General features: G+C 47.4%; 1 protein-coding gene and 1 pseudogene across 1 annotated transcript; one reads left to right on the forward strand and one right to left on the reverse strand.

The window, feature by feature from the left end:
- Nucleotides 1-11,717: 11,717 nt before the first annotated feature.
- LOC100356571 (elongation factor 1-alpha 1-like) lies at nucleotides 11,718-49,727 on the reverse strand (annotated as a pseudogene).
- Nucleotides 49,728-53,039: 3,312 nt separating this feature from the next.
- LOC100356309 (protein tyrosine phosphatase type IVA 1-like) lies at nucleotides 53,040-53,561 on the forward strand. Its single transcript, XM_089331392.1, has 2 exons — nucleotides 53,040-53,138; nucleotides 53,229-53,561. Exons 1-2 carry the CDS (start codon nucleotides 53,040-53,042, stop codon nucleotides 53,559-53,561), a joined length of 432 nt encoding a protein of 143 aa, XP_089187518.1.
- The last annotated feature ends 4,607 nt before the right edge of the window (nucleotides 53,562-58,168 follow it).

Raw genomic sequence — 58,168 nt, forward strand, 5'->3', positions numbered from 1 at the left:
TGGTAGCCTCCCAGCTGTGTCAGGGGACACGGGTGTATGCAGATGCTTCTCGGCTCCTTGGAGGCTGCCTATGGAGAAGGTCACCCACGCAAGGAGCTCCTGCTCTTTAGCAACAGAGGGCACTGCCTGGCGTCGGGCGTGTCTCGGGAGCTGCTGTTCCCTGCAGCCTCCCAGCACGGCAAGAGCGGATTGGATCACACATCACTGGCTCGGGAAGTCTAACTTGGAAATGCAAAGTGCAGTTTCTACTGAGTGCGTGTGACTTTTGCACCATCACCCAATGGAACCACTGTGAGTCAGGACCGTCTGTTTTTGCTTTAGCTCTGACTCAAGTCGTGGACTATGTCAGCCGACATCATGTTTTACTTGCACCTCCTCTCCTCACTCTGGGGGAAGTTCCAGGCTTTCTGGTGGTCTCCGCCAGTGCATGTCCCCCCAGCTCTGGATGCCTGCATCTTCAGCACCCCCCAGCTTATCTCATCCACATTGCATGCCGATTCTTTTCCCTCTTCTCCCACCAGCCCAGCTACAGGCCTTTCTTGATGTCTCCTATCATGACTCAACACAAAATGCTTACTTGAGAAGCAAACTTTGTAGAAAAGGTTGGCTGTTTTCACATCCCACCAGGGGCTAGGCCAGGCTGAAGCCAGAACCAGGGTTTTCCTCATGGGTGCAGGGGCTCGAGTACTTGGGCCATCTGCTGCTGTTTTCTCAGGCCACGAGCAAGGTAGGATCAGAAGTGGAGCAGCCGTGGGATGCTCGCATTGCAGGTGGTGTCTTTACCTGCTGCGCCATGGTGCTGGCCCCTACCTGTCCCATTTTGTGCAACTGAAGCCCTCAGCCGGTGGACAGTGCTCACCTCGGCTGGGGAGGCCGTCTGCTCTGCTCGGGCCCCCGATTCAACTGTGACTCTCCTCCTCAGGCACACTCACAGGCACACCAGAAGCAACCTTCATCTAGTTATCTGGGCACCCTGTGGCCCAGTCAAGTTGACACGTAAGGTAAACCAAGTCCATCCCTTGTGCAGTTGCATCCGTATGCATCTCTTAAACTACATTAATCTTCAAATAAAGACAACAGGTCATCATTCCAACTAACACAGCACAACTATTCCACATACAGCTGAAAACACGGCAACCCCTTCCAAAAAAGAGCAAGTCAAGTCTTTGAGTGATGTTTACTCTTCTTTTTTAAAAAATAAAATAGAACGTACTCGAAAGGCAGAGAGTTAGAGAGAGAGGGAGGGAGGGAGAGATCTTCCATCTACTGATTCCCTCTGTAACTGTCTGAAAGAGCTGGGCTGAGCCAGGACCAGAGCCAGGAGCTTGGAACTCCATCCGGGTCTCCCACATGCATGGCAGAGACCCAATTACTTGAGCTACCACTTGCTGCCTCCGAGAGTGGGCATTAGCACTAAGCTGGGAGCAGAAGCAGAGCTGGGACTTGACCCATGCACCCTGATACAGAATGTGTCACCCCAAGCGGCATCTTAATTGCTGTCCCAAATGCCCATCCCTACCACTGCTAGTTATTCTGTAACCCAGAAACCAAGGTATAAAATGAGAAATCATTGAATAGTGTGAAACAGCGAGTATCTCCTGCTGCACGATAGGGAATAAGAGAGGAAAGAAGAGCATCTGTGCTTATGAATATAATGCACACCGGGGCAGGTGTCTGGCGTCTTCAAAGGGTTCTGGGAGTTGATTTAGGGGCTGTAACTAATTTTTTTGACTTTACCTTGAAATTTTCTACTTATACAGATCAAGTAATTTAATAGGCCTCTTATTTATTTTCTTTTTGTCTATTTGAAAGTGGGAGAAGGTCTTCCATTCTCTGGTTTACTCCCCAAATTCCTCCAGCAGCTGGGACTGGGGCTGAAACCTGGAGTCAGGAACTTGGTCCAAGTCTCCCAGATGGATGGCAGGGACCCAGGCAGCAGAGCCAGGATTTGAACCCAGGTACCCTGACATAGGATGTGGGTGTCCTATGTGGTGCCTTAACTGTGGCACCAAATGCCCACCCCAGGCTTCCTATGTCACTTCTACAAACACTGTCATGGTTTGGATAACAGTTTGCCTGTTCCCCAAAGGCCCATATGCTAATGACTCAGTCCCTATACTCTTATGTTAACTGATTAAGGATAGAAATTAATCCAATTAAAGTGTATGAAGTTGGGGCCTTGGGAAGTGATTAGATTGGATTCAGCTGTCAAGGTGGAGCCCCTGTGAGCCAATCAAGGCTTTATACAGACAGGTGCATCAGTGTAGGCCAAGGGTGCTCCCTTAGATGGAGGTGGAAAGGGGGCATCTCCTGGCAAAGAAGAATCATCAAACCTCAGAGGCTCAAGGTTCATAGCTTCATCAGGGTCTTCCCATACACCCCCCATCCCAGCTTAAAGGATCCCATTCTTTCCCAATCACTCCGTGAGGCTAATAAGCAAGAAGCAATTCTGTGTTTAATTTTCAGCAATCTCAATCCTGCAACTGCAGGAGATAAAGGGCTCCTTCAAGGATGTATAGAAGATTCTAGGTCATTTATGCAGTGCCTAAGTTGGGAATTCGAATCTCCACGGTTGTTTGTTTCTTTTACCACTTTACCCAGAGGCATGAGGAGCAGCCTGCTAATCTCACTGTATTTGCTAGTTTCCCAGAAATGTTCAAAAGTGTCATCCACGTCATTGCCCAATTCCTAGCTCTTCCTAAGTGGTTGATTAAAAGTATTCAGTGGAGGTCTTTTGTGTATTTCCATTGTCAGCTTATGCCCGGGACTACTAAACAGAGTTATTAGTGTCTTTAAATCTAATCAGACTAGAGAACCAACCCAAGAAACCCCCAAACCAATTCAGAAAACATCCTTAGAATTCTATTCCTCTAGAACTCTTCTTGGTATCAAAATCCGTGTTAGTCAAGTGTTCTCTGCAGTAACAGGACCGATAGGAGACAAATTATGTATGAAGGAGCTTTACAAAGCTCAAAGGAAGATACATTTATTTTGGTGCAAAAAAAAAAAAAACCTTAAAAATTTGTTCATTTTTTTTTTTTTTACAAAATACATCTCAATGACCTTTTTGTTCCCCCAGCCCCATAGATGTCTACATAGGCTGAGCAGCGTCATGGTTCTCCGTCTGGGAGCTGCAGAGGAGTGCAAAGGCAGAGAGCAGGAGAACCAATGGCCCAGCTCTGAAGGCCCGAGTACAGGGGCGCTGACCGTGTGAGGTCTGGTCTAAGGGCATGAGAAAGCCAGCGCCCCAGCTCAAACAGGCAGGCTGACAACAAATTCAGATCCCTAGGGGCGTAGAGGAGGCCCATGTACTCTGGGGAGGGCCGACTGCTTCCTGTCGCCCCCTAATGCACCTGCTGGTCTCATCCCCAAGGCTGTCTCAGACACCCCAGAAACATGGGCGCCCCATGACTCATTCACATCGCCACACAGAATTAACCATGGCAATGACAGCTCATCAGCATGCTAAGTGGATCCTTCTGGGGGAGAGATGGCTCTAACCCAGTCAGAAGCTGTGTTTTACTTTGCAAAGAGAGGAACTTTCACAATATGTTGTTGGGTTCATAGTGTACACTCAATTTTTTTTATCCTTTTCCTTCCTGAACTCACTTAATGTATTCTCACAACTCATGACCTAATCAAATATAGTTTTCATTGAAATTACAAATGAATTTTCATTAAAATTGCAAAGCATGTAACTTTCTGCTCGAAATATAAAACCCTGTCATCATGAGCAAGACTGCAGGGAACATAAACACCCAGGTCACCCGAGGACCTTTCCTGCTGTCCTCAATTACAGCTTAATTGTTCGTGGTTTGCATCAAACTCGAGTTAATATAGCGATCTCACCCTTTCCATCTGACAATGGAAATGCTCAAAGCCTTTCTGAGCCCTTAATTAGCTTTGTTAACACACATATGTTGCTGCAATTCTAATCATCCTAGAAAAAGCAATGCAAATATTAACAGCATTTACTCTGTGCCAAGGCACTATTCTTTTTTTTTTTTTTCCAAAATTTTTTTTTGACAGGCAGAGTGGACAGTGAGAGAGAGAGAAAGGTCTTCCTTTTTCCATTGGTTCACCCCCCAGTGGCCCTCTGCAGCCGGTACACTGCGGCCGGCGCACGCGCTGATCCGATGGCAGGAGCCAGGTGCTTCTCCTGGTCTCCCTTGTGGGTGCAGGGCCCAAGCACTTGGGCCAACCTCCACTGCACTCCCGGGCACAGCAGAGAGCTGGCCTGGAAGAGGGGCAACCGGGACAGAATCCGGCGCCCTGATTTTTTTTTTTTAAGATTGATTTATTTATTTGAAAGAGTTACACAGAGAGAGAAGGAGAAGCAGAGAGAGAGAGAGAGAGAGAGAGAGAGAGAGAGGTCTTCATCCACTGGTTCACTCCCTAAATGGCCTCAACGGCTGGAGCTGCACCGATCCAAAGCCAGGAGCCAGGAGCTTCTTCCAGGTCTCCCATGCGAGTGCAGGGGCCCAAGGACTTGGGCCATTTTCTACTGCTTTCCCAGGCCATAGCTGGATTGGAAGTGGAGCAGCCGGGTCTCGAACAAGTGCCCATATGGGATGCCGGCACTGTAGCGACAGCTTAACCCGCTATGCCACAGCGCCAGTCCCCAAGGCACTATTCTAATGTCTTCTGTGTACTTGTGTATTAACTGATTGAATTCTTTGCAACAATCCATTCGATCCCTGTTTCATGGATGAAGAAGGGAAGCACAGGGCAGGAACCGACTGAGGTCACGGGTTTGCGGGGCCCTCACCTGGGCACATCTCTGCTAACACCAGGGCGAGTCTCCTGCGCCTGTTACCTGTGAGTTTCTGCACCTTTCCTCGGCTGCAAGGAGAACGTGGACACAAATTGGCTCCGTGAGCCGCGTCTGAGCCACTGTCTTCCCTGCCAACTTGTCCTTCCGGGAAGTTCCTGGAGCTGTTTTAGAAGCGACCTTGTGTGATGCCTCCCACCTGGTGTCCTCTGGTGCTGGACCAACCTGGGGGCCTGGCTCACCCCCAGGAGTTGAGAACCAAATCTTGATGGGCTTCCTGGGGGTGACACCCAGGTACATCCTTTGCTTCTCTTGCCCTGGCAGCAGGCGCAGTGCAGCTTGGGCAGGTCTGTGGGAAGGCAGCTGGGAGAGCTTCAGGAGGTCTGTATGGAAGGGGCGTGGCTTGCCTGTGTGCTCAGCGAGTGGCTGCTCTGGGTAACAGCGAGAGGGGGAACAGGCGGGGTCGAGCCCACCAGGGGAAATTACCCTCTTGGCTCCTGCTGTACCTCACAGGAGCAGCTGGTTTGGTCTCTGTGTAGATACAATTATGAGGTCTCTCGTGCGGCTGCGTGTTTTCATGCGGGCAGCAGAGGCAGGGGTTCCTCTGTGCTGAGACGCCAGGACCTGGTGCAGAGGGTCCTCCGGTAGCAGCCCCTCCCCCGGCCTCTTGTTCATCACAAGGCTGTGGCTCTGCTTTCTTGCTGCTTCCCTGTATGCTCTCTCTCCTCGTTCTGAGCAAGGCCTGCAGGGAAGAGACCCCGCATTCGGGTTCTTGACATCTAATGAAGAAGATCTACAAGTCTGTAAGTGCCCTGCAAGACAGACAGGAAGTGACACGGACCACAGGAGAGGCAGAGATGAAGGAGAGAGAGATACCCAGGCTGGGGGAGTCAGGGCCGACCTTGGAGAGGAGGTGGCCTTTAAACCGGGCTCTGACGCTCTGGGCCTTGCAGGTGGAAGGCCTGGGGCTGTAAACCGCACGAGGGGAATGTGGTTCAGTGGGGCTGCAGGAAGAACAGTGAGTGGGAGAGGCAAGACATGCAGCCTGGGGAGGGCCTTAACCACCGCACTGCCCATCCCCACAAGGTCAAGGCCCCACAGCCCAGGGCTGAGGATGGCCCGGCAGGGACGGTGGGGTGTAAGCGCTTCCAGTGTCTCCGGAGCCTGCTTCTGAGTCCTCCCCTGGGTTGTGCCCCAGATGGATGGGAGCTGAGGGGTGTCTAATGGAGGAAGGGCCTGGCGTGGCGGGGTGGGATGGGAATCACGGCCCAAGGGGAAGAGGAGACGCATGGCTCAGAACATGTGAGCCAGGCTCTTTGGGAACATCAGATAAGACACTGAAGCCAGAAGCAGGGCGGATCTGGGGCTCTGCCTTCCTTCCCCCTCACTGTCAGTGGGGCACTGGGTCCAGCCAGCTCTGCCCCCTGCAGGGCTGTCCAGCCTCCTCTTCATCTGGCCAGCCTGCCCCGCTCCTCTGCAGGACCGCGGCAGCACCCCGACCCTCCCCCACCTCGCCATCTCCTGCTCCTTCTTTCCCATGCCGCTGCCAGAGAGGTCTTGTGGCCATCGCCATCCGATTGGGTGGCACCCCAGCGACCGTTCTTCAGGAGCTTGTGCGGGCTGCAGGCTGGAGTCCCAACTTCTGTAGCCAAGCAGACAAGGTCCTGCGTGACCTGTTCGCTTTCATCGCTCACACCCCTGCTGCCCGCTCCCTGTCAACAGTTATGTTTCAACTCCACTGGATTCTTTGGAAAATCAGCCGCAGCATCTGCAGGTTCTGCATCCATGAACTGGACCAGCCATAGACTTAAAATAATTTTAAAAAATTGTGTTGGGAGCTGGCAATGAGCCTTGCAGTTAGCACACCTGTGTCTCATATCAGGTTGCCTGGGTTCCAGTCCCAGCTCTGGCTCCTGACTGCAGCTTCCTACTAAAGCTGACCACGTGAGGCAGCAGTGATGGCTCAGTAATTGGTCCCTGCTACCTGTATGGGAGACCTGGATGGCCATCCCAGCTCTTGGCTTCATCCCTGGCCCAGCCGTGGCTATTGTGAGCATTTGGGGAGTGAGCTAGGTTGCCCTTGTTCTGATGGCATATGGACTTCTCTCTCTCTCTCTCTCGTCATCATTCCCTAAGCATTGTGGTACAAGAAGGACTAACACAGCATTCACATCCCATCAAACATTATAAGTAATCTGGCATTGAGGTAGTCTGTAGGAGGATTGTGCAGGTTTACATGCATTTTACATAAGGCACTTGAGCATCCAAAGATTCTGGAATCTGTAGGGGATTCTGGATCCGATCCTCCATGGACATCCAAGGATGACTGTATTTTTCTAGAACTTTCCTATGTTTTTCATTGCCTTGGTCTTTGAACATTTTCCTGCAAATCCCCTCTCTCTCTCTCTCTCTTCCTTTCTCTCTCTCTCTTCCTTTCTCTCTCTCTCTTTCTTTCTTTCTTTCTCTCTTTCTCTCTCTCTCTCTCTCTCTCTCTCTTTCTCTCTTTCTTTTTTAAGATTTATTAGACAGAATGGCTGCACTTCAAAGATATCGAATGGCCACCTGAAAGAATCCTGGGATGGAGACCTTGGGCTGGGTACCCCGATGATTCTGAAGCTCTGCTCTTCTCTGGCCCTCATGGCCTAGGTTCACCCCCTATGTGGGAAGATGACCAGTGGGCTTGCCCCACAAGGCTCCCTCAGGGGCTCCCCCCACCACCTTCCCCACCTGCCAGACTTCCCAGTGGGGTCAAGTCACCGCATCTTCAGGCTGGGGACGCGCTGACTTGACAGAGGGGGAAAGGAACCATCCGAAGTCCTATGTCCTCCCTTCTCTGCAGGGGACACATCCCAGCACCCCAATGTGGGCCTGAAACTGCAAATGGTACTGAGCCATACAGAGACCATGTTTTCTCCTAGACATAGATAGCTATCATGAAGTTCAGTTTGTGTGTTAGGCATCACAGAGATGAACTACAATGAAGAATAATAGGATAAAAAATTATGACAATGTACTGGAATAAAAGCTATTTAAAATGTACGGCCTGCTTATTTACGCAATGTTCCACTTTTTTTGGATTGTGATTGACCTTGGGTAACTGAAATCTTAGAAAGGGAAACTTTGGGTCGGGAAGCCACTGTTCCCAAAAGGAGCTGTATGAGTCAGTCCACACATGCCAGCGGGGGCTGGGAGAGTTCACGGCCTTGCAAGGGGAACACAGTCACAAGACTGGAGAGCTGGGATGGCATGGGGGCTCCACTCTGGCAGCGGCCCACTGAGGAGCCTGGGAGAAGCAATGGTTCACACTGGGTGAGGCTGAGAAGCCTGAATTTCCAGAGCAGATGGCAGAGAGGGGCTTAAAAGGCGTGGGGAAAGGTGGGCACTCTGGAAGGGACATAGGAACAGTCTTCCACGGCGAGGCTGGGGAATGCGCCTCCCACCACGGCCATTCCTCAGCTGCTCACCGGTACAGTCCAGGACGGCTGCTGTGAGAAGCGAGCGCAGGACTTGATTCGCTGACAGTGATGGAGGTGACAGGCCTGGGCGATAGAGGCCAGGCGGCAGCCCTGGACGGTCAGAAGGCAGGAGGTACGATGACTGTGGCAGCGAGCGAGGTTAGGGTGACAGTCATGAAGGATGCACCTCTGCAGAGTTTTAGAGATGGTGGACGGAACACAGCATCCTTAGTGGAAAAACAGACGGCCACAGAATACGTGCATATTCAAGAGAGACCAAAAGTGACTGGGCAGGAGGCGGAGAGTGGTCACCCCTATAAAAAGTCATGATCTCTTGTCGGTTTCTGGATCTGAGCCGATTTCAGACCCAGAGCCTGTTGACTGAGAAGAAGGGATCCCAGGAGAAGGACCCCACGGTCCCCTGGCCAGCGCCCACCTTATTGAGCCCCTCGTCTTTCCCCAAAGGGACCTTCCTCGACAGCAGTTACATTCTGGGGAGAGGAGATGGCTCAGACATTCCAGAGACGGCTGGACGTGGCACCTGGGTGGATGCTGATGTCCAGAGCATTAGCATGGTGCCCGGGTTGCAACAGGGGCATGGGGCGTCCTGCCCTAAGACCTGGGCTACCGTGGGTTTAGGGTGTGATTGAGACTGATCTACTTGTTAGTTGGAGAAACCCCCATGGCGGAATGTTGGCCAGAGCTATCCGAGTGCAGAAAGTCAAATGCAGGCCTCTAAAATGCTCACTCACCTCCAGCCAGAATGGAAACCACTCTGTTCCATCCTAAGGGGAGAGATGGGAACCGGTACCATGCTCTGACAGTGGCAAGCTGGTGCTCATCCATCACATCTCTGCTTACACCAACCGTGCGGCCCCGCAGAAGCTGGGTGGGTCCCGGAGAAAGCACACAGCCTCCGGCACACCCAGGCGAGACGTATGGCCCAAGCTCGGCTTTGCTGTCAGATGTGCTGTATTTGCTGGAGCCGATTCAGAGCATCGTGAGGACAATGTGTGCTGCCTACAGTCTGGCAGATCGGTTCTTCGCTATGTCGGTCAGAAAGATCAGTGACGGTTTGCATTCCCGCAGAACGAACAATAATATTCAGCTATGGTTTTGTCCCAAGCCTGTTGGTTCATTCAACCTTTGTTGTAATAGTGTCTGCAGAGGTCTGGTCATCTGGACATTTGGAACATCACATTGACCTGCGGGATTGATGACACTGTGCTGTTGGCCAAGCCAGATGAGCAGGAGGTGGCTGCGGAGATACATGCACTCCCCTGGGTGGCAGAAGGAATGCTGGGGGGATTTAGGGTCCAGCCACCTCTCTCGGCCACATGGATAAAACTCTCAGGGACCCCGGAGTCGAGTGTGTCATGATAGTCCCTCCAGGGAACAAAACAGATGTTCCCGGCCTGCGCTGCGGCTCACTAGGCTAATCCTCCGCTTTGCGGCGCCGGCACACCAGGTTCTAGTCCCGGTTGGGGCGCCAGATTCTGTCCCGGTTGCCCCTCTTTCAGGCCAGCTCTCTGCTATGGCCCGGGAGTGCAGTGGAGGATGGCCCAAGTCCTTGTGCCCTTCACCCGCATGGGAGACTAGGAGAAGCACCTGGCTCCTGGCTTCGGATCAGCGCGGTGCACCGGCCGTAGCACGGTGGCCACTGGAGGGTGAACCAATGGCAAAAAGGAAGACCTTTCTCTCTGTCTCTGTCTCTCTCACTGTCCACTCTGACTGTCAAAACAAAACAAAACAAAACAAAACAACAAAAAAAAAAAACCCAGATGTTCCCATCTTGCACTCATGCTACACAGAAAGTAGCACAGTGCCTAGTGGGATACTGTGGGTTCTGGAGGTGACGCACTCAACACCCAGGAGCTGTTTTCTGGCCCATAAGCCAGCTTTGGATGGGACTCAGATCAGGGAGTAGCTCGGCGGCAGGTGCAGGCTGCAGTGCAAGTGAGCCCCGTCATGCAGCCTGCACAGCCTGCCAGACCCTCGGGTTTTGGAGGTATTGGTGGTGGGAAGAGATCCCATAGGAAGTTTTTGCAAACCACAGAGGATAATGATGCAGGGACCTGGGGTTAAGGAACAATGCCATGCCACCTGGCATGGAAAACAGCTCTTGGGGCACAACTGAGCCCCTGTCAAAGGGAAACCTTGACCATGACACGCCAATCAACCACAGGTACTGAGCTGACTAATGCCCCACCCCAAATTCACGCCCATTCACAGTCTATGGGTGTGACCTTATTTGCAAATAAGGTCTTTGCAGATAATATCTAATTATTACAAGGCCAGATTTGGACACAGATACAGAGGGGAGAACCCCATGTGAAGACAGAGGCAGAGGCTGGAGTGGTACACCTGCTACCTCTGGTCTCAAGGAGCCCAGAACACCTGAGGGGCAAGTGTTACTTGTGGTTCTATGGGACCCTTGCTCTGTTCCCTGCTGACAGGGAACCCCATTTGAGTGTCCAGACCTCTAACTCTCAGGAACTCAGGGTTGAGAGAATGGGAATTGGGAATTGGGGGTGGCCACTGAGAGTGATTGAAAATGGAGCTACTCCTCTTCTGTACCTTTGTTCCTAGGCCCATCTCTTCTCCCTGCTGAGGTCACAGCAACACATGGAAGTTTTTGGTGTGCTGAGTGTTCTGTGTCCAAAGGATGCTGTCCGTCCACCAGGATGCTAGCTCTGAGCCAGCCCCTGCATTGTGCCTTCAGGAAGCCCACAAAATGCCGGCGGCTCTGCAGTGGGGTGGCAGTTGACGCGTCTGTGAGCCCCGTGGGGAGGGCCTTCCCTCCTTTGCTGTAAAGGGAAGATTGATTTATTCGAAAGTCAGAGTTAGAGAGCGAGGTCTTCCATCTGCTGGTTCACTCCTCAAATGACTACAACAGTCAGGACCGGGCCAAAGCTAGCCAGGCGCTCCAGCTGTGTCTCCCACACAGGTGCAGGGGCCCAGCACTTGGTACATCCTCCACTGCTTTCCCAGGTGCATTAGCAGAGAGCTGTGTTAGAAGTGGAGCAGCTGGGACTTGAACCAGCACCCATATGGGATGCTGGCGTTGTAGGCAGTAGCTTAATCTGCTGTATCACAACACTGTTCCCTAACTATTTAATTTAAAAAGTATATTTATTTGAAAGATAGAGTAACAGAGAGAAGGAGGGAGGGCAGGAGAGAGAGAGAGAGAGAGAGAGAGAGAGAGATAAGGGAGGGAGAGGGAGAGAGAGAGAGATCTCTAATTTGCTTCATCCTGCTCCAGCCCTGCCTCAGCCTCTTGGAGAACTACGGGCTCAGTCCACACGGGTATACACGGGTACTCCCCCTGACCTATGGGGACAGTTGTCTTCAACAGGTGCTTCAGCTGTGCTACTGACACCCCAGCTCAATACCCAGAGTTTGATGGGTGTTCTCTAGACCATGGAGCCCCTGGGCCACTGGCCCAGGCACTAGCAGCTAGGGTGACGCCAGTGAGCTTGTGATTCTCAGGGTCAACTTTGGGCCAGAGGACTTTGGTAGGCGGGTGTGGTCTCGGCAGTGTGCACGCCCTCGGCCTGGTTCTCCTCCCACCGATCCTCCTCTGGTTTCGGGAGGGCCAGGTGAAGACAGGGAAACTTCTGGATTCGGCTGCAGGGACTGGGACAGCAAAGGGTCCCAGAGCCTCAGCAGACACAGACGCTGCCTCCGGCGTGGAGCTCCGGAGGGCATTTCCGGCAGAGGGCATGCCCTGGTTGCTGAGACCATCGCTGTACACTTGACTGTAAGGACCCAAAGCAGGGAGGCCAGCTAGTGGCTCTTTCATTAGAGGCCTTCCTGGCTACAGAGTAGGGCCCCAGGGGGAAGAGAGCCAGGAGCCAAACTGCTTCATTCTGCCTCCTGTGCAAAGCACAGGTGCCATTTCCAGTGAGAGGACTGAAGGTCACTGCCAGTGTCGGGCACCCCAGTTCCCAAGCATCAGCACTCTTGTCATTTGTTCCATTGGGGGAATTGTGTGAAACTGCTGTTTTTGTGGGTTGGAAAACATATGGGTAATCTTTTTGGTTCAACTTAATATAGTGCTGAAGGTGTATATTTGGGAACATGGCAAGGAGTCTGTGTAAAATGCAATTAAAAGTTTAGTATAATTTGGTGCAAAAATTTTTGAAGTATGCGTTTATGAATGTGAGTGAATCTTTTCCACAGTGGCTGTCCCTGGAACGCCCCCTACAGGCCAGCTGCTGAACAGAGCACTTTCCTTGCCATTACCTGGTTGTAGTCTCAGAGCAACCTCAAAAGTATGTGCCATTCTTATCCCCATTTCACAGATGAAGGAATAGAGGCAAGCAGAGGTTGAGAAGCATGTTTAGGGGCACAAAGCTGGTGAGCGACAGGGGTGGGGTGTAGACCTAATCTGTCTGACCCATGAACCATGTACTTGACCCGTGCACAGACTGTCCTCTTGAACTGCTCTTTGCAAGCTGCGGGGAGCGGGATGTGGATGGGGACAGGACATTCGAGTTGAAGAACTTATTCCAGAAAGTTCTGGACTCTCTGGTCCCTTTGTCATCAGAAGTGAGCTCTGTGGAATCTAAAGGGCCGTATAATCTGTGGGACGTTCTCCAGGAAAAATAACACAAAAGCAACCTTTTGCAAAGTTTGCAAACTTTTATATTCAAATGAACATGTTGCTAAGGCCACTCCTGGTCTTGGAAGAGTTTTGTGCCAGGGAGGGTCCTGAAGTTTAAGCTTCATTTTCAAGCTTCTGTTGACCGTCCGGCTCAAGGTGTGGGTGTGCACGTGTCTATGTGTGCGGCATCTTCATTCCCACTGCAGAGGATACCAATATTGATTCTTGTAGTCACCAAGGGGAGGTGCTCTCCTGGGCCCTGTTTGCAGAACAGCTGCACCCTCCCAGCCTCCTTCAAGGCCCCTAGGGTTCCAGGGCCACTCCCTGTGGTTGCCCTTGGGCTCAGCTGTGCTCTGAGGAGGAGGAGGAGCGGTGGCTGATGTGGCTCTGACTGCAAACGGTGGCCTCCCTTCCAAAGAATACGGGGGTGGGAAGGCACAGCAACTGGATAGCATGTTGGATTCTCCCTGCACTGAACAGAGGAGGGCACTTTGGTTCCCTTGGGAGCCACTGACCCTACAGAACATTGTGCAAGTGAAAACTAGCTAAATGTTTAAATGAAACTGTATATAATTTAATTCATCTTCAATTCAGGTTTAAGAATAGGGAACACTGGGCTGGCATTGTGGCATAGCAGCCACCTGTGATCCCGGCATCCCATATGAGCACTGGTTCACATCCCGGCTGCTCTACTTCCGATCCAGCTCCCTACTAATGCACCTGAGAGAGCAGCTAAAGATGGCCTAAGTACTTGGCCCCTGTACCCACATGGGAGACCTGGAAGAAGTACCTGGTTCCTGGATTCAGCCTGGCTCAGCCCTGGCTGTTGTGGCCATTTTGGGTAGTGAGCCAGTGGATGGAAGATCTCTCTCTCTGCCTGTGCCTCTCTGTATCTGCCTTTCACATAAATAAATAAATCTTATTTGAAAGTCAGAGTTACACAGAGAGAGAAGAGGCAGAGAGAGAGAGAGAGAGAGAGAGACGTCTTCCATCCGATGGTTCACTCGCTAGATGGCCACAATGGCTGGAGCTGCGCTGATCCGAAGCCAGGAGCCAGAAACTTCTTCCAGGTCTCCCACGCAGGTGCAGGGGCCCAAGCACTTGGGCCATCTTCTACTGCTTTCACAGGCCATAGTAGAGAGCTGGATTGGAAGAGGAACAGCTGGGACTAGAACCCAGCGCCCATATGGGATGCTGGCACTTCAGGCCAGAGCATTAACCCGCTGCCCCACAGTGCTGGCCCCAATAAATGAATCTTAAAAAAAAAAATAAAAAAAGAAAGATCCTGCTTGGGACACCTGTGTCCCTCATGTGAATGCCTGGGCTTGAGACCTAGCTCTGCTTCTAATTCCAGTTTCCTGTTAATGCACACCTGGGAGTCAGCAGGTGATGGCCCAAGTCCTTGGGCCCCTGCCACCCACATGGGAGACCTGGATTGAGTTCCAGATTTACAGCTTTGGCCTGGCTCAGGACAAGCTGTGGCAGGCATTTGGGAAGTAACTGTGGTTGAGGAGCTCGCTCTGTCTCTATCTCTTTGCCTTTCAAAGAAATGAAGATAAATAATAAATTTGAAAAAAATTAAATATTTATTTATTTGAAAGAGTTACACACAGAGAAAAGGAGAGGCAGGGGGAGAGGGAGAGGGAGAGAGAGAGAGAGAGAGAGAGAGAGGGCTTCCAACAGCTGGTTCACTCTCCAATTGGCTGCAATGGCTGGAGCTGCGCTGATCCGAAGCCAGGAGCCAGGAGTTTCTTCTGGGTTTCTCATGTGGATGCAGGGACCCAAGGACTTGGGCCATCTTCCACTGCTTTCCCGGCCATAGTAGAGAGTTGGATCGGAAGTGGAGTAGTCAAGACTTGAACTGGTGCCCATATGGGATTCTGACACTGGTGGCAGCTGCTTTACCCGCTATGCCACAGCGCCGGCCCCCCAAAAAATTAAAGAAAATCTATTTTAAAAAAAGAATAGGAAGCAACAAAGTGTTGAGTATGTTCACCTGGGTTCTGTGCTGTAAGTTTAGAGAGGCGGCTCGCTCAGATGCTGGGAGGGCTTTGACCCTGCATGCAGTCTCCCTCCTCACCTCTGGGGGCGCCTGGAACCCGCGACTGCGCCGCGTCTGATACCCATCGAGGCTCTCAGGAGGGGCTCCGGAATGAATACATGGACACAGAAAGAAAGGGCCAGGAAATGGACGGGAAGGACATAATGAGACAGAAGAGGAGCAGAGACTGACCACGTTTAAGCAAAACGACTTTGCGTGTCTGCTTTCGGCAGGACCTCAGAAACAAGGAAGGGAGAGAGGGTGGTTATAAAGATGAGTGAGTGGGTGCTCCTGTGCTCGGATGTCAACAACAGAATGCCTGGGGCTGATGGACTTGTAAAGAAAAGGGGTTTATCTGGCTCGTGGAGCTGGAGGACGGAAGCCCACATGGGACAAGAGACGCGTGCTGTGTCACAACGTGGAGGGAAAGTGGTGGGCAAGTGGGCTCGTGTGTAGGAGGGAAGCGCGAGGGGCCGGCCCGCTCTGTAACATCCTGCTGTCCGGAGCTGATCCAGTCCTACAAGAACTGCCTCCACCCATCCTGATGACCTCGTAAAGTTTCTAGCTCCGCTCAGTCCCACTACACTGGCAATCAGATTTCGATATGAGAACTGGAGAGGACAGAGTTCAAGCCATAGCATACAGAAGGCACTGTGCTGTGGGCAAAGCATAACAGCCCCCTGGAGGGAGGGCCAGCCTGTCCCCAGCGATGGCTTCCCTGGAAGAGGTGTACTTGGGATCGCTTCGTGTCAAGCATGGCTGTTGTAAATGTTGACAACCTGCTTGACTCTTGTTGCTCTGCAAGTGACAGATTAATGTGTCTGCTTGTAACTCTGGAATCGTTACCCATATCTGTGTCCCCGGCAGTTTGAACGCCTGTGATGAGGGTGAGGATGATGATGGAGGCTAACTCAGTTGAGTCATTTTCACTCATTGTCCTGGTATCCTGGATGGAAGTCCAAGGTTCTTCCGCTTAGGAAAGTTTCTGGTTCCATATTTGAAAGTCTCTCCCCCCCACTCCATGTTTCTGTCCCCAGTCCCTGGAACTTCAATTAATCAGTCTTGGACTGATCCTCTACAGCTTTTTTTTTTTTTTTTTTTGACAGGCAGAAGGGACAGTGAGAGAGAGAGACAGAGAGAAAGGACTGCCTTTGCCGTTGGTTCATCCTCCAATGGCCGCCATGGCTGGTGCACTGCGGCCGGCGCACCACGCTGATCTGAAGGCAGGAGCCAGGTGCTTCTCCTGGTCTCCCATGGGGTGCAGGGCCCAAGGACTCAGGCCATCCTCCACTGCACTCCCTGGCCACAGCAGAGAGCTGGCCTGGAAGAGGGGCAACCGGGACAGAATCCGGCGCCCCAACCGGGACTAGAACCTGGTGTGCCAGTGCCGCAAGGCGGAGGATTAGCCTAGTGAGCCACGGCGCCGGCCCCCTCTACAGCTCTTACCTTTTCTCGCGTATTTTCTGTTTTGGATTTTTAGCCTGTTTTCTGATCTACCAAGCTTTCTATTGAAATGATCACATTTTTAGTTTTCAAGAGCTCTGTCCTTTTACAGAGCTGTCTTGCTTTCAAGCATTCTTCTTTTTTATGTGTAGTAGTCTCGCGGCTTTCTCTGAGGATACTTTATGTGTATTTCAAAGTGTTCTCTTGTGTTCCCGAGCTGTTCCATGTTTCCTCTAAGATCATTTTACTGTTAATCTTTTTTCTCTCAGCTTTCTATTTTAAAAATATTCAGATTCACATATCAGTTTGAACAAGTCATGTGATGGGTACTCCATACCTTTTCTTTAACCATCGTTATTAACAGGTTGCCATCTTTGCTTCCTTTCTATTTTTGTTTCCTGAATCACTGGGAAAAATGATGCCTGCAGATATCACATTATTCTCCCAAGTATTCATCATCAGTTTTCTTTAAGAATAAGGACATTCGGGTTGGCACTGTCGTGCAGTGAGTTAAGCAGTTGCCTGCAGTGCCAACATCCCGTACGGGTGCTGGCTCAAGACCTGGCTGCTCTACTTCCTGTCCAGCTCCCTGCTAATGCACCTGGGAAAGCAGAGGAAAATGGCCCAAGTGCTTGGGCCCCTGCAGCCACATAGGAGACCCTGAGGGAGCTCTTGGCTCCTGGCTTCAGCCTGGCCCTGTCCTGGGCCATTGTGGCTATCTGGGAAGTGAACTACTGGATTGAAGACTTCTCTCTCTGTCTCTCTCTCCCTCTCTCTCTCTCTGTGTGGCTATGCATTTTGAATAAATAAAATAGATCTTTAAAACAAAAGAATAAGGACTTCTTCCTGTACAACCTCAAGATTGTTATCACACCCCAAACACTTGACATTAATTAATAATATCTTCTAATAATATCTACAGTTCATCTTCAAATTCCCCATTTGTGCTCAAACTTGCTTTAATTACATTTCTTTGGGAGGATCGAGGCTCCATCAAGAGATACATATTTCGTTAGTGATTCCACATCCTCACTCTTTAACCTGAAACAGCCAACTTCTTACACCTTACCAATATTTGGTGGTTTTGATGGCACTACCTTTTAGAATAGCTTGGGCTAGCTGTCTTGTGGAATGTTCTAGACTCTGGTTTTATCTGATTGTACTAACCAGCTTAAACACTTCTCACAAGAACACTCCCAGGTAATTTTGTGTACTTAAAAGCACATGACACAGGGAAGCAGGTGTTTCCTCATAATTAGACTCAGCTGTTGCGTTCTCAGCACTGCTATGACAGGAACGGAGCGGTGGCCTTTCACGGGCCTGCCATCGGAGACTCGCATTCCAACTGCCTGTCACCCCATCAGGGTGCTGTCTGCTTCAGTCACCTACTTTTCTCTCGCAGGTAACAAGCCATCAGAAGGAGGAAATTTAAAGATTTTGCAAATATTTTTCTCCTCATCAAACTCTCTCCCATAGATTTAGCCCCCGATGTCCTGAGCCAAGCCTTCCCTTACTGCTTGTAAATTGGCAGTATTTAGCAGTTGTAACCATCCAGTACTTTGTGACTCTACCAAGGTCCTGGGTTCAACTTGTACTTTGCAAGGCCTAGTTCTGGAATCAATCACTTCTCCAAGCACTCCTGGTTCTTTCTAGTGGTTGCCCTTAGTTGTGGTGGAAAATCTCCCCGGATGAGATTGGCAGTCTTCCCCTCCCAAGCTCTGCCTCTGTACTTAGAATGTGTGGTTCCATGGTTTTCTGGTTTGCATTATTTATGGTGAGAAGTTCCGCGGTTGGTCATTGTTTCATTTGATGCTTTTTTCATTCAGTGTTTCAATTTTTTCTTAAACTGCTTTTAATTTTTTTTATTTGTCTTTGGTTTTTAGCATTTGAGTTTCTTGGATTTGTGAGATGCTTTTTTCCATTATATTTAAAAATGTTTCAGGCAGTATTTCTTCATATATATATATATATATATATATATATATTTCCTGCTTATTGGAACTTCAGTTACACATGTTCAACTGCTAAATATTGTCTCAAAAGTCACCAAGGCTCTGTTCTTTTTTTTTTTTTTTTCCAATATTCTTTTCCTTCTTTTTTTTTTTTTTTTTAACCTTTCTACATGAAAGGCAGGTGACAGAGAGAGAGAGAGAGAGAGATCATTCATCCATTGTTTGCTCCTCAAATGCCTGTAACCGCTGAGGCTAGGCTAGGCCAAAGCCAGAGCCAGGAACTCCATCCAGGTCTCCCGTAGGGGTGGCGGGGACCAAAGCACTTGGACCACCTGCTGCTGCCTCCCAGGATGCATAAGTAAGCAGGAAGCTGGATTGAAAGCAGAGTCCCCGGCTTGAACTGGCACTCTGTTACGGGAGGTAGGTGTGCCAGTGACTTAGCCCACTGCAACACAATGTCCAAACTTCTTGCTGATTCATTCTGGATAGTCCTATCGTCCTGCCTTCTAATTCACAGATGTTTTGTTTTCTGCAATTTCCAATCCTCTCTCTCTTTTTTTTTTTTTTTTTTTTTTGACAGGCAGAGTGGACAGTGAGAGAGAGAGAGACAGAGAGAAAGGTCTTCCTTTGCTGTTGGTTCACCCTCCAATGACCGCCACAGCCGGCGCGCTGTGGCCAGCGCTTTGTGGCCGGTGCACCGTGCTGATCCGATGGCAGGAGCCAGGTACTTATCCTGGTCTCCCATGGGGTGCAGGGCCCAAGCACTTGGGCCATCCTCCACTGTACTCCCTGGCCACAGCAGAGAGCTGGCCTGGAAGAGGGGCAACCGGGACAGAATCCAGCGCCCCGACCGGGACTAGAACCCCGTGTGCCGGCGCCGCAAGGCGGAGGATTAGCCTAGTGAGCCGCGGCGCCGGCTTTCCAATCCTCTCTTAAACTCATTCAGGAAAATTTTGACCTTTGATATCGTACTTTCTGATCAAGAATTTTTAGTTGATCTTTTTAAATGGTTTCTACTTACCTACTGAATTTTCCCATTTGTTCATTTACTGTGTTCAGTTTTCCCCTTTAAATCCTTGATTATTATTTTAAAAGATGTTTTAAGTCCTGTGTCTGAATTCTAACATCTCCATCATGGCTGGTTTTCTTTCCTTTGGCTGATTTTCCCCCTCAATTACGAGTTCCATTTTACTGCTATTTTGTTTATTTAGTGATTTTTGATTGTATGCGGTGCATACAGGTGCCAGGCTGTTGGGATTGTGCGGTTTCCTAGGTTGTGGAGGCTTATCTTAGCAGGCAGGGCGCTCCGGTAGGTCAGCTGGACTTCGCCCCGCAGGCTTGTTTTAAGTGAAGCTGGTCTAGGCTGTTGCTCACTTTTATTAGGGATAATCTTGGGAGAGAAGGGTATACTCCTGAAACCGCAGCCCTTCTGCGACCCCGGTTGAGTTCTGCGTTGTGCAGCCCCTGTGATGACTGGAGCTCTGAGTCTGCGGGTTCCGGGGGACCCGTGGACCTCCGTGCAGCCCTCCACTCCCATACCTGTTCTCTCCTGCGCCTCGGGGACTCTCATCTGCCCGTTCTCAGTGGAGTGCTCAGCTGAGACCCGAGGTGACCTCTGAGTAGATTTCCAGAGTGTCTCTCTCGATTTCAGTACCCCGCCCCACAAAGGCCGGTTGCCCAGCAGCCCTGGAAACCGGACCTCCCCTCGGCAGCTCGGCGAGCCCACTGTGCCTTCCCGGCCGCGCTCTGCATTGCGTCTCTAGGAAGAGGAGCAGATGACGTGGGGCTCGTGGGGTTCTCTCTGTCAGCGGCCACAGTTCTGTACTGTCTGTTGTCCAGTATCTGAAAGAACTTTCCTTACAAATTGTGTCAAGTTTTATGGTTATCTGTGGCAGGGGCAAGTTCAGTGTTAGCTCCTCTGTTGTGTCCAGAGCTATTGAGAAATTTTAAATTCCCCAAATTAATTTTTTTAAAAGTCCGCTTTCAAAATTTCTTATTCCTTCTAATGGCTTTAATAATTTTGTTAGATTGTCAAGCTTATCCTAATTGCAAGCTATATTGGTGTAAGCTATTTATAAGAGCCTCTTATTATCTCTTAATTTTTGTAAGAATTGTAGTGATTTCCCCTTTTTTAGTTCTGACATTGATTTTTTTTGTATATATGTGGGGTTTTTTCTTGATAAGTGTTATTAGGGGCTAGTTAATTTTTTAATTGAATGCTTGGCTTTTTTGATTTTCTGTTTTTTACTTTATCATTGATTTCTGATTTCCCTCTAAATACTTCTTTAGCTGCATTATGTAAGATTTGATATGTTATATCTTCATTATCACTCAGTTTGATATATTTTATAATTTTTATATCTTTCTTCTTTGACTCATAGATTGCTTAGAAGTATGTTGCTTAATTTCCAGGAAACTGGAAATACTCTAATTAACTTTTTTTTTTTTTTGACAGGCAGAGTGGACAGTGAGAGAGAGAGACAGAGAGAAAGGTCTTCCTTTACTGTTGGTTCACCCTCCAATGGCCGCTGCAGCCGGCGCACTGCACTGATCCGAAGCCCAGAGCCAGGTGCTTCTCCTGGTCTCGCATGTGGGCGCAGGGCCCAAGGACTTGGGCCATCCTCCACTTGACTGCTGGGCCACTGCAGAGAGCTGTCCTGGAAGAGGAGCAACCTCTGTCCAGCGCCCCGACCGGGACTAGAACCTGGTGTGCCAGTGCTGCAGGCGGAGGATTAGCCTAGTGAGCCTCAGTGCTGGCCTCTAATTAACATTTTTTTTAAATCTTTTTTTTTAATTTGACAGGCAGAGTGGATAGTGAGAGAGACAGAGAGAAAGGTCTTCCTTTTGCCGTAGGTTCACCCTCCAATGGCCGTCGCGGCCAGTGCGCTGCGGCCGGCGCACCGTGCTGATCCGATGGCAGGAGCCAGGTGCTTTTCCTGGTCTCCCATGGGGTGCAGGGCCCAAGCACCTGGGCCATCCTCCACTGCACTCCCTGGCCACAGCAAAAAGCTGGCCTGGAAGAGGGGCAACTGGGACAGAATCCGGCGCCCCGACCGGGACTAGAACCCGGTGTGCCGGCGCCGCAAGGCGAAGGATTAGCCTAGTAAGCCGCGGTGCTGGCCTCTAATTAACTTTTTACTACTGATTTTAAAGCTTAATTCTACTTATTCTACTTAATTCTATATATTTATAAAGCTTAATTCTACTATATATTATAAAGCTTATTCTACTATATATTTATAAAGCTTAATTTCTAACTATAGTTAGAAAACATGCTCTGAATGACTTAAATCTTTTGTAATTTGCTGAAGGATTTGTTAATGGTCTGGCATGTGGTCAATTATAATAAATTTTATACTTTCACTTGAAAAGACTAAGTGTTGTGTCATTTTTGGTGTAGTGTCACACAGACACACACACACACACACACACACACACACATATATGTATATACATAGCCAGGTTTTCAGTTATCTTGTTTGTTAGTGTGTATATCCTTGTAAGTTTTGTGTTTGTACATTTGTTCTATCAGATGTTGAGATGTTAAAATGTCTATGATTTTGAATTTGTCTTTCTCCTTAAGTTCTAGCAAATTTGTTTGCTCGTTCAACTTTGTTGTGGCCGGCGCCGTGGCTCACTAGGCTAATCCTCTGCCTAGTGGCTCCGGCACACCGGGTTCTAGTTCCGGTCGGGGCGTCGGATTCCGTCCCGGTTACCCCTCTTCCAGGCCAGCTCTCTGCTGTGGCCAGGGAGTGCAGTGGAGGATGGCCCAAGTGCTTGGGGCGCTGCACCCCATGGGAGACCAGGAGAAGCACCTGGCTCCTGCCATCGGATCAGCACGGTGCGCCGGCTGCAGCGCACTGGCCGCGGCGGCCATTGGAGGGTGAACCTACGGCAAAAGGAAGACCTTTCTCTGTCTCTCTCTCTCTCACTGTCCACTCTGCCTGTCAAAACAAACAAACAAACAAACAAACTTTGTTGTAATGGGTCTCAAAATTCTCTGACAGATTTTTTGGTCAAGTTGTTTCCATTAAAAAAATACTGATTTTAAAAACATAACTTAAAGCTGCCTCATGCACACACACACACATACACACTCACGCACACACACACACCAAAAAACACATGATCCACAAAGCTTTCTCCTTTCTTTCTGAAGGTTTTACCACACATTGTTACCATTAACCAGTCTTTTGCTATTAAACTTAAATGGCCAATTGAGACAAACAGTTCTAGGTCCATTCTTCCACCACTGATTAAGACTGGGGAGACAGGTATTAGGGATAATATACGTTTGGCCTTCTGAGTTTTCTGGGAAGACTTGGTGACCTTGCTAGCGCCAGCAGCCTTCTTGTCCACTGTTCTGATCACACCCACAGCAACTGTCTGTCTCATCTCACAGACAGTGAAACAACCAGGAGGAGGATAGTCAGAGGAGCTCTCAACACCCATGGGCTTGCCAGGAACCATATCAACGATGGCGGTATTGCCAGATTCCCAGAATTCAGGGCCCTCTTCCAGCTTTTTTCCAAAACAATGATGAATCTTTTCCTTCAGCTCAACAAGCTTGCAAGCAAGGTGAGCTGGGTGACAATCAAGAACAGGGGGTACCCAGCACTGAGTTGACCTGGGTGGTTCAGATCGATCACCTGAGTGGTAAGCCAGAGTGTCCCATTGGTGGGTCATCTTTGCTGTCACCAGCAACATCGCCATGATGAACATCTTTGACAGACATGTTCTTGACATTGAGGCCCAAGTTGTCCCCAGGGAGAGCATCACTCAAAGCCTCATGGTGTATTTCAATAGACTTGACTTCAGTTGTGACACTGAATGGGACAAAGGTTCCCATCATGCCAGGTTTGAGAACACCAGTCTCTACGTGGCCCCCAGGGTCAGTGGCAATACCAGCAATTTGTAGGGGCAGACGTGAAGGCTTGTCGGTTGGTCTGGTTGGTGGGAGGATGCGGTCCAGGCTTCCAGCAGCGTGGTTCCACTGGCATGGCTGTCATCATGGGTGACTTTCCACCCCTTGAACCAAGGAATATTAGCACATAGCTCCAGCAGTTTGTAGCCATTCCAATCAGAAATTGGCACAAATGCTACCGTGTCAGGGTTGTAACCAATTTTCTTAACGTAGGTGCTGACTTCCTTAATGATCTCCAGGTATCACTCCTGGCTGTAGGGTGGCTCAGTGGAATCCACCTTGTTAACACCAACGACAAGTTGTTTCACACCTAGCGTGCCAGCCAGAAGGGCGTGCTCATGGGTTTGCCTGTTCTTGCAACTGCCAGCTTCAAATTCCCCAGCACAGCAGCAACAACCAGGACAGCACAGGCAACCTGAGATGTGCCTGGAATCACATGTTTGATGAAGTCTCTGTGACCTGAGACATCGCTGGTAGTCACATAATACTTGCTGGTCTCAAGGTTCCACAGGGAGATGCTGATGGTGATGCCACACTCAGGCTCGGCTTTCCATTCATCCAAGACCCAGGCACACGTGAAACAGCCCTTTCCCATCTCGGCTGCCTCCTTCTCAAATTGTTTAGCAGTTCTTCGGTTGGAGTCACCACATGTGGAGCTCAGACGGCCAGTAGTGGTGGATTTGCGAGAATCCACGTGTCCACTGATGACGGGGTTTGTATGAAGCTTCTCTTTCCCATTTTGCCTTTGATTTAATGGTGGTTTTCATGACACCTCTGTTCTGGTGGCAAATCCATTGCCAGTTCTGCCAAGTTGTTTTTTTTTTTAAGATTTATTTATTTATTTGAAAGTCAGAGTTACACACAGAAAGAAGGAGAGGCAGAGAGAGAGAGAGAGAGAGAGAGAGAGAGAGAGAGAGAGAGAGAGGTCTTCCATCCGCTGGTTCACTCCCCAGTTGGCTGCAATGGCTGAATGGCTGGAGCTGCACTGATCCGAAGCCAGGAGTCAGGAGCTTCTTCCAGGTCTCCCACACGGGTGCAGGGGCCCAAAGACTTGGGCCATTTTCTACTGATTTCCCAGGCCATAGCAGAGAGCTGGATTGGAAGTGGAGCAGCGGGATTTGAACTGGCGCCCATATGAGATGCCAGCACTGCAAGCAGAGGCTTAGCCCACTACACCACAATGCCAGCTACCCCCAGTTTTTAAATGCATATTTTATAGATATATTATTGAGTACATACAGATTTAGTATTGTGATGCTTTCCTACTTGAACTACCTTTGGGTTAGTGTTTATGTGGAATATCATATTTCTATCTTTTTTATTTTCAACTATCTGTGTCCTTACATTGATGTGTGTCTCTTGTAAGCAGTGTATTTTATTCTATTATTTTTAAAGATTTATTTACTTGTTTGAAAGTCCAAGTTACATAGAGAGAGAGGGAGAGGCAGAGAGAGAGAGAGAGAGAGAGATCTGTTAGTTCATTCCTCAGATGGTCACAATGGCCAAGGCTTGGCCAGGTTGAAACTATGAACCAGGAGCCTCTTCTGGGTCTCCCATGTGGGTGCAGGGCCCCAAGCACTTGGGCCATTCTCTGCTGCTTTCCCAGGTGCATTAGCAGGAAGCCGGATCAGAAGTGAAGCAGCTGAGACTTGAACCAGTGCCCACATGGGATGCCAGTGTTGCAGGCAGTGGCTTTTCCCACCATGCCACCACACTGGTTCCTATTCTTCCCATTTTACACTAGAGATGTCACATAGGATGACAAACCAATATTGTTTTCTTTGCATGTGATTTTGAAATTTTTATTTATTTGAAGGGCAGAGAGAGAGAGAGAGGGAACTCCCATCCACTGGTTCACTCCCCAAATGCCCACAATGGTTGGGGCTGGGCCAGGACTGAAGCTGGGAGCCGGAAACGTAATCTAAGCCACATGATAATATGGGTGGCAGGAACCCAATTACTTGAGCCATCACTACTTCCTGCAGCCTGCAGTAGCAGGAAGCTGGATTCAGGAGCTGGAGCTGGAAATTGAATCCCGGTGCTCTGCTGTGAAAATGGGCATCGTCACCATTAGGCTACATGCTCACCCCTGCATGGGATTGTGAATTTTGACAGTGCCAATTTTTCTTATCTTTATAGTTGTTTTACTCAGCTATGTCTCAGAAGTGACCGTTCTGGTCAATTTCCCTATGTACATGGGTGCATTCAACATCTAGATTTACCATTTATTTTAATTTCTAGAAAGTTTTCTTAGATCTTAATTTCTGTGGCCAAACACTTGACATTTTATTTTATTTTAAATAATCCTTATAATAATACAACCTATGTGTACAATAAGCTTCACCAATTTTAAGTGAAGGCTCTGGCCCCTGGGTCACACACCTCTGCTCAGAGTTCTCTACTCAAGATGAAGCCCTCTCAGGGGCTGGCGCTGTGGCGTAGTGGGTAACGCCACTGTCTGCAGTGCCGGCATCCCATATGGGTGCCGGTTCAAATCCTGGTTGCTCTACTTCCCATCCAGCTCTCTGCTGTGGCCTGGGAAAGCAATGGAAGATGGCTCAAGTGCTTGGGCCCTGTACCCACGTGGGAGACCAGGAAGAAGCTCCTGGCTTCAGCCGTTGCAGCCACCTGGGGAGTGAACCAGCAGATGGAAGGCCCCCCCCCTCTCTTTCTGCCTTTGCCTGTCTGTAACTCTGCCTTTCAAATAAATAAAAAATCCTAAAAAAAATGAAGCCCTCTCCTTGTGAGGTGGTGACTGCTACCCCTGTCCTGCCCCTGCCAGGAGCCGCGTGCTCTTCCTGCCCACGTGGTCTTCACCTGACTCTTGCCGGGAGCGGCTTTGCCATGGTATGTGTGATTTCCCCAGTTTCGTGTAAATTAAAATTGGGGAGTTTCTGCTTCCTGGTTATGATGTGGACATGGATTATATGCGATTTATGTTACGCATCCTGTTGATTTCTATGAGTTTCACAGGTTATGTGAAAATAATCAGATGTAGACAGTTGCCATTATCTTAAGAGAACCCAGTACAATATTTTCTTAAATATCGGTTTCAGGCCGGTGCCGCGGCTCAATAGGCTAATCCTCCGCCTAGCGGCGCCGGCACACCGGGTTCTAGTCCCGGTCGGGGCGCCGGATTCTGTCCCCGTTGCCCCTCTTCCAGGCCAGCCCTCTGCTGTGGCCAGGGAGTGCAGTGGAGGATGGCCCAGGTGCTTGGGCCCTGCACCCCATGGGAGACCAGGAGAAGCACCTGGCTCCTGGCTCCTGCCATCGGATCAGCGCGGTGCGCCGGCCGCAGCGCGCCAGCCGCGGCGGCCATTGGAGGGTGAACCAACGGCAAAGGAAGACCTTTCTCTCTGTCTCTCTCTCACTGTCCACTCTGCCTGTCAAAAAAAAAAATATATATCGGTTTCATTTATTTTGGAAGTTTTCTTCAAATTCTAGTGATGCTTGAACGACAGCTGCTATTGGAGGGTGTGGTGCTGATAGGCTACTGGGGCCCGTGGGAATGGGAGCCTCGGCCTACGCTTTGCTTATACGCGCTGGTGCAGGAGCTGGCCCTTCTGCTGGGGGCCCCGGGAGGAAAACTCTGCTCTCCTTCTCCCTGGAGGATGAATCACTGGTCCCCCACCACACACACACACACACACACACACACACACGGGAAACAGAGGGGCGAGTGAATGGGAATCCTTTTTATTCTGCCTGCACTTCCAATTAGCCACCTGTTCCAACCCGCATCTCTCTTCCATCCGCCCCAGTGAGCCCGAGGCTCCCTGGCGCTCTGTGAGGGCCCAACAGCTCCTTCCCGTGTTTCTTCACCCTGCGCTGATGTTCTGGTCTGTAGCTTCCTTCACCCCGCAACTTTCGCTGCCCCTCTCCTCTTGCTTGCTGTCTTCCAGAATTTTCTCAGACTCCTGTCTGTTGATTCCCTTCTCTCGTGCTCTTGTGGCTGCAGTTTATCTGCTTTGATTCTTGCAGTTTGACTTTTATGGGGAGGCAGGAGGGAACGGGACTGGACAGAGCTTGTTCATTTGCCTTCTTTTGCGTTTTTGAGTGTGCAGGAGGAAAACTCCCTATTAGATAGAGAAAGACGATGGCAAGAGGTTCTGTGGCCTCCAGGGGCGGGAGCTGGGGGGGCCTTGACCTTGCTCCTGAATCAGCTGCATTCTGGTGTGGTTGTGGTGAGAACTGAAAGATCTGCCCAGTGGGCACAGTAGACCCCTTGGTGGTGGCTGGAGCTGAAGACCCTGCCTCTCTGCCCTTGGGTGTGTGGTTTGACATCCTGCACACTGTTGAAAAATGTCTTTAATGTAGCAGAAGTATAATTATCTGCTGCACTGACGTCTCTCCTTGCTGTTTAAGGCTGCCTTCTATCCCATTCTGAGAGGCACCATGGTTTGTTTAACCAACTCTTTTTTTTTTTAAAAGATTTTATTTATTTATTTGAAAGGCAGAGTTATGGGGAGGGGGGAGAGAGAGAGAGAGAGAGAGAGAGAGAATCTTTCATCTGCTGATTCATTCCCCAAATGGCCTCAACTGTTGGGGCTGGGTCAGGCTGACACCAGGAACTTCTTCCCACGTGGTTACAGAGGTCCAAGGACTTGGGCCATCTCCTGCTGCTTTCCTAGGCACATTATCAGGGAGGTAGATTGGAAGTGGAGCAGCTGGGACTCCAAGTGGCACCCATATGGGATGCCAGCACTGCAGACCGTGGCTTAACCCACTGCGCCACAGTGCCTGTCAGACCCTTAACTAACTCTTGTTTTTGGGCCCACCCGCCAGACTGGACTTCCTTCGGTGCACAGCCATGCCTGGATGCACCCTCACCCCTCTCAGAGCCAGGGAGACTCCCTGTGTCTGTGGCTCTGGCTCCCTCCCTCGTGGACCATCAGCTAAAGCCCACACTTCCCCTCTCCCCTCCCCATATGCTTTGCTCATAAACTCACAGAAGTATTAAGAAGGAAACGCAAGAGCACTGGGAACACCTCCGGGCACAGGCATGGCTGGGATACAGCACAGGCACCCCATCCTCTGACAGTTCCCATCCTGGCCTAGCCGAGCCCGCTTCGCAGTGTTTGCTTTGGCTGCTACCCCAGGTAAGTCAGCCACCCAGGACTCCTCTTTCCAGCTGGAAGAGCCTGGGTCCCAGGCCTTTCTATGAAACAAAGGCCAGAACCGTGGTGTGGCCCTGGTCTTCACCGACAGAGGCTCAGATCCATGTGGGTCAGGGCCTTCCCAGACACCCTGGAGGCTGAGTGAGGAAAACACATCGGTGTGGTCCCAAGACTCCTTTCTCTGGTTTCAGCCCAGTGAGCAGTCCTCCCACGGATGCACACTGTGTGTGGGGGGAACAGTGCTCCGGCTGTGTCCCGTTGGCTGTGGGGCTTACAGATGGGAACACAGGTAAGATTCCTGGACTGTCTCAACACGACTGGGTCCCCAACAAAGTCAGTGTCGTCTCCTTTTCCCCATTGACCTAGAGGCCTCTGATCCATCTCTGCCTGGCTCTTGGGCCACGCCTGAAGCATGTTCTCCAGCTGAATGTCAAGGCCGCAGCTTCTTTATTGGGAGCTTAGAGTCTTGCCTCTTCTCTTGTGTGGAGTTTCTGGGCCTACCCTGCTGAGTGTCCCTATTTGCTCTGGGTGTGACCACACTCCAGGGCTCCAGCCTCCTTTCCCTCTCACCCAAATGGTGGCACAGGGTCTCCCCTATTTCTGACGTGTGAGCAGTGCGGGACCTGCACCCTGACTAGGCAGGATTTAGACCCCAGGTCTGCCCTTGATAAACCATGTGCGCTTTCAGAAGTTGTTTGACAGTTCTACATTTGGTTTGCTCATCTATAACCATAAGAATACCACACACTGCACAAGACTGTGAGTAGAAAAGTGTCCGTACAGACACTATTCTGCAAGTGGCCATGCACGGGTGACACTGTTTTTAGGAATAAACACACACTCCCTGGTGGGTTGGGGTCGTGTTAGCTGGAAATCTCTTCAAATGCACAGCTCCTGTCGGGCAGCTCGTAGCTCCCAGATTGATGGGAACATCCAGGCTCATCCGCTTCACTCATTCAGTGCATGAATATTAATTTCAGCTGACCGGTTGCCAAGCCCTGGGAACACATCACCAAGGGGAAAACCAGAATGCGTGCTCTCCTGGAGCTTATTTTGCGGTGAGGGCTACAAGCAGTGAACATCATACATGCATCGCGTGGCTTGTTAAAGGCTGGTAAATACTGTGAGAGTAGCGGAGTGGAGGGGAGGCGGGGCTGCTGGGCCGCGGCTGTAACTTGATGCAGGGCCCCCCCAGGAAGGCTTCCTGGAGGAGGAGACATCCCTGTGGCCAGGCCCTGACTTGGGAGCAGGCCTGGAATGCCTGAGAAATGGAGTGAGAGAGTGAGTGTGGGAATTATAGGACACGAGATAGGGGCAGCGAGGTTGAGTCGGAAAGGCCTTGTGGCCGCTGCAATGGCGTTGCTGTTTGTTGCTGTTCATTGTTTTTGTAAAGAAAGTATCCCTCAGCCCATATAGTCACGTCTCATAGTGCAGGAACCCAGGCCAGTGACCAACTTCCATGGAACGCAGTCTAAAGAAATCCTTAACGTTCCAAATCACTTTGCATTCTGGGAGATACCAGCCTATTGTTTCTTCAAAATCATTCCTTTTTTTTTCTTTTAAAAAGATTTTATTTATTTATTTATTTTTTTGAGAGGTAGAGTTACAGACAGAGAGAGGGAGAGACAGAGAGAAAGGTCTTCCATCCACTTGTTCACCCCCCAAACAGCCACAATGGCTGGAGCTGGGCCGATCCTAAGCCAGGAGCCAGGAACTTCTTCCTGGTCTCCCACATGGGTGCAGGGACCCAAGCACTTGGGACATCTTCCACTGCTTTCCCAGGCCATAGTAGAAAGCTGGATCAGAAGAGGAACAGCCAGGACACCAACCAGAGGCCATATAGGATGCTGGCACTGCAGGTGGAGGCTTAACCTACTATGCCACAGTGCTGGTCACAAAATCATTTCTGAAATCATGATTTCTATACAAATCTGCATGTGCTTTCTTTCTTGGTGCAGCCACCACACAATCGCAGCAGGCCACAACCCTTGGGACAGAAACATGCTCCACTGGCCAGCAGGCTCTGCATCCGAGGCTTGTGCAAAGCCCTGGAAGCCACGGGGGCTGTGATCCTCAATACCCAACTCTGTGCTCTGCTCTGAAGGCACTCAGAGACTTTGAGCAGAAGACTGGCTTTACTTGACTTGTGTTTTGAAGGGATCCCTCTGGGGGGATTGGTGGAGAAGAGGTTTAGGAGGGGAAGAATGGACCAGAAAGAGTAGTTAGGTGACTATTGCAGTAATCTAGGTGAGACATGATAGTGGCTTGTATCAGGATAGTATTAGTGGATTTGTTTGAATGAAGAGCAGAAGCAGCATATTCTAATGGATTGGATTTGAGAGTAAAGAAAAGGAAGCATCAAGGTCCAAGGTTTTTAGCCTGAGTCATGGGAAAATAGAACTGCTGTGATCAGAAGACTGAAGGTTAGGCAGATTTGGGAAGACAGAATCAGGGATTCTCCTTTGGACAGTTGAATATACTTATTTGAAGTTCAAGGAAGAGTTCAAGAATGGAGGTACGTGTTTGGGAATCTCCTGACTATAAATCCCTGCTTCGGATGAGTGAGCAAAGAGAGTGAGGAGTGAGGAGGTGCCCAGGAGTCCTCCAAGGTGCAGCAGTAGGAGGTGAAGAGCAAGCAAAGGCTGCAAAGGAGCCACCAGCGAGGTGCAGGGAGATGAGGGCTGTGGTGTCTTGGTGCAGCACGTTTCCAGGAAGAGGGACAGCCAGCTGTCCCGGGGATGCTAACTGGCGCAGCAAGAAGACGACTGAAAGCTGATGGATTTTGCAATGTGGAAGTTGCTGGCAATCTTGTTCAGAGACATTTTAGTGACATGGTAGGGCCAGGATTGGAGTGATACACTAAAGAATGGGCACAGGTGGATTGGAGGTAGTGAGTACAAGAAATCCTTTCAAGTGGCTTTGCAATGGAAGGGAACAGAGAGACAGGATGGAAGGAAAGAGAGGGTCAACCAAGACATCTCTTTGAAGATGGGAGAAATGATAGTTTGATTGGATGCTTACAGAAAAAAACTTGGTAGAAAGAGAAAACTTGTGATGTAAGAGAGTAGAATTACTGGAGATACGTGTAGATGAGGGGCTGGGTTTAGATGGGAGCAGTGATGATTTTTTTTTAAAGATTTATTTATTTATTTATTTGAGAGGCAGAGTTACAAACACAGAGAGAGGTCTTTTAACTGTTGGTTCACTCCCCAAACAGCCACAATGGCAGGAGTTGGGCTGATCCAAACGTCAGGAACCAGGAGCTTCTTTCAGGTCTCTCACGTGGATGCAGGGGCCTAAGCACTCCTGCCATCCTCCACTGCATTCCCAGACCACCAGCAGGGAGCTGGATCAGAAGTGAAACAGCCAGGACTTGAACCGGTGCACACATGGGATGCCAGTGGCTGCAGGTGGATGCCTAACCCACTACACCGCAGAGATGATTAACGTATAGTCAAAGGAAGCAAAAGAATACACTGGCAAGATATCAGTAGCCAGGACCATGTGGTTCATAGTGGGAATCCAGAATTTTTTTTTTTTAGATTTCTCTTCTCTTCTCTTCTCTTCTCTTCTCTTCTCTTCTCTTCTCTTCTCTTCTCTTCTCTTCTCTTCTCTTCTCTTCTCTTCTCTTCTCTTCTCTTCCCTTCCCTTCCCTTCCCTTCCCTTCCCTTCCCTTCCCTTCCCTTCCCTTCCCTTCCCTTCCCTCCTCTCCTCTCCTCTCCTCTCCTCTCCTCTCCTCTCCTCTCCTCTCCCTTCCCCTCCTCTCCCCTCTTTCCTTCCTCCCCTCTTTACTTTCTTCCTTCCTTTTTTTTCTTTCTTTCTTTCTTTCTTTCTTTCTTTCTTTCTTTCTTTCTTTCTTTCTTTCTTTCCATCTTTCTTTTTTTCCTTCCTTTCTCCCTCCTCCTAACTTTGCCTTTCAAATAAATAAATATTTATCATCAGGAATGGACAATTAGTGGCTGGTGTTGTGGCGCAGTGAGCTAAGCTGCTGCCTGTGATACCAGCATCCCATATCGGAGTGCTGATTGGAGTCCCCACTGCTCTACTTCCTATCCAACTCCCTGATGATGCACTTGAGAAAACAGTGTAAGACGACCCAAGTTCTTGGGCCCCTGCCACACACATGGGAGATCCACATGAAGCTCCAGGTTCCTGGCTTCATCCTGGACCAGCCCCAGCCATTGCAGCCATTTGGGGAGCGAGCTAGCACATAGAAGACCTCTCTCTCTCTATCTCTCTCTTGCTCTCTTACCCCTCCCCCTTCACATAAACAACCAAATAAATATTTTATACAAGGTGCAGAAAGTTGAGGCTAAGGGAAATCTGTACAAAAAAAATTCAATTCTTGGGCCTATCCCATATTGCCAAAGAAAGCCACCAAAACCTAAGAGGATAGAGATAAAATGTTGCCTCTTCTACAGTTTCTTGTTATGGAGAGACTAGAAATATTTGAGACTGTTAGTAAGCGTGTTTTGTAACACACTGAACATAGTTCTGTGAGAAAGCACGTGCTCCTGGGGTTATGATTCTCAGATACGTCAACCTACGCATCACCAGGGTGACGGTGGAGCAGCCACAGGCTTGCTTCCCAGTGCCCACGAGAATGAAGGTCGCTAAGGGTTAAGAATGCTAGCTGACATATATAATGAAGTTAAGAGAAATAATAAAAGAAAGAACTCTACACGTAAGAACATGAGGAGGGTAAGATGTGCTTTCAATAAGGAAGAGCTGTAAGGTAAGAGGATGTTTTGTTCTGTTATGGGAAAAAGAGTAATTTTTGTCTACAAGCAGAATGAATGGTTGTTCCAAAATTTCATGAGGGAAAGTATAAGACAAGTGCTCAGTGAAAGATGAAGTATAGGAGGTTGTGTGCGATGACTCTCCTGAAAGGAATTTTGTATGTGATCAGCTGGCTAAGATTAGAAGAGAATCGTAAGTTTTTTTTTTTTTTCTAAAAATTGAGTGTTAATTGCAAAAGTACATTGAGGCAAAACCAGAATTTTATCTTTCCGGTTTAAACAACAAGGTTTTCTTGAAGTCTTCATCAGTTCTTAATAGGAAATTGTGAAAGGTTTTTCTTTTCTTTTTATAAAGATGTATTTATTTACTTAAAAGCTGAGTTACAGAAGGGGGGTGGGGCAGAAAGAGAGAGAGAGAGAGCTTCCATCTGCTGGTGCACTTTGCAAATGGCTGCAACAGCCAGCGCTGGGCCAGGCCCAAGGCAGGAGCTTGGAGTTTCATTTGGATCTCCCCTGTGGGTGCAGGAGCCATGACCTGTTGCCTTCCCAGGTACATTAGTAGGAAGCTGGACCAGAAGTGGAACAGCAGGGACTCAACTTGGTGTCCATATGGGATGTAGCATCACAGGGGGCACTTAATTAACTGCATCACAAAGCTGGCCCCGAAAAATTTTTCTTTACTTTTTTAGGTGATTGGCCTAGGAAACAAAGATTCTGTGTCTTACCAAGATAATTTCATATGCTTCATATTGTACTTATTTTATTTTTGATCATTGAAAAATACTGAGTTTTGTCTATTAAAAAAGCTGAAGTCAGGGGCTGGCGCTGCTGCATAGCAGGTAAAGCTGCAGCCTGCAGTGCCTGCATCCCATATGGGCGCCAGTTTGAGTCCCAGCTGCTCCACTTCTGATTCAGCTCTCTGCTATGGCCTGGGAGGGCAGTAGAAGATGACCCAAGTCCTTGGGCCCCTGCACCCACATGGGAGACCCAGAAGCAGCTCCTGGCTCCTGGCTTCGGATCAGCACAACTCAGGCCATTGTGGCCACCTGGGGAGTGAACCAGTGGATGGAAGACCTCTCTCTCTCTCTGCCTCTGCCTCTCTGCAGCTCTTCCTTTGTGGACAATGCCTCGAACTCACTCAAGGGGCCAGGGCTGCTTCACATGGCTGCAGCCTGCACAAGATCAGAGAGTGCCGTTTGCAAAACTGTGACACGCAAGGACCCCCTGGAAGTGTGCAGTGCAGAGGTCCTGTGCGAGGGCATCACATTTCAGCACTGGTCAGCACCAAAAGTTTCCTGGGGAATTGTGTCACAAACTCCCTGCTAAGCGAACACCCAGTATTATCTGAATAGCAGGATGAGGACCGGAAATGCAGTCTTACAACGTCCCCTGACCTTGAATCTTGGAGAGATCCTGCTACCCCTGCTCACCTCTGCCTGCTGTGGGAGGGCTTGGGCACAAGCGTCAGTGGGCAGTGGGCAGCAATGGTGAACGCTGAAGGCAAAGCTGCCTTCCTGGATCCAGGGACAACTCACAGCTCCAGGGACTTCAGCAGCACCTTTCCCCAGGGTGGCTTGCAATGCTTGGATATTGTTCTCACAATTGCTCCGTGGATACGGGGAGACGCACCGACTCTTTCCTTATTTCACTCCAGGAGAAACTGAAGCCAGATAGGAAAAGTGGCTTGACCAGGATCACACAGCCAGTAGCAGAACCTATACCCCAGTGCACTGCCACTCAGGCAGTTACTATTTCTATATTTGCCAACCCCAGCCCCACAAAGGAGAATGTATCAGTGGGGATCCATCCAGGAGACATAAACCACACAGTACATGTGACAGGAGAGTTTAAAATAAAGAGGTATTAGCTGGAACAGGGAGGTGAGATAAAGGAAGATTGGCTGCTAATTGGAGCTGAGAACAGGAGTCAGAGGGATGGGACAGAGCCGCTACCCGTAGGTTGAGACAGAACACCCAAGAAGGAAGGAGTTTGGAAGAGGGCTCCCTCCACAGGGCTGAGGTTCAGGCCTTATGGAAGAAGGCACAGCCAGGGCTCATGGGGTGAGGGGAGGGGAGGCGGTGGGGGTGCAGTGGCCAGGCGTTCACTGAGAAATGACTCCCTGGCACTGAGGGAAGCTGCCCTGGGAGAGGTGCCATGTGCTTGGGCTGTAGAAGCTGCATGCTCCAGGAAGCTGCCCCAGAGCACATGGCATTCGGGAAGGCAGGCCCTGCCTCCTCCAGCATTCCCCAATGCCCTCGCACTGGGTCAGCAAGGAAGGACTTCAGGGCCTATGGCAGAGCAACGGGTCTGGAGCCGAGGCCCTATCTTGACAAGTGGCACTCGGAAGCCAGAACCTGGGCTCCCTGGCTTGAGAGTGTGTAATTCTGTTTGGGAAACCAAGCTTCCAGAAGGAAGACCTCTAGGCACAAGAAAGAGGTCCAGGGACCCAGGAATTCAGCAAGACCAGAGGTCAGCGAAGTGGACAGTGCTCTCACCCAGGGAACACTCGGAGATGGCAGGGACTCACCACCATTTCTGGGCACTTTTGAATCGAGGGCTAATTTACATGTGATAAAGTGCACTAATCTCAAGGGTAAGCCTGACAGGTGTGTGTGTACATATATATGCCCAAGCAGGTAGCCCCTGGATCAAGACAGAACACCCCAGCACCCCTGAGGGCTCCCCACTCCCCTCCTGTTAATGCAAAGGCTACTGCGATTCTGATTCCTCTCATCAAGGATTTGTCTCCCTGGGCTGGCAGTGGTGGCACAGCAGGTTAAGCCGCCCTTGTCACACTGGCATCCTATACTGGAGTGTCAGCTTGAGTCCCAGATGCTCTGCTTCTGATCCAGCTCCTTGCTAATGTGCCTAGGAAGGCAGCTGATCATGACTCAAGTGCATGGGTCCCTGCACCCACGTGGCAGGCCCAGGTGTTCTGGGCTTCTGGCTTTGGCTTGGCCCAGCCCTAGCTGTTGTGAACAAGCAGATGGAAGCTCTCTGTTTCTCTCTTTTTCTGTCTCTCTCTCTCCTTTAAAATATATATTCTTTTTTAAAGATTTATTTTATTTATTTGAAAGACAGAGTTACAGAGAGGCAGAGGCAGAGAGAGAGAGGTCTTCCATCTGCTGGTTCACTCCCCAGATGGCCGCAATGGCCGGAGTTGCGCTGATCCGAAGTCAGGAGCCAGGAGCTTTTTCTGGGTCTCCCATGTGGGTGCAGGGGCCCAAGGACTTGGGCCATCTTCTACTGCCCTCCCAGGCCACAGCAGAGAGCTGGATCAGAAGTGGAGCAGCCGGGACTCAAACTGGCGCCCATATGGGATGCCGGCACTGCAGGCCAGGGCTTTAACTGGCTATGCCACAGTGCTGGCCCCTCAAATATATATATTCTTAAAAAGGAGATTAGTCTCCTTGGTTTTGAATCATCCACGTGTGGAGTTCTCTGGTTTTGACTCCTTGCTGTCTGGTTGTTTTTGTTCATCACCATGTCTGTGAGAGCCCTCCATGTCACAGGCAACTAGACTTAAGCAAAAAAGAAACGAAAGAAACATCATGGAAAATGCTTGCTAGACTATTTCCTGGGAAGGCACCTCTGTCTCCAGCACATCTTCATACCCACGGCCGCTGATGCAGAGTGGGGAGTGTAGCTCCAGGTCACCTCATTCCCGGCCGTGTGATGCTTCCTTGTGTGGTCTCAGCAAGCTCAGTAGTGAACAGGAAAGCCCCTGGACCATCCAGCAGGTGGGCTAGGGTGGGCCCTGGGCCATCTGTGTCATGGTTGAGTCTGGAACTGGCAGCGTGAGCATGACAAGGAGACCTTGAGGAGCAGCCCTGGCCACAAAATGCACAGGGGTTAGCTGGCAGAGTGAGCCACGGTGGGGTAGTCCTGTACATCAGTGGCCTGGTGCGGTCCTTGGGCAGAGTCCAGGCCTAGGTAAGACCCTTGGGGTGGGTGAATGTGACTCAGAGGTGACTCAGCATTAGCAGGTCCTCAGGCAGTTCACCTCAGTGCCAAGACCTGCCAAGCTGGGAGTGAGGGCCCCAAACTGATGAGCTCATTTTTTTTTTGTCCCTGCCAAGCGGCTCAGCACCTAGACTTGCAATGCGCTCAGCAGGTGAGTTGGGGGATTTTGGTTGCAAGGAGGGTATTATGGAGCCTAGGAATGGGAAGGTAGGAGGCCTCGAGGAGGCTGTGGGGACAGAAAGGCAAGTGCTGCGCTTCTTCCTCTGGTTCTCTCGGAAGCTCTGCAAAGTCTCTGGTCTTCTCTCTGCCCAAGAGTCCACTCCTCTCTTTCCTTCACCTTTCTCTGCTTTCCCAACACAAAATCAAATGTGACCATTTCAGCCTCATCCTCTAGACCGCCTCAGTCTCAATAGAGAGGACGTCCACACCCCATGCCTGGGATCCTCTGGGGTCAGGCAACGCGATACGGGATAACTTGGTCAGGTCATGGCTCCCAGGGTTGTGTGAGATAGAATCCCTAAGAAGAGGGCAAGGTTAGAAGTGATGGGTGTCTTAGGTGCCTGGGAAAAGAACAGTTGGTGAAGCTTGGCACTGAGAAAATCATCCTGCTGCCTCTGCAGTTCCTGCCTGGAGCAACTCCCTGAAGTTGGCCGTGCTCCCCAGCGCAGTCCTCCCAGGTTAATGAGGTGCCAGCCGCTGCAGGGGAAGAGTTGGTGTTGGAGTCTCCTGGGCGGCAGGACAAGTGGGAACCTGCTGAGCTCCGTCACTGGGAAGGGAGTGCTGGGCAGACAGACAAGGAAGCCCCAAGGCACCAAAGCCAAGCCCACTGGGGGCCGGGTGGCAGCAGAGGCTTTGGGACCAAGAAGACCAGGATTGTCAGCTCTGTCATTTCCCAGGCATGAAATACTGGGCACGTTACTTAATCATCTGACATCAGTCTCCTCATCTATAATTCAAGATAATAGCATTGACCCTAACAGAGTGGGTGCTAAAATTAGAGATACTATTTCATGGTCATGGTACTCTAGGAGCTGGCCATTGTCAGGATTTTGATCTACACCCTGCCGCCCACACACACGCACACACATTAGGAAAGCAGGTGGAGAGACAGCGTGAGTATCCAAGTCTCCGTGATCGCATGGAGATGCTGAATAAACAGGTGTGATTGTGCTTGTTGGAGAGTCCTGGGCAGTGCTGTTTAAGGTGACAGGTTCGGAAGCGGGCTCCTGGGTGCCTTCAAAGGACTTTGATGTTTGAGACCTCAAATTAAGCAATGGGCTCAAAATAAAAAAAGGACTCCACAACTGAAACTTACAAAGGTTAAAAATCATCATCTACAGCTCAACTACTTCCTAAACAGTCTCTTAGTTATTCTTACATATGCATATAAATAGGCCTCAGCATGTTGACATCAGAATGTCCGGCTGCACTATGTACCAGCTCTGATTTGGGGCAGATCCCTGAGCCCCCTGTGCCTGTTTCCACATCTGTAAAATGGGACTAGCCAACTGTGCCTATTTCAGATGGTTGTGAAATGCATGGTGCCTGGCACATAGCAAACCTGGCTGATTCTGTAGTTCCTGTAGGGTGAGTGCGCACTTCCGTCTGCTTACTGTGATTAAAGCAGGGCCTTTACAGGCAAGCAGGCCTGGGCATCACGAAGGCCTTTTTGTTTTACATTGTATTTAAGGTAGACAAGTTTCATGTATTCCATATACACAGATTCAGGAACACTTCCCACCCCCTCTCCCTCCTGCCCATGCTCCCACCTTTCTTGCTCCTATCGCTCCTGTTCCCATTCTTATTTTTCACAAAGATCTGTTCTCAGTTAACTTTATACTCATAAGATTAACCCTACACTAAGAGTTCAACAAATAGTATGAAGAAAAAAAAATAAACCACTGCTTCTCAACAGTTGAGATGAGGGCTGTTAAAGATCATCCCATCTCAAAGTGTCAATTTCATTCCTATAGATTGTCTTTGAAGTACTCTATTAGTTACCATTGATCAGAGAGAACATATGGTCTTTGCCTTTTGGGGATTGGCTTATTTCACTAAGTATAATGGTTTCCAGTTGTTGCGAATGAAAGGATTTCAGTTTTTATTATTTCTGAATAGTATTCCATAGTGTATATATGTACCATAATTTCTTTATCCAGTTTTCAGTTGATGGACATGTGGGTTGATTCCATATCTTAGCTATTGTGAATTGAGCTGCAATAAACATGGGGGTACAGATCACTCTTTGGTATACTGATTTAATTCCCTTGGGTAAATTCCCAGAAGTGGGATGGCTGGGTCATTTGGTAGGTCATATTCAGGTTTCTGCGGTATCTCCATACTGTCTTCCATAGTGGTTTTACCAGTTTACATTTCCACCAACAGTGGATTAGGGCACCTTTCCCCCCACATCCTCACCAGCATTTGCTGTTTTTGATTTCTGTATGAGAGCCATTCTAACTGGGGTGAGGTGAGACCTCATTGTGGTTTTGATTTGAATTTCCCTGATGGCTAGTGATCCTGAGCATTTTTTCATGTGTCTGTTGGCCATTTGAATTTCCTCTCTTGAAAATTGCCTGCTAAAGTTCTTTGTCAATTTCTTTGTTTTTTTTTTTTTTAAAGATTTATTTTATTTATTTGAAAGACAGTTATAGAGAGAGGTATAGACACAGAGAGAGGTCTTCTTCCATCGGCTGGTTCACTCCCCAAATGGCCTCAACCACCAGAGCTGAGCTCAATCTGAAGCCAGGAACCAGGAGCTTCTGCTACTTTCCCAGGCACTTTAGTAGGGAGCTGGATCAAAAGTGGAGCAGCCAGGACTCAAACTTGTACACATACAGGATGCTGGCACTGCAGGCTGGGCCTTAAACCTGCTGTGCCACAGTGCTGCCCCCCTTTGCCCATCTCTTAACTGGATTATTTGTTTTGTTGCTGTTGAGTTTCTTGAGCTCTTTATAGATTCTGGATTTTAACCCTTTATCAGTTTCATAGTTTGTAAATATTTTCTCCCACACTGTTGGTTGCCTCTTCATTTTGCTGAGTGTTTCCTTTGCAGTGTAGAAGCTTCCCAGCTTAATGTAATCTCATTTGTCAATTTGGCTTTGATTACTTGTGCTTTTTAGGTATTTTCCAAGAAGTCTTTGCCTATGCCAATATCTTGCAGAGTTTATCCAATGTTCTCTAGTAATTTGATGGAATTGGGTTGTAGATTTAGGTCTTTAATCCATTTTAAGTGGATTTTTGTGTAAGGTGAAAGGTAAGCATCTTGTTACATACTTCTGCACGTGGAGATCCAGTTTTCTCAGCACCATTTGTTGAAGAGACTGTCCTTGCTCAAGAAATTGATTTTAGCTCCTTTGTCAAAGATAAGTTGGTTGTAGATGTGTGGATTGGTTTCTGGAGTTTCTATTCTGTTCCATTGGTTCACATGTCTGTTTTGTTTTCCCAGTACCAAGCTATTTTGATTATAACTGCCTTGTAGTATGTCTTGAAATCTGGTATTGTGATGCCTCTGGATTTGTTATTGTTGTATAAGATTGCTTTAGCTATTCAGAGTCTGTTACATTTCCAAATGAATTTTAGAATCATTTTTTCTATATCTGAGAAGAATGTCCTTGGTATTTTGGTTGGGATTGCATTGACTGTGTGAATTGCTTTTGGTAGTATGGACATTTTGATGATATTGATTTTTCCAATGCATGAACATGGAAGATTTTTCCATTTTTTGTGTCTTCTTCTATTTCTTTCTTTAATGTTTTGTAATTTTCATCCTTGGTTAAATTTATTTCAAGTTATTTGATTTCTTTTTTAGCTTTTGTGAATGAGATTGATCTTAGAAGTTCTTTCTCAGCCATGGCATTGCTTGTGGAAACAGAGGCTAACTTTTTTAAAAGATTTATTTGAAAGTCAGAGTTACACAGAGAGAGGAGAAGCAGAGAGAGAGAGAGAGAGAGAGAGAGAGAGAGAGAGAGAGAGAGGTCCTCCATCTGCTGGTTCACTCCCCAATTGGTTGCAATGGCCAGAGTTGAGCCGATCCAAAGCCAGGATCCAGGAGCCAGGAGCCAGGAGCCAGGAGCCAGGAGGCAGGAGGCAGGAGGCAGGATCCAGGAGATTCCTGTGGGTCTTCCCACATGGTTGCAGGGGCCTAAGGACTTGGGCCATCTTCTACTGCTTTCCCAGCCATGGTAGAGATTGGAAGTGGAGTAGCTGGGACTTGAACCGGCACCCATATGGGATGCAGGGACGGCAGGTGGCAGCTTTACCCACTATGCCACAGCCCTGGCCCCCAAAGGCTATTGACTTTTTTGTGTTGATTTTATATCCTGCCACTTTACCAAACTCTTTTGTGAGTTCCAGTAGTCTCTTAGTGGAGTCTTTTGGATCCCCTAAATATAGAAACATGTCAACTGCAACTAGGGATAGTTTGACTTCTTCCTTTACAATTTGTATCATTTGATTTCTTTTTCTTGCCTAATGGTTCTGGGTAAAACTTCCAGAACTATATTCAATAGCAGTGGTGAGAGTGGACATCCATGTCTGGTTCTGGATCTTAGTGAGAATGCTTCCAGCTTTTCCCCATTCAATAAGATGCTGGCCGTGGGTTTGTCATAAATTGCCTTGATTGTGTTGAGGAATGTTCCTTCAATACTCAATGTGCTTAAGGTTTTCATCATGAAAGGATGTTGCACTTTATCAAATGCTTTCTCTGCATCTATAGAGATAATCAAATGGTTTTTGTTTTTCAGTTTGTTAATGTGATATATCACATTTATTGATTTGTGAATGTTAAACCCATCCCTCCATACCAAGGGTAACTCCCACCCAGTTGGTCTGGATGAATGATCTTTCTGATGTGTTGTTGGATTCGATTAGCTTGCATTTTATTGAGGACTCTATGTTCATCAGGGAAATTGGTCTTTAGTTCTCTTTCTCTGTTGTATCTTTTTCTGGCTTAGGAATTAAGGTGATGCTAGCCTCATAGAAGGAGTTTGGGAGGCTTCCCTCCTTCAGTTGTTTTGAATAGTTTGAGAAGAATTGGAATTAGCTGTTCTTTAAATGTCTGTTAGAATTCAGCAGTGAAGCCATCCGTTCCTGGGCTTTTCTTTTTTGGGAGGGTCTTTATTACTGATTCATTCTCTGCTTTGGTTATCGGTTTAGGTTTTCTATGTTTTCATGACTCAACTTTTGTAGATTGGTCATATCCAGGAATCTATCCATTTCTTCTAGGTTTCCCAATTTGTTGGCATACAGCTCTTGGTAGTAATGGTTCTTTTTATTTCTGTGGTATCTCTTTTTACATTTCCTTTTTCATCTCTGATTTTATTGATTCTGTCCCCCCCCCCACTTTTTTTTTCCCAAGAAAACAGCTCTTCATTTCACTGATATTTTGTATTGTGTTTTCGGTTTCAATTTTATATATTTCTTCTCTAATTTTAATTATTTCTTTCCTTCTACTAATTTTGGGTTTGGTTTGTTGTTGTTTTTCTAGGTCCTTGAGATGCATTGATAGCTCATTTATTTGGTATCTTTTCAATTTCTTGATGTAGGCACCAATAGCTAAAAATTTGCCTCTTAAAACTGTTTTTATTGTATCTCATAAGTTTTGATATGTTGTATTGTCATCTTAATTAATTTCCAGAAATTTTTTGACTTCTCTTTTGATTTCTTCTATGACCCATTGTTCATTCAGGAGCAAGTTGTCCAGTCTCCATGTGTTTGATATATTTTCAAGATTCTTGAGTTGTTTATTTCCAGCTTCATTCCATTGTGGTCAGAGAAGATACATGGTATGATTTTGATTTTTTGAATTTGCTAAGACTTGCTTTATGGCCTAGAAATATGGTATATTCTAGAGAAATGTCCGTGCATTGATGAGAAGAATGTGTATTCTGCAACTGTAGGATGAAAAGTTCTGTGGATATCAGTTAGGTCAATTTGGTATATGGTGTTGATTAACTCTGTTGTTTCTTTGTTAATTTTCTGTCTAGTTGATCTGTTCATTGATGAAAGTGGGGTGTTGAAGTTCCCCATTGCTATTGTATTGGAGTCTATGTCTCTCTTTAGATCCATTAACATTTCTTTTAAATAGCCAGGCACCCTGTAATTGGGTGCAAATACATTTATTACTGTCACATCTTCCTGTTGAATTGAGCCCTTAATCATTACATAGTGCCCTTTTTTGTCTCTTTTAAGAGTTTTTGTGTTGTAGTCTATTTTGTCTGATATTAGGATGGCTATGCCTTTTTTTTTTTTTTTTTGCTTTCTGTTAGCATGGAACATATTTTTTCATGCTTTCACTTTCAGTCTGCATGTATCTTTGTTGGTGAGGTGTGTTTCTTGTAGGCAGCAAATAGATGGATATTGTTTTTTTATCCATTCAGCCAATCTGCATCTTTTAACTGGGGAGTTTAGGCCATTTACATTCAAGGTGACTATTGATAAATAATGACCTGGTCCTTCCATTTTTCCATAAATATTCCTAGTATTTACTTTGGATTTCCTTTGCCTTTTACTGGGAGATTTTCTGTCTTCACATTCTTTCATAATGATGACTATCTTTCTGTGTTTCTGTGTGTAGCACATCCTTAAGCATCTTTTATAAGGCTGGAAGAGTGGTGACAAATTCTTTAAATATCTGTTTGTTATGCAAGGTCTTTATTTCACCTTCATTCATAAATGAGAGATTTTCAGGGTATAGTATTTTGGGGGGACAATTTTTTCTCTTAAGACTTGCACTATGTCTCTCCATTCTTTCCTGCCTGTAGGGTTTCTGATGAGAAGTCAGCTGTGAGTCTAATTGGAGATGCTATGAAAGTAATCTGGCATTTCTCTCATGCACATTTTAGAATCTTTTCTTTATGTTGTACTGCAGAGAGTTTGACTATAATGTGTCATGGTGAAGATCTTTTATGGTCATGTCTATTAGAAGTTCTATGTGCTTCCTGTACTTGAATGTCCCCTTCTTTCTCTAAATTGCAGAAGTTTCCTGTAATTGTTTCACTAAATAGGTCTTCTAATCCATTCTCTCTTTTCACACCTTCAGGAACTCCTAAGACACATATGTTGGGTTATTTGATAGTATCCCATAAATCTCCAACACTGGTTTTTAGTTTTCTAATTATTATTGTTTCTTCTTTTTCCCTTCTCCTCCTCCTCCTCCTCCTTCTTCATCTGATTGAAAAATTTCCAGAGATTTGTCTTCTAGCTCAGATAGCCTTTATTCTGCCTCACCAAGTGTATTTTTAAGGCTTTCCACTGTATTTTTATTTAATCTATTATGGCCTTCATTTCTAATATTTCATTTTTATTTCTCTTTGTGGGAAAATTTTTCATTCATGTTGTGTATGGATTTCTTTAATTAGTGGATTTGCTTCTGATTTCTTCTGAGTAATTCCATGATTAATCTTTTGAATTCCACTTCAGGCATTTCATCAATCTCTTCATCTTCCCATTCTAATATTGAAATATTGTGTTTATTTGCGAGAGGTTATATCATCTTCCTTAATGTTGTTTCTGGAATTTCTGCATTTATTTTTAGGCATCTGTAGAGATACTTATTGGTTTTTCCCTCTGATGGCTTTTATCTTTGAACTATTCCTCTGTGGCTTAGTGGAATGTCTGCTGTTTCAGTGAATACCCAGAAGTGTGTACTGGGTGTAGCCAGAAAACTCTGGTCAGTGCTCTAGGGTGGGACAAATATCAAGGATGATACCCAAGTTGGGTGTGGTAGATCTCTTCTTGTTTACAGAGGGGGAACTATGGTCACCTCTGTTGGCTTGATCACATCCTCACCTCTTCTCTTCCAAGGTGACCATTCCCCAGTGTTAGCCCTCAGCAGGTACAAAACTCATCTGTACTTCCACATGGACTGCACAAAGGATCTGTGTGATCCTCAGTGTGAGCCCAGATTCTGCTGTAGTGAGCCATCCCAGGCAATCAGGGAGCTCTGAGCAAGTGGCACTTCTCACAGTGATTGCCCAAAGACCTAGCTACACCCTGAGTCCTCTCATGCAGCCACAGTGTTCTCACAGTCTCAGCACCCAGGGCTTCCACAGTCACAGGGTGCAGAGGATCCACTTTGCTCCTGCTAGCCTATCCCTCCACAGGGAGGCTGACAGGTTCCCAGAGCCTGCTACTTGGAGGTGCTCCACTAGGTGGATTAAGTCCCAGAGCCTGTGATTTGTTGAGAGACTGTAGACACCTCACAGTCATATGTGGGTGGTCAGGCCCCTGTAAATCCTCCCAGCTAGACTCACAGTCAGTGGGGAACGTGGATTTTTTCCTCTGGTAAAATTCATGGGTCATACATGTGCACAATACCTGTTGGCCACAGCCCTACTTGTTCCACAATCGTGCTGGGTTTGTACAAGGGTCTCTGCAGATGGTACTAACGTTGGAATGGCTCCTTCTCTCCACCCTTTGCTGGGTGGGTGCAGCTGAGCTGTTGTGGTTGCCTCTGCTGACAAGATGGAGACTGTCACTGCTAGTTGTTGGGTGTGCACACAAGAGTCGCAGCAGCTGCTACCTACCAATGTACACAATGGCATCACTGCTTTTTTTCTTCTTTTAAAAAAAGTTTTATTTATTTTACTTGAAAGTCACAGTAACATAGAGAGAAAAGGAGACACACACACACACACACACACAGAGAGAGAGAGAGAGAGAGAGAGAGAGAGAGGTTTTCCATCTGCTGGTTCACTCCCCAGATGGCTGCAATGGCCAGAGTTGCACCGATCCACAGCCAGAAGCCAGAAGCTTCTTCCAGGTCTCCCACACTGGTGCAGGGGCCCAAGGACTTGGGCCATCTTCCACTGCTTTCCCAGGCCATAGCAGAGAGCTGGATAGGAAGTGGAGCAGCAGGGACCTGAACTGGTGCCCTTGTGGGATGATAGCATTTTAGGCAGCAGCTTTATCCGCTATGCCACAGTGCTGGCTCCAGCACCCACCCTCTTATGCCTGGCTGTTGGGTGCTGTTGTGGGGGGTGTGGGGAGAAAAAGACATGTCTTTTTTCTTTTTCTCTGGGTGAGTGGGTTCCCTGTTCCCCTCAGGGCTCTGGGCCAGACTCTAAGACAGTGCAGTCCGCTAGGGTCTCCCTCTGGCTATATCAGCAGTGGCATGGGCCGCTGCAAGCTGATCTCACCTTGCTCTCCAAAACTGCCGCTTTCTCCAGCTCAGGGCTGCTGGGGTCATTTGGTGTGTCCATGCTCATTGCTGCGTGTCTGTACCTTCCACACAGATCCGTGGTATCACTCTTGCTTCCGCAAATTCTCCACTGGAACTTTCCCCTGAGAATGCACTTTCTCCACTTTTTTAAAAAAACTGTTTTCGCTTAGCCTAGAGAAGACTGTCCTGTCGCTATTCTGCCATCTTGGAATGCCCACAGAGGTCTTAAGACAATCCCAATCATGTGCGTGTGACTCTGTATTTTTATGGGAATCAGATGTCACTCAGATTGTAAACCACAGATCTGTGATTTTTATCTCCACACAACTATTCTCTGTGGGGTGACAGAAGGCTCCCACTGGTATTTTGGAAATGTATATTTCCCCCACCCTACTTTTTGGTCATAATGTGCAGGAGTTATTGTTGACGTTTGGTGGGGCCAGGTTGGCACAGCAAAGGTTGCTCCTAGGTCCCCCAGGTCTTCACCATATAGTGACAAACCTATTTATAATTTGATTCTAAAATGTGGCTGTGCCTAGAATTATGGATATGAAAAATCTGTGTATTTTACAAGTGAAGAGATATGGCATTTCTTATTGTTTTATGCAAGGTTTGGTAAGTACCAAATTTCCTATGAAGTGGCAACCACATGCATCAAGGAAACATTGCCTGGATTTCATTTGAAAGTTCACCAAGCGTTCACTATTTTGAAAAGGCACCAATGCCAAAAGACACCAATGCTGCCTGCATTATAGCAGATACCTTCCCGGTGTCCACATTTATGTGTGAATATACCAACAAAATGCCAAGTGTTGGAACCTGGTTTTCTATCTGCCTACATACCCACAGATGCCAACAGGTCCACTCTGCTGCTCCTCTTCCTCTCCTTCTTCTTCTTCTCCTTCTCCTTCTCCTTCTTCTTCTTCTTCTTCTTTAATGAACAGTGGTCTCATAAGTTAAAGTGAAGCTTTTATTAGGAAAGACATTTATAAAGCTGACAGTATATCATATGTGAGATCTAAAGAACTTTAAAAACCAGAATTGTCACTAAATATTACATTTTTAAGTAGAAGTTAAAGTTGTAGCTGTTTCTTTCAGAGACATAACAAATTATTTCAAAATATGGTAAGCAGTGTAATACAGAGAAGAATTCAAATTAGTCGTGAATAATAGACCACAGAGGTGTAGGAAAATCCAAGTGAAACTTGTGTTTTATTCCATTGAATTCTGATGCTGCAGTTCTAAGAAAAAAGCAGAGATGGTGAAAGCTACTGAATTTTCTCTGTGTAATGAGGTAAGGCAAGCAATTTTTAAAAAGATTTATTTTGTTTGAAAGGCAGAGAGAGAGACAGTCTTCCATCCACTGGTTCACTCCTCAGATGGCTACAAAGGCCAAGACTGAGCCAAGCCAAAGCCAGGAGCCAGGAGCTTCTTCTGGGTCTCCCACATGGATACAGGAGCCCAAGCACTTGGATCATCCTCTGCCACTTCCCTAGGTACATTAGCAGGGAGCTGGATCAGAAGTGGAGAAGCTGGGACCTGAACTGGTGTCCATTTAGGATGCTGGTACTGCAGGTGGCAGTGGCTTACCGCACTGCGCCACAACACCGGCCCCGAGTTAACCAAATTTTTCTGGCTGGCGGGTGAGATCTCTCAGTGGGATAGGAAAGCTTTCCTGCTCAGATGGGTAAGGTTAAGAAATGAAAAAAGAAAAAAAACATCGCGGAAATTTATTTTCAAAATTACTGACAATGTATACAAAGGTGCTGACAGTACTCAAAACCCTTAACATTTTTATTTCATAGAAGAAATAATTCCCTTTTCCAGTGTCATATTGTATGCCTCAACTACAATTTGCTGGCAACATGGGATTGTAGGCTGTTAAAAAAAAATTAGCACCAGATGTTTAGCGCAATGCAAAGAAAAAGCATTTTGTGACAATTGGGTATTATTTCATTTATTTTTGATTATTTGCTGGTTTTCAGGATTTTCACTGTTACTTTGCTACTGTCTCGAGAGGTTTCTGTGTTCAAAGGCCTAAACTCTGGAAGTCTCATTCTCTAATTTTAGTTTCCTCTTCCAGTCTAGCCACTATTCTCCACCTGATGAAACAAAATAACTCCAGGCCACAATGAAACAAATTGGATGCAGTTCAATCATGTAAACTGTATGGTTGGGTTATTGTGTGTTAATAAAAACTTTTTCGAGGCCGGTGCTGTGGCGTAGCGGGTAAAACTGGTGCCGTCAATCCATTTGGGCACCAGTTCAAGTCCCGGCTACTCCACTTCTGATCCAGCTCTCTGCTATGGCCTGGGAAAGCAGCTGGAGATGGCACAAGTGCGTGGGCCTCTACACCCGTGTGGGAAGACCCAAGGAAGCTCCTGGCTCCTGGCTTAGGATCAGGGCAGCTTCGGCTGTTGCAGCCAACTGGGGAGTGAACCAGTGGATGGAAGACCTCTCTCTCTCTCTGCCTAACTCTTTCAAATAAGTAAATAAATCTTAAAAAAAAAAAAACAACTTTTTCAGGGAGTTTGTATTCTCAAAATACATACATACATACATACATACATACCCAAGAAATTGGATCAAGATGGCAGAATAGTGAGTTTCTGCACTAGCTTCAGCCACAGAAAAATGCCAGAGTAGCCAAGGAGGGATCAGGTTTCCAGGAGAAAGGAAGACTTAAGTGAAGAAGGGGGAAGAACTGCAAACAGCATGGAGACTCGGAGACTCGAAAGGCAGCCGAGAGAGATAGGAACAAAGGAGGCTGCAGCTCCTACTGGTGCACTGGCTGGAGGGACGTCACCCGGCCGGCCGGGGAAAATAAGTGGAAAGCACTGTAACCCCTGCCACGCTACAGACCAGCAGCCCTAGCTTTGGGAGCGCGCCACTGTCCTCACTGACTTTAGATCCATCTAGAAAGCGGACGGGGTCTGAGCAGCTCCTTTGCCCCAAAAGCAGAAACCCACATTGCCTCCCTCTCCCCTCACGCTGCTGTTATAGCCATTGCTAAACTCTGTTCTGCCTTAGGGGGCGGCAAGCAGCCCCACAGCAGAAGCGCCATAGCAGGAGACAGGGTGCCTTCCAGGGAAGAGAGAGGGGCTCCTGCATCCTGAAGCTGTGGGATTTCCAAGCACAACCTCTGAAACTGTGCTCACCTGCTCTGCACCCCTGGGGGATGTTCTCCTCAGCTTCTTGGGGCTTGGCTCTAGCTGCAGCCATAAAGAACCCCAGAGGACCCACACCTGAGGAAGTCTCCCTCTGCATCTCTCAGCGCACACTGCTGGATGGCCAGGGCACAAGGCCCAGCATCACGCTTGCATGCCCTGTGAGAACTGGGGGCAGCTCCCTCCATGCCTTGAAGTTCAGGGACTGTTACTGTTGGTGCCACAGCCCCTGGAGCATCTCCCACTCACCTGTGGTAGCTAGAGGGCCCAGCATAACTGTCGTTCAAGGGCCCCACTGCACCCTGCAGCAGCAGGACAGGGACTGTAAGTACTAGGTTCCTCGGGGTCCCCCGAATCTGCCCGATGGAATTAGAGAAGAAGCTCATTGCATTCCACTGCTCCAGACCCACACCTCTCAGAGCACATCCCCAGCATAATCTACACTCAACCCATAGCACAGGGACAAGGAGCCTTTCACATACTCCAATGCTGAGAGCAGGGCTTTTGATGCAGGACCTGGGGAAGTTCTCCCATCCCTACCACACAGTCCCAAAGCATAGCTTTTGGTGTTACAAGTCCCAGCATCACTCAGGCTTCCCTGGCAGGACAAGTGAACTGTACCTGGTGTGTTCCCCTGCACCAGGAAAATGGCTACTGTCATCACACGCCCTAGTGTGACTGAATCCCCACTCTCTGGGAACTCACTTTTGGAAGCCCACATTCACTTCAAAGTCATGCTACTACCTCCACAAACTGCTGCAGATTAGAATACTATGGCACCATAGACACTGCTGACACAGATTATAGTTGAAAAAAAATCCCTCAGAGGTTAGACTTCTGGGCTCACCAAGAACCAAAGCCAATAAACTCCCCCACTGACATCTTGCATTCCATCTTAACAAAAAAGAGCATTTCCTAATGAAACCACTGCAGAAAGAATAAGGAACAATACCCAGCTGTGCAGACATCAACACAGGGACACAGGAAACATGACAAGGTAAGGAAGCAAGGCACCTCCAAAAGAATAAAATAGTTCTCCAGAACTAGATCCTGGATGGGAAGGAAGTCTATGCGATGCCTGGAAGAGTTCAAAATAATGATCATAAGGAAACTCAGTGAGATGCAAGAGAATACAGACACATAGTTTAAAGAAATGAGGAAAATGCGTGATATGAATGAGAAAGAAAATAAATACAACTGAGAGCTTCATCAACAGGATAGAACAAGCAGAGGAAAGAATTTCTGATTTTGAGGACAAGATTTTTTAAATAACCCAGAAGAAAAATGAAGAGAAAAGAATTTAAAAGGATGAAGAAAGTCTATGAGGATACGAGACACCCCTGAGTGAGCAAATATATGTGTTATAGGAATACTTGAAGGAGAAGACAAGGGGAAGAACACTGAGAACCATCTGAATGAAATAATAGTTGGAAACCTCCCAAGTCTCAAAAGATACATGGACATCCAAATACAACAAGCTTGAAGGAATCTAAGCAGATTCAATCAAAAAAGATTTTATCCAAGGCATATTATAGTCAAATTGTCAAAAGTTAAGGACAGGGGCCAGTGTTGTGGGGTAGTGGGTTAAGCTGCTGTCCTCAATGCTAGCATCCCATATGGGCACCAGTTTGCATCCCAGCTGCTAGGCTTCTTATCCAGCTCCCTGCTAATGTACCTGGGAAAGCAGCAAAAGATGGTGCAAGTCCTTGGGCCCTTATACCCATGTGGAAGACCCAGATGAAACTTCTTGGTCTTGGCTTTGGTCTGGTCCCTCCCTGGACACTGTGGCCATTTGAAGAGCGAACCAGTGGATGGGAGATCTCTCTCCCTCTCTCCCTCTCTCCCTCTCTCCTTTTCCCTCTCTCCCTCTCTTCCTCTCTCTATCAAAATGAATAAAGCTTAAGAAAAAAAAGACCGATCAAAGACCTAAATGTAAGACTGGTAACTATGAAATTTTAGAAGAAAACACAGGAGAAATATTTCAAGACATTGAGACAGGCAATGATTTCTTGGTGAGACTGAAAACTCAAGCAACAAAAGCAAAACTAGACAAACAGGATTATGTCAAACCCAGAAGCTTCTGAACAGAAAAGGAGATGATCAATAGAGTAAAGAGACATCTGACAAAATGGAGGAAAATATTTGTAAGCTACTTATCTGACAAAGAATGCATACCAGGAATTCAAGAAAAGCCAACAATAACAAAACAACCAATACAGTTAAGAAATAGGCAAAGGACCTGAATAGACCGTTCTGGAAAGAAAAAATACAAATGACCAACAAATGTATGAATAAATGCTCATTATTACTAGTTATCAGGGAAATGCAAATCAAAACACAAGGAAATATCACCTCCCCTCTGTCAGGATGGCTACTGTCAAAAAGAAAGTAACAAATACTGACAAAGAGGTGAAGGAGGAACTCTTACAGCTGTTGGAGGGGATGTAAATTAGTACTGCCACTATGGAAAATAGTACAGAGACTTAAAAAACTAGAAATAGAACTGTCATATGATCCAGTAATATCACTATTGGGTATGTATCCAAAGGACATGAACTCATTGTATCAGACACCTGCTCCACCATCTTTATTGCAGCACTGTTCACAATAGCCAAGGTAGGGAATCAGCCAGTGGATCCATCCTCAGACAAATGAGTAAGGAAAGTGTGGTATATACACAATTTAATACTATTCAGCTATTAAAAATAATGAAACCTTGTCATTTGCAGCAAAATGGATGATTCTAGATGACATCATGTTAGGTGAAATAAGTCAGACACTGATGGATAAAAAACTCCATGATCTCCCTCATATGTGGGAGCTAAAAAAACTCAATCTCAACACAGAATGCTGATTACTAGAGGCTGTAAGGGGCAGAGGGAGTTTGGATAAGAAAAAATAGGGGCAGCTGGATGTGGCTCATTCATTGCAACAAATACACTCTTATGAGATGTTAGTAATAGGGGATGCTGGGTGTAGTTTGTAAGATTATGACATTTGCATCGTACAAAAATAGGATGCTAACAATGGGGGAGACTGCGTGGGGGGTATATGGGAACTCTTGGTAGGACTTCCTGATTTTTGTTTTGTAAGATTAAAGCTATTCTGAGAGTGTGGTGCTCCCGCCGCTGCCTGTATTGCTGCCGTGACCACCTTCGCCCCCTACCCTGCATCCGCTGCTACCGCCTCTGTCGCCACTGCCTGGGGACCGGCTGTATGATTAAGCCACAATCTTCAATGAGTAAACATATTCCTTTCTGCGGTGTTCTTGGTCACACATTTATGGGGTTTCTGAAGGGCAGTGGAGACTACTGCCAGGCACAGCACGACCTCTATGCAGACAAGTGAACTGTAGAGATTCGTTACTACTCCACCAAGAAGCCCCCATAAAAGTGGTTAACCTGGACACAGAAGTGTTGAATTGAAACCCACAGAGCATTTTACAAGAGTTCTGACCTGGATGGGGTAAACCTCAGTGCACTTCCTTTCTATTGCCTCAGTATTACTGGACTGAAGAACTGCTGCTTCTCGTTAGGAGGTTCATTTCATTTCCCATTACTCCCAACTTCATACTTAAAGCACTGAGAATCACAAGTGGAAGATAGTGAAGCAGACTTCAGTTTCTTTGCGTAATTTCTGTATTCAGTTTTTAAAAAATTCTTTCATAATTCTATTAAGTGTTTTTTAAGTAAATTAACATGGCCCGAATGAACCGCCCAGCTCCTATGGAAGTCACATACAAGAACATGAGATTTCTTATTACACATAATCCAACCAATGCAACATTAAACAAATTTATTGAACTTAAGAAATATGGAGTTACCACGATAGTAAGAGTATGTGAAGCAACTTATGGCACTACTCTTGTGGGGAAAGAAGGCATCCACGTTCTTGATTGGCCTTTTGATGATGGTGCACCACTGTCCAACCAGATTCTTGACAACTGGTTAAGTCTTGTAAAAATTAAGTTTCGTGAAGAACCTGGTTGTTGTATTGCTGTTCACTGTGTTGCAGGGAGAGCTGGGAGAGCTCCAGTGCTTGTCGCCCTAGCATTAATTGAAGGTGGAATGACATATGAAGATGCAGTACAGTTCATAAGACAAAAGCGCCATGGAGCTTTTAACAGCAAACAACTTTTGTATTTGGAAAAATATTGTCCTAAGATGTGGCTGCGCTTCAAAGACTCCAATGGTCATAGAAACAACTGTTGCATTCACTAAAACTGGGTGACTAATGCTATTGCCTTGGAAGAACTTGAGACAGGATCTAATTGTTCATATATATTAGTCAACATGTTGTCTTGGTGAGTAAGTTTAGTGAAGCTTCCAAAAGGTATTGAAAATTAGTTTTACCAGACCACGAGTTTGACAGAATTGCAACCTCTATCTTTGGGTTATAACCAACCTATTTGGACATTTAGCAAAAGATTCTTGCTGTTTAGTATTTAAAATGTGCTTATCATTTGTACCAATTGACTTCTCCTGAAATCATGCAATATTGAGTTGTATCTTAAATCTATTCCCATGCCAGAATCTTATCAATACATAAGAAATTTAGAAAGATTAGGTGCCAAAATACCCAGTACAATACTTGTATATTTTTAATATCATACAGAATTAAAATCCCAGGAACTATGAACACTCTAGACCTTATGTGGTTTATTCCTTCAGTCATTTCAAACATTGAAACTAGGGACTATATGGTTATTTGCCTGCTCACTTTATGTTTACATCTCCCACATTCATACCAGTATACATCAGGTTTGCTTAACCATTGATTTCTTTTTTTTTTTTTAACCAAGTCTTATGATTATTTAATGTTTCTATAAATCTTTTGCTGTTAATATAAAACCTCCATTTTGAAAAATCTACATTGTACAGAAGCACATGTCTTTAATGTCTTCAGACAAAAAAAGCCTTACAGTTAATTTAACGTTTGCACTCTGAGGTGCAGCTTGACAGGGAGGGCCTGAGAAAAGAATGGGAGGGAGTTATTAAATATCTGTAGTAAAATGTTGCCTTTGTCTTGTGCATAACATGTAGAATATGCTCTTTAATTTAGTAAATATTTTTAAGAGGTAGAGATGCTTTGTTATTGTAGCTTAAAATTCTTAATCATAAAATTTCTGAAATTCTTGTAATTTTTTCCATACTTATCAAAAGTTGTTTACCAACTTAAAAAAAGATTAAAGCTATTCTGAAATAAAGTCTTTTTCTCTTTTAAAGATTTATTTATTTGAAAGTTAGAGTTACACAGAGAGAGAGGAGAGGCCGAGAGATAGAGAGAGGTCTTCCATCCGCTGATTCACTCCCCAACTGGCCGCAACAGCCGGAGCTGCATCAATCTGAAGCCAGGAGCCAGGAGCTTCTTCTGGGTCTCCCATGCAGGTGCAGGTCCCAAGGACTTGGACATCTTCCACTGCTTTCCCAGGCCATAGCAGAGAGCTGGATCAGAAGTGGAGCAGCCAGGTCTTGAGCTGGTGCCCATGTGGCCCATGTGGGATGCCAATGCTTCAGGCCGGGGTGTTAACCCGCTGTGCCACAGCACCAGCTCCAAAGTCTTAAGTCTTTTTTTTTTTAAGTCCCAAAGGTAAAAATACTGAGACATATTGTACACAGCCATCCACATGTCCAGCGGAACAAGTCCCAGTTCAGTGGCTTCCCAGCTTGTCCTTTCCAGCCTCGCTCTCCCCTCGCTCCCCACTCTGCACTAATGCCTACCACTGTGTTGCCTGGGATTCTCCTGAGAGCACCATCACACACGTTCAGTCAAGTCCCATTCACCTGATGCAGGAGACCCAAGCAAGCACTCACCTTCCTGTTTTTTAGTGTGTAGGTATGTGTGTGCGTGCTTATGTGTGTGTAGACCAAAATGATGACAATGGCCAAGTTTTATGAGTCACGAACCACGTGCATCCCAAACATCATCTCTAATACCAGTACCTGCCCCGCAGGGGAAGTGTTATGTTTCTGTTAGTCTGCCTCAGCTTGAGACTCACTTTTGCAAGCTGGGGCTGGACAGGGAAACTGAGTGAATCTCATCTTATAATACAGTTTCTTGAAGACTGTCTTTAAGGTCTTTTAAAATACCAGAATACTTACCTTATATGAATACTGGACTTTCAAGACAGAAGATATGATTTCTGAGACGCATCATGGCCTTGTTCTCTGCTATACAGAGGGAATTCTTGATGCTACTCAGAAGCAAGGCCAGTGCTGCGCTGAGAGTATTGCTTCTTATTTCTGCTCTTGGACAACCTGCAATTCGTCTAGCATGTTATTGCTGTTTCCATGACAGTTTATCCCTTCTTTCTCTTACTTGTGTATGCAAATAAGCCAGATATGTTATGATGCATGCTGACATTCATTTTGATCACAGTGTTGACTGGACCCTGTCTTTCTTTCTTCCATGAAACACCTCCCATATTCTCACTTTTAAATCCAAACTGACTCATGCAATCATATGACACTATTATGTATCCTAGTAATGTTATACTGGATCATTTACATATGAAAATATACACAGTTTTACCACGGGTCATTTTATTTCTATTTTTTATCACAGTGAGCATAGGAGGAAAAGCAGTCTTTGACACCTGGAACCTGGCTTGGCACTCACAGCCAGGCTGGGGCATTCTCCGTGGAACACTGAGCTCAGACAGGCCACTTTGTGACAGTGATGCCTGTAGGCAGAAGAACATGCCCAGTCATATCCGAACACGGTCAAAGCATGAACATTCTCCAAACCACAGAAATGGGCAAGCAGCCTCCGAATCTGGCCAGTGTGAGTGACTGTTGCCTTTTTACAATTATGGTTTTAGCTTCATTTTAATCTTCCTTCCTTCTTGAATACATGGGATATGCTGTGATAAATTCGTCCTTTGTATTGATCATAGCATGTACTTCTGCCAGGGAAGATGGCAAAGACATCACGGCATGCTATATTCCCAGGGGGTCACCACTGTGTCTGCAGTGTCACTGACCAAAAGGCTGTCCTGCAGGACAGGTCATGGCTCAAGTACTTGGGTGCCTGCCACTCACCCAATGCGGAACTCCTCCCACTTCTCATCAGCATCCTGCCACAGCAAAGCACCGCTCCCATGAATCTTCCCTAAAGTTGCCTAATAAGACTCTAAATCCCTTACGTCCTTTCCAATACTCTTTTTTTTTTTTTTTTTTTTTTTGACAGGCAGAGTGGATAGAGAGAGAGAGACAGAGAGAAAGGTCTTCCTTTTGCCGTTGGTTCACCCTCCAATGGCCGCCACGGCCGGTGCACTGCAGTCAGCGCACCACGCTGATCCGAAGGCAGGAGCTAGGTACTTATCCTGGTCTCCCATGGGGTGCAGGGCCCAAGCGCTTGGGCCATCCTCCACTGCACTTCCGGGCCACAGCAGAGAGCTGGCCTGGAAGAGGGGCAACCGGGACAGAATCTGGCACCCCGACCAGGACTAGAACCCAGTTGTGCCGGCTCCGCAAGGTGGAGGATTAGCCTATTGAGCCGTGGCGCTAGCCTCCAATACTCTTACTGAGATGTCCCATATCTTCTCATGGTTTGATATTCTCCCCTTGTGATGAAAAATAAACTCAAGCTCAACTTAAGTGTGGTGGCTAGGGGGCACTCACAGATGTAGTGTTGCTTTTGCAATTAGGTATCTATGAATTCCATTTCAAGGTAGCAAAGGGGCTTTATAAACATCTGTTACACAAAGGAAGTACTGAGTCTGGTCAGATTACTGATAGGAATTTTGTTTTATCATGATCCTGGCTCCCAGTCAGTCATGGTGTGCAATATTTGTGTATAAATCTTGGTTGTAATTGTAAGCTTTGCATGGGGCTATTAATCAAATGATGGATTGGTGTCAAATTACTCCCTGCATTCCTCTCCAAGGGTCCACAAACCAAGCACAAATCAGCTTAGGACAATGACTGGCGGGGGTGTGCTCCAAGGAGATCTTGTTTTCTGGTTTTGATTCCTTTTGTCCTCTTGGGCACTATCATGTGACCTTAAATTTCGTATTCCCACCATTTGCTTCTCAGATGTGTGTTTTTCTCTGTCAGCACCTCTGGCATCTCAATCATCCAGCGGGAGACTGATGTTATTTTAAGTGAGTGGGCGTGGGCATTTGACACTATGGCTAAGATGTTGCTTGGGATGCCTGCATTCCATACTGGAGTGTTTGGGTTTCAGTCCTGGCTTCACTTCTGTTTCTAGTTTCCTGCTAATGTGCACCGTGGGAGACAGCAGGTCATGGCTCAAGTACTTGGGTGCCTGCCACTCACAAAGAAGACTTGGATTGAGTTCTGGGCTCTTGGCCATGGCCTGGCCCAGCCCTGGTTGTTGTGGGCATTTGAGAAGTGAACCAGCAAATGGAAGATTTCAGTCTGTCTGCCTTTCACATCAATAAAAGTAAAAATTTTTTTACTTACAAAAAAAAAAAAAGATGGAAGGAGTGTACAAAAGTGTTTTTATGACCTTGTGGAATGAAATTGTCATTCTTCCTTACTCTTCAAAAATGAGTTGCTAAAAAGAAGGGAAAGGGGTCTTGGGAAATTCTGAGAAGCCCCAATGCTTAAGATAAAGGCTGCTGTACCAGTGAAACAGGGTAGCAGCCTATGCTGGCACTCTGCCGACTGTGTAACTCTTCACTCCCGGACCCGTGACCTGTCCGGATGCGCTCACTTTGACCACTTGCTGCTCCCATGGTGTGCGCTGGAGAACAACTTGTCAAAGACGGGTTTCTTCTCCTAGGCGGTGGGAGGAGGTCGTTTACCACCACGGAGCTAAACGCCACGTGTGATGTAATCAGCTGTCTGACCACTCCGCCAGC

The sequence above is a fragment of the Oryctolagus cuniculus genome, chromosome 4, assembly GCF_051225735.1.
Source record: "Oryctolagus cuniculus isolate XC-2025 breed Fujian yellow rabbit chromosome 4, ASM5122573v1, whole genome shotgun sequence".
NCBI lineage: Eukaryota > Metazoa > Chordata > Mammalia > Lagomorpha > Leporidae > Oryctolagus > Oryctolagus cuniculus.

Excerpts from the sequence above, each read along its gene's own strand:
- LOC100356309 (XM_089331392.1), top strand. The coding sequence starts at position 53,040 with ATGGCCCGAATGAACCGCCCAGCTCCTATGGAAGTCACATACAAGAAC. Across the intron at positions 53,139-53,228 it reads ATGCAACATTAAACAAATTT|GTTCTTGATTGGCCTTTTGA; the intron begins ATTGAACTTAAG and ends GAAGGCATCCAC.